The sequence below is a fragment of the Tauraco erythrolophus genome, chromosome 14 (assembly GCF_009769465.1).
Source record: "Tauraco erythrolophus isolate bTauEry1 chromosome 14, bTauEry1.pri, whole genome shotgun sequence".
NCBI classification, from domain to species: domain Eukaryota; kingdom Metazoa; phylum Chordata; class Aves; order Musophagiformes; family Musophagidae; genus Tauraco; species Tauraco erythrolophus.
The window spans coordinates 8,779,919-8,848,368 of record NC_141478.1 but is presented as its reverse complement, the minus strand read 5'-3'; the positions used below and the strand labels follow the sequence as shown (position 1 = coordinate 8,848,368).

Here is a 68,450-nt window from a genome sequence, read left to right as displayed (position 1 = left end):
TTCCTAATAAGAAACTTGAGACCTTTTAGCTCAGCTGGAGTTTTGCCATGAACTTCTACAAGGACACAATCTTGGCTTAACCCAAAGGGCTGAGAAGAGGGCTGCCCACCTTATTGCTACTTGCCAGCACCTCAGGGCTTTGGCCAGTTCCCTCCAAAACATTGAAAGGGACCAAGTAGCAAGAGACAGTCTTTGTCCGTGGCTGATAACACACCCTTTTGCAGAGCCCTCCCCACTGCCAAGCTTTAAATCTTGCTCTTGGGGCCATCTGAGCCCAAAGCAGATGCTGGCTGAGCAAACCCACTGGCAGGCTGTCCTGGGGCCGGAGCCACGTCTGCGTGACAGCAGGCACGTAAGATTGGTGGCCTGTTAGAGGAGACATTTTTCTAAGGGGTGGAACAGGCCAAAAAAAAAAAAAAAAATCAGTCCCCTTCAAGGTTTTCAGTGGTGTAATAAAAGTCCCTGTGTCCTGGATGCCAGGGAGGTCTGGGGGAGGGGGAAGAGAGGGTGAAAGTGAATTAAATGGGCCTTTCAGGAGCAGAAAGAGCACTTAATCTTCTCTAGCCCATTTAGCGCAGATGCTGTTGAAGCCTCCCTGCCATGATAGCCAGCACCGCTCAGCCCGCACTGTCTTTTGCAGACACCGTGCAGTCCTGGAGGAGGGCTGGGCTGGCAGAGAGGAGCAGGGCAGGAGGGGAAAAGGTGTTTGCTGGCTTGAGAAATAGCCATCAGCTTAGACACGTGGGATGAATCTGGGAGCACGGTGTGTCCAGGAGCATAGGGACAGCGTGCACATCACCTTGGGATGAAACTGTCTGTCTCAGCACTTGCACACTTCTCTGCCAGGTTCACCTACTGATGAGTAAGATCAGCTACAAGGTGGGGTGGGTTGGTGGAGAAGCATAAGGCCAAGAATTGAAAGCATTTGTATCTGGAAGTCACCTTCACACTTGGTCACCAGTGATGACAGAAGGGACCAGAGCCTGGAAGGCTGGGTCAGGATACAGCCCCAACCCAAGCAGAGGGAAGAAACAGGCAGACGCTCATGTTACATGGCCAGGGCAGAGACAGTGCTCTGGGCAATGCCAGTAGGGATGAGAGGTGGACTACAGCTGCTGGCAGATCTTCAACTGTGCCCCTATCCCACAGAAGCAGCAGAACCCCTGCTCACCACTGCTGTGCTTCCTGATCACATCTGCACAGCATCCTCCACTTAGGCCACTCACCTCAGCCTGTAAATATTGAGGATGCTCTGGCATCCATCCATACAGAGACATAAAAGCAGGAGGAAGACCCCAGGGGCACAGGCTGGCATGCTGCAAACCTCAGCCACGACCACAGCCCTGCCCAGCTCTGCTGATCCTTGCTGTTCCTGCAATCCATGGTTATCCTGCTCATAGCAGCTGTGCCCCAGATGTGCGTCCAAGCATCCATAGCTCTCAGTACTGCTGTTGTACCCATATCATCACCAGTGCTTCTATAGCACAGCACTCTCCCATGACCATACCCAAGCACCTCAAAAGCATCCCTGGTATGTTTGTACTACAACTGCCCTTCTAACTTCAGCAGTGAAGGACACCTCACTCCTTGGATCAGCCCTAGAAAAGTGATAGACCTAAACCCTGCTGCTGCTGCAGTCAGTAAGTGATGAAAAAAAAACCACCACTAAGTAGTTGCAGGACCTGTTGACACCCCAGCACAGGGTGTTTGCACAGGGTGCAGCCTAAGAGCCACCTGTGAAAGATAGAGAAACTCTTTGGGAGCTACACTCCAGCACATCCCTTAGAAAACATACTCCCAGCTCAAACACCTGTTTTTCTAGAATACAAATACGTCACCAAGTGCTTATTCTCTGGGAAGACTACAGAAGAATAAATAGCTGTAACTCAAGAATGAACAAGCCTAACTAGCACACCCAAATGAGGCAAAACAACCCATCCTCATCCCTCCTCCAGGCACCCTGAGCCCCCACACACTCATTTAAAACAACACTAGAGGCAACTCCTGCTTTATACAGCTCAGAGGCTACAGGTGGGCCAGGACAACCCTTCACGCTGGCACAGCTGAGCCTGCCCAGCTCACCAGCAGGGCTATGTAAGACCAGGTTCATCAGGAGCCTCTTCCTTTTATGTGAGGATTTAGGTGATGAGGGGAGGGAAGAGATATAGTTTTTATTAGTCTGCTGGTGTACAGCCAGCAGCACCTGTAGAGTCAGGGAAAATTGTGATGAAGCGCTGTGGAGATGAGTACCACTAAGAATACCTAAAAATAAAAGCTTTTGCATTATCAGGACTTAAAAGAAAGCTATTCCTTAAACAGTTGGTAGCTGCAGCCTAGGGTCAGCAATGCCTTCTACCTGAGGCTGTGGGAACTAAGAACATTAATTGAGCCTCCTGGGTATGTAAGCCTCTTATCTACTTATACACAGTGCTTTATCTGAGCTGGGGAAAAAAATGAGATTATTAGCTACTTTTAATGAACAGCAGTCGGATGTGCATGCTCACCTAGTCTTTGCTGGAAGAGACTTTCTTCTGTCTCTGTTTCTCTTCAAAACTGTTAGTGTTTTAGGATGTGAGCCAAGACTTCAAAAAGGGTGTGGGTGTCAGAGGAAGAGATGGCTCCTATTCATCATTTAGGGGCTGAGGGTGCTCTCAAAGCTTCTGCTCGGCTCCTTAATCCTACAGGTGCTTCTCGGTTTCTCAGATATGACATCTCAAAGCTGTTGCGTGGGGCTCTCCCTGCCTTCCTCTCGCTTAAGTGACTCCCTATTTAGTGAAGCAGCCTTTGAAACCCCTCGCCGTGCCCACGCTCTGTGTCTGGCATGCACATCAGAAAGGGAAGGTGGATGGGCCGCAGCTCCTGGTGGGTGCAGAGACCTTGAAAATGGACGTGGTGGAGCGGAGGTTACGCCTTAGGTAATTGAAATGCAACTTGCCAGCTCTGAAAGAGCCTCTGTAAGACCCAAGTTCCTGCCTTGGAGGGCAGTGAACACTGGTCTGGGTTGTGATTATGGCTTGGGGGGCTTGGCTGCAGGGGGCTGGCTGGGAGCTGCCCACAGTTTTGCTCGTGCTTTTTAGGGAACGTAGGAAGCAAAGGAGGGATTGGAACTAGATGATCTTTAAGGTCCCTTCCAACTCAAACCGTTCTATGAAATCAGCACCATGCCGATGCCAGCACCGAGCTGTCCCCTTCCTCTTGGCACCAACACAGTGGGGGGACGTGCTGGCTCATCAGCCCCGAGGGTCTTGTGCCTGGAGGAGGAAGCCGATAAGGAAGAGCCTATCTGCAGGGGCAGATTAAAACCCGCTGGCCTGGAGTTTCCCAGGGCAGTCTGTCGCCGGCAAAGGGCTCGCGGGAGCCCTGTCTTCCCTCCGGCTGCCGGCCCTGCCTGTCGCCCTGCTGCCAGTGCCTCCTGATGTGATCCCGTTCTGGATGCCCTCCTGATCCGAGGGTGACTTCCCCTGGCTGCTGCCTTTTTTTTTTTTTACGTGAGAGCTGTGTTTGCTTTTCAGATTCCCTTTCCTGATTGTTTTGAAAGACAGATGCCCTCTACCCCTGTTCTTTTTTAAAGCCATGGCTTTTCTTGCTGTTAGTGGGCTGTTAAAAATGTGCCCTTTACAGTTGTTTTCTGGCTTTAAGCAGTGCTGGTTTTTTATTTCTCTTTGCAAGTTGATTCTCATTTATTGCTCTCTTCTCCATAAGCTGCTTGTGCTGGCTGAGAGAGATGGAGTAATTTCTCCTCTCCTAAGCTATACTTCCTGACTAAATTACACCTGGATCCACAGCTAGCCTTAAAGATGTTGTATTTGAGGAAGGATTCAGGCCAGGATGAGGACTTGAGAGCACTGCAGGGTTTTCTCTGTGTCTTCCCCTTGCGTTTGGACCTGGGGGCTAATTGGGAACCTCAGCCATGGGGTTTGGCTTGGCCAAAATTATTTCTAAGCAAGGGCAGGGTAAGACGCTGTTGCAGATCAGGTCCCAAAAGAGGGTTTTATCACCCTCTCTGCTCACACCTAGGTGCAACTCAAGGCTTTGGTCAGACCCTCTCCCTGCAGGCACCAAGCACACCGTGAAGTTGGCCAATGATGGAGCTAGAAGGAGGGGCAGGCACCTGGCAGCTCTGGTTCCTGGCTCTGATTCTTCCCAAAATCTTTCAACCACTTTTTAGCTCTGTTCTCAGCTCAATTTTTCAAAGCTGCTTCTCCTGCTGCGTCTGCAGGCTGATCTAACATCCCTCTCGCGCGTCTCATTTCTCATCTCTGCTTAGCTGCTTTTGCCCATAGGAAGCAGGAGGGGAAATAAAACCCCTGCAACTGAGGTTCTCAAAGTGGTTTGCAAACCTCTCTTCTCCCCACTGTGCTGCCACTTGTTCTGGTGGTGGGAAAATTGAGTCAGGGAGCAGTGACAGGGTCATGTGTGATTCTAGCATCAAATGCCTGGCAGCGCCGGAGCAGAACCAGTTTGCAGAATCCCCAGTGCACATCCTGCCTTTCCGTCATCCGCTTTACCCCACTAACCAGCCCCTGCAATACAAAACAGGCTGTGGTTGGCAGCAGTTGCTTTACACTGGAGCCCAATAGTGCCAAGCCCTGGGACAGTGACGACTGTTCAGGCAGGGGGGAACACGAAGTGGGGAGGGAGCTCTTAAAATGCTGGGGGAGTTGGCATGAGGCAAAGAAATGCAGCAGCAAGAAGAATCTCTTCCAAACTTAGATATATGTTCTTTTTTTAAAAAAAAAAAAACCAAAACAAAAAACAACAAACCAACCAAACCTAAAAGCTGGAGCTAAAAAGGCAGCTTGAGGAATGAAGCTGCTGGAGTTTTCCGAGAAGGCTCCCAAGATGCACAATGGGAACATCTGTACCTCAGCCCGCGCCTTGGAAGGGTCTCAGGCCGCAGAGCGGGGCTGGCGTCAGCCGGCTACAGCCCTGCCTTGATGCCGCCCTCTCCCCGAAACCCCTGCCTGGGCACCGCTCCTCCCCACAGGCTGTAAATCCCCCTTCCCACATCTCCTCCTTCGCCACGGGCTCCGCAGGTTTTGAGCAGCTGAGTATCCTGAGGCAGGGGCAGGGGAGAGGGAGGTTTGGCCCTGGGAACAACTGTCCTCTGTGCTGCCCGTGAAAGGTGGTTTCATAAGGCTCCTGCTCAAAACGGCCCGTTATCGGGATCTGCCGAGCGGGGCAGTCCCGGGGACGGGGATACAGGCCAAGCAGGCGCACACTCGCATAGTGTCTGGGTCCTGGCACGGGTGTTTTTCCAGCCTCGAGGGACGCAGGCAGCCAGGATTGATTCTCATCCTGCCTGCAAAGGCTGTCAGGGTGCTGGGGGACAGCTGTCTGTCCTCCTGCCTGGTGTCTGCTCCCAGCGAGGAGGTGTACGTGTGCCCAAATCTCCTTGGTGGAGCCCGGCAAAGCTCCTGCTGAAGCAATTCCGGTGCACGGAGATGTTGGGTGGTGTAACGGGTCCCTTGGGGGAGACAGCAGCAGCCTGAGATGACGGACGCATTTAGAAGTGAGTCCAAGGGAACACTCCCTCCCCTTAAAACCGTTCTACATCAGCTGCTTCATCGTTCTCTCTCCCCACACCTACTGCCCCTGTCCCATCTTGGGGGGCTCAGCGCTTGCCTGGTGCAAACAAAGGACCTTTAAGAAGAGACAGAACCTGCCTGTGCCAAGCATTTCTCACTGCCTGGGACAAGTGGCAGTGGTCAGCTTCGGCTGGACCAGGTTGTGGTCCCTGGCCAACCTCTCGGTGAGGGCATCGGCGCCGCGGCACAGCTGGGAGAGCCCCAGAAGGGACCATGCCCCAGGGATGCGAACCAGGGCTCAGGTGTAGCCCAAATCATCCTGACTGGCATCTGTGCAGGACAGCCTGAAGCAGAGGAAGCTCAGGGATGGAGGAGAGGACGGGCTTCTGGATGCTCCCCTCTTATCTACATGCTCATATTCCTTCATCAGTGTATGAATTAGTGGATTTGTTCTCTGTTAAATCCTTTGTGCGCTTGGAAAACCTGCTGAAATGGGTCAAAACTGGACACTTTCAAAAATTGTTGTGGTCTCTTAATGAAAATTTCAAGTTTAAGCAGGCAGGTAGACATGTCGTTCCCTGTCACAAGATTTCCCTCCTGAACTACGAGTAAACGGGGAATACACATTGTGTTCGGTGTAGCACATGCTACAAAACCAACTCCTTTATAAGGGTGTATATTTTTCAGAGGTAAAAAATTTACACAAAATTAAAGACTCTATAGGCAGTTGTGTTCGTGTGCTTATTCTCCACATTTGTCCCCAAAATGAGACACGTTATGGAGCCCTCTGAGTGCTATTTTACCCTCTTTTACATCTTTTTGTTGGAGCCAGTGATGCTAGAGGCCAAGAGGCCCATTCCTGCCTCCTGCTGACGTTAGCTCCTCCAGGCTCATCAGCCAGGTGTCTCCCTCCAAGACGTTTGGGCTGCTGATACTAATGCTGAAGGCAAACATAATTTCTCCCCTGTTATTTCCAGCTCTATCTGCCCAGCATCCAAAAAAAACCCACCAACAATAAAAATTAGGAACAGCCCCCCGGCCTTAGTGGCTCAGACCTTGACATCTGGACGGCTCTGCAGGACCCAGAGCAACATGGGTCCCTGCACACAGGTGGACTTGGGGTTTGCCAGGGGCAGGGCAGAGATGAGCAGCAACACGAAACTGCTTTTGGAGCAACTTTTTCACCCAGCATATTAACGCCATCTTAAAATGACAACCAGCGCTGCTCTTTTATGAAAGCAATAGTAGTTTCTAATAAAGTGGAAGGAGTATCCACCCTGGTCAGGTGAAGGCCAAATGCAAACCACGACCTCCTCAGATGGCAAACGGACCCCAGTGCTGACCTGCAACAGCTCCAGCTTTCCTGCCTTGGGTCCATGGGTGGTCTCATGGATGCTCTGCATACCCGTCCCATTGCATCCTCCTGTTAGGGTTCCTTCCCTAAGAAGAAGCTAATCTGCTTTATGCCCATTGAATTACATTTTTAGATGAATAAATATCCTCCTGGCAACACTAATGTGTCTTAGCTTGTCATCCTTCTCTTTCTCCCCTGCCCCAGAGCTGCAGAACTATGGCTGTACATGTTTTTTTCGGTGACATAAATCTATGAATCTATGACAGCCGTGGATTGTCAGTTGCTATTTTACTCAAACACATTCACCATGGAATTGCCTCTTTGTCCAGCCCATTTTGTTTCCTTGTTTTGTGAATGCAAACCACCTTCGCAGTGGTGGAAATATAAAATACTGATGGATTTGGATAGACCTGGAATATGGGAAAGAGGCCAGTGCTCTCAGTGCATTACTGGACCCAGAGCCTGAAGCCCCCAAAACACGCAGGGATTTAATTGCAAGATGCAAGCGGCTTTCACGCTCCCCTTGTGCTTGTGACCTGCCTAAAATATACACTGGAACCGGGGGCAGAGCCTGTCCCCGTCCCGTTCCCGTCCGAGGGGATGACTCGGACACCGGCAGCCCGAGGGCACCATCTAGTGAACAACCGGGACCGCACGAACCGGGAACGGGCAGAAATGGGGTGAAAACCGGGGGGATTTCAACAGTGGGGTCAGCCCCGAGGTGTGGAGAGGCACGTTTTGTGCTTTTCCTCTCCCATGCAGTTATTTTTTAATTTTCTCCGTCGGGATCTCCCAGAGAAGAGCCTTCACCACGCTCCGTCCATCCAGAGGTGTTGGACTGGGATGTGCCATGCTTGCTGCTCTGCCCTGCTCAGGTGGCATTGGAAAGGTGATAGTATTTTGTTTTCTTGTGTGTGAAAAGGAAATAAGAACAATAACAATAATAAATAATAATAATAATAATGGAGTTATTCCTAATGCTTTGCGAGGGGTCCCAGGCACGCTGGAGCAGAGTGTTGCAGGGAGCTCTGTTGTGGGGCAGGTCTGAGCTGGAGGCAGGGTTTGTTCTTTCAGCTGAGCCAAAACTTCCCTTTTGAATTAGAACATTCAAAAACCACCATAGGTGCTCTACATCTCCCCATCATCCCCAGGGTGAGCTGGTGGGAGAAAAGCAGGCTGGAAGACCACGAGTTTCGGGCAGAGCTTAAAGCTCTGTGGGATGATGCAGTGATGGGGGATGAAGGAAATGCCACACCATGCTGCCGCTGCTCCCAGTGCCGGCTGGGCTGAGCTGGTCCTCTCCCCCCATTACCTTACTGGGAATTGCATACACTGCTGGGAGACAGCTGTCCTGCATCTCACTCTTCCTCAGGGAAGAGGTGTTTCTGCAGCCCAAAGGCAATGCTGTGCCTTGATGTCCTCTGCCATTGTCCCTCGCTCCCAGCCTGCCTCCTGTAAGGTGTCCCCATGCCCGCTGACCCCAGGGCCAGCTCCTGGTCCTGCTGGCCATAAGATCAGCAGTTATTTTGTGAGCTGGATTGCAAGGAGGCTGTCACTAAGGCATGGTCTATGCTCACGCATCAGACCCTGCTGTCCTCAGAGCTCTTTCCCTGGACACAGGAGGGGAGAGCCCAGGGCAGGGACATGGCAAGGTGATACCGCTGAGCAAGACCAGAGCAAAAACCAGCCCCCATGTGCCCCTAGCACTGCACGCCACAACTGGCCCCCTCCCGCCCTAAAGGTGACATCTTCAGGAAGTCACAGCCCCAGTGGCTACTTGGCATCCAGCCCCCAGCTCCCCCCACGGGTGCAGGGCTGTGGAGTCCCTGTGGCGGGGGTCCCCTTGCCATGTCGGGAGAGAGCCTGGCACTCAGGCTGCCTGCACAGGGCGATGGAGCCATGGCCAAACGGGAGGGGTTTCTCATCCGGCAGCTTCATTGTGTTGTGCCTGCAGCAAACCCTTCCAGTGCACGCAACACATCCGTGGAGCAGGGACCGAGGGGTACAGGGGTACTTGGGCCACCTCAGCCCATCCAGCACGGCCTTTGTAGCCCCCTTCGGGGCCGGCTCCCTGGGGAGGATGGGGTGTGCCGGGAATCGTGCCTTTTTGTCTCATCACAGACAGTCATGATGGTTAGAAGTGGCTTGTTTTTCATTAGGAAAAGGCTGTTGCTAGGCCACCCTGGTCCCCGGCATTGGTCGGGAAGGGGTTTTGCAGCCAATCCGGGCAGCTGTGCTGGCGGTTCACACACGCACACACATGCACACGCACACACTTGCACACACACGCACACCTTTCCTGCAGCCCAAGTGCTAAGCGGCTGCCAGATGTGCCGATTCATTTCCACATCACACCTATTCGCTTCTTCCGGCCAAGCAGGTTATTAAGGCGCCTGAGATTTTAATTTATAGCTGGCTGTGAGTTTTCTGCCTTCTCATTACGTGCGGGGTGGAGAGGAGATGGGTGGTGGTGGGTGGGGGTACTGATGGGGTAGTGATGAGGGGAGGCCGGTTTCTCCCTCCACTGAGACCAGTTTGGTCTCTGGCAAGTCACCCGAGCGAAGCCTCTGCTCTCTGCCTGCGAATGGGGCAAATCGTCCCTCTGTGTCCCCACAGCAAGGGGACAGACTGGTTAGGGGCTTGCTCTGGGCTGTTTTTAGGTACCAGCATTGCTCCACCCCAAGACGTTTGGGGTTTACGTGGCACTTCAACCACATGTACCGTGATAACCAGAGCCGGCATCAAAGCAAACCAGGTGTTTGACCAGGGGATGCTGCCCCCAGCTGTGATCCCCGTGCAAACAGCCCCCAGCAGCTCGGAGAGGTGCTGGGCCATGGCCAGGCACTGGCGATGCAGGGCAGGAGGGTCAGACACATCCCTGGTGCAGGGTCTCCCAACACAGCTGCTATTCTGCTATGGTGCTATTTCGAGCACCCTATGGGTGTCCAACGCCCATCCAGCAGCAGAGCCCCAGGTGCATGGGCAAGGCAGGATGTGAACAGGATGGGGGCATGCGTCCACTTTTACAGCTGCAAAGCTCTTGCCGTGTGAGACAGGAATAGACACTGAAAATGTGCAGAAAACCATGAACAATCCCTGCAAAACTCAGTTTCTGAGTGTCCTCCATGAAAACCTCCATGTAGCAGGAGGGCAGGAAGGGGCTAGCTCAATAAAAGCAAAGGAAAGTGTTGAATCGCCGTCTGCAGCTCAAGGAGAAGCTGTTGCTAGACAGAAGTAAAAGCCGTCGCCATCGGCTCCCATTGGCTCAGCCCCACCACAATGACGGGCTTATCAGTTACCTGCTCTCACAGCTGGCTGGAAAAAAACTCATTTGACAATGTTTTCCCTCTGATAAAAAAGCCCATTGCTGGATTCATGGGTTTGGGTTAATCATTATTCAGGGTCGTTGAGACAACGGACGAGTTTTCTGCGTATTCTTCAATTATCATGAAATTCAGCACAAATGATGAGCCGGCCCAGCTCTCCTTCACCCACCTAAAGATGCTGAGCCTCCCAGCACAAGCACCAGTCGGCTGCTCGGGTGATGAACCAGAGAGAAGGTTGGTTGCTCTCAGCCATAGCAACTCCCTGGCATATAGGTGAATATTCACAAATGCCTGTGAAAATCCTGATTAGCTACTAAAGGGTTCACTGGGTGCAAACAGGATGAAAGTCACCATTCAGATTTTTCAGAGCAAACATTGCTTCATTGGCAGGGAACGAGTTGCCACCACACTTCATCATCCATGGTGGGGTTTGCTCCTCAGCAAAACTGCCTCAGGGGGCTGGGAGGCTGCAGAGTACAACATCAAGGTTTTTCCAGCCCTTCAAATCTGATGTAAACAGGAATTAAGCCCCCAGATTTGTTTCTTGGCTTCCCCAAGAGTTGGAGATCACAGCACAGAAGCAAAGTTCACAGGACACATGAGCACCAAAGGGCTGCTGGCCTTTGCCTGCATTGCTGCCTTCAAATTTGCCCCCAAAGCAGGGGTGTATTTCAGCAGGGGGGTTAAATCAGTGCAGCGGTGACAGGGTCAAGCTCTCAGACAGCAGCCTGGGACTTTCCCAGCACCTCATGCCACTGTGCAAGCCCAGGGCTGTGCTGCCAGGAGGACAGGAGGGGAAAAAGCTGCCCTGGAACACAGGGGATGAGCGCTTAGGCAAATCTGTCCCTTTGCCTGGAGCCCAGCCCAGGCTTACTTTTGGGAGTGGGACTTCCTGAAGTGTTTGGATGGTCAAGACTTCAGAAATGTGGTGGGTTTCTAACCTTAATTACGCCTTCCCCTCACTGCTGGCTGACGGCAAGGCAGGCTGAGTCACAGGCTGATAGAGCCTCCTGGCCTTCCACCTCCTTTTGTAGCTTTCTCCAGCCTCACCCCAAGTCCCATCTCGAGCCATTATCTGGCTTAGGGTGAGGGGTGGTGAGACAGGGTGGGCTGGGGGGGGCAATAAGGGAGGCTCAGGCGGACAAACAAGTTGGGGGCTGTGGGGTGCCCCACGCAAGCTCCTCATGAACCCATGTACTCCTCCGAGGGGATGCAGTTATACGAGCCAGGTTATATGGCCGTGAGTGAAGCATCCCTCCGCTGTGCCCTTCCCCAGGTCTGTGTTCCCCGGAGCAGAAGGCAGCGCTGCTCCATCAGCTTTGGGATGCCATCATCTTCTGAAGGTGCGGCGGGCTGAGCTCTGGACACCTTTCCCACATCTGTGCTTCCCTCCTGCCACCTTGGGAGAGGTGGAAATGGCAGAGAGGAGGAAATGGAGAAAAAAATCTGTGCCAGCGATGCTCCTCCTGCATCCCCTGGGTGCCCCCTCTGGGGTTTGTGTCCCTCCTGTACCCCACGGGGTCCTGCTGACATTGCACGGCATCGTGCTGGGGCTCACCTGAGCTGCACCCCAAGGCTTGCATGGAGGCTGGTGTCGGCTGGGTTTTACAGTGTGCTGCAACGGGAGCATGACTGGGACAAACTGGCATGAGCAGAATTTAAGGACCTACTCTGGGGCCATGTTTCCTACCGGGACAGGTGGAGTGTGCCCAGACCGTGAGCTCAGGGCACAGCCCAGGTTATTATTTCTGTTGAAGGAGGGTTGTGCTCAGGTCACCGTGAAGGCAGAGCTGTTTGGAGAAGCTCGATGTGTTTCAAAGCATTTCCGAGCTGTCCCCGGCTTCCTCTGCTGGGCAGGGAGGAGTTAAGATGGGAAGTACAAGATGCATCTTGTAATGGTACCGATGTGTGCGTCAAGTGTGTCTGCGTCACCCGGCTCCTTGGCCGCTTCCCAAGGCTGGGGCTGAGCTCTCCTTCCCTCCCTCTGGCCACTGGGACCTGTCTGGCCTGGCCCTGGCGGACATGGGCTCCAATTCAGTGCTGGCTGCTGTACCCCCACCATGCTGTGGCTGGGCTCCCAAAAGCCCCTCCAGGGGTGCTGACAGCCCTCCAGCCCCCACCCATCTCACAGCCAGGGCAGTGGGACTGGGGCACCCCTCGTGCTAAAGGGGTGGCCTGAGCCTTGAGGCACCTGGCAAAAAAATTCTGATTTTCCATAACCTTGGCTGTTCAGCTCCCTGGGGAAGTGTGCGACTCCCCCATATCCAGCCCCAAACCCCACTCCAGTGCTCACACCCCCAGCTGGGGTCTGTCTGTGCAGTCACAGGTACCCACACACGTTACCCACGGAGCAGGTGAGCATTGCCCAGCTGTTGGAGCACGACTCAGTGGGGCACTTTGTCTTGCAATGGGTTTTTTTTCCAAGCAGCTCCATCTCCTGCTCCTCCTGCCTTCACAGGGATGTCCCTGGAGCAGCCCAGACCCCAAGGAACTGCTCACTCCAGCCATCCTCAGGCCACTCAAAGCACCTTTTGTGGTCGCAGGTGGGTTTTATGCACTAGGGCACAGCACAGGACACAGGAGCACATGCCCACCCCTTGCTGACTCCATCCCTGCCCTCTCCCTCTTGGAGAGTTGCCACATCAGATCATGCAACACACACACACAAGGGTTTTGCAAGAAGTTTTTAATTCAGAATTGGACAAGTGTGCAAGTAGTCTATTTAAACCGACGTGCATCCTACGCTCTTGTCCAGGCTGGAAATTGATTAGACTCAGACTTTCTTTTCAGGCTTCACCATGCAAAGAAAGTGAGGATAAAACTGGTTTAACTGGCCCTGGATGGTTTGCAGCCCTTGGGCATCAGCAAGACACCTCGGTCCTCCCACAGGAACACTTGTACCCACCCACCATGGGGGTATCTCCTTCTCAGAGGGCGTGGGAGGTGCCCCGGCAGCCCCAGCCCACCACCGCAGCCATTGCACGCCCACGCGGGGCTCTGCCAGGCTGGCACCCGGACCCTGCTCGTCCCCAAGCACCACGTGACACAAACATGGTGCAGTCTCAGCACTTATTTCCGTGTGACAGCAAGAGGCTGTAGACAGCATTTTTGGGAGATCACCAGGGTCCAAGTGCCAGCATTTCTCCATCTCCGAGCAGGGCTAGGGGTGTCCAACCCCTCTGCGCAGCCACCTGCCATGGGGCCAGGTGCCGGGTGGAGCATGTGGGGCGCAAGCCCTGGGGAAGGAGGCTGGCAGATGCCTCTACCTGAAGGCATGAGGATGGCCCAAAACACGTGGAGCAGATGCCGTCCCCCATCACAGGCTGCTTGCCATCAGGTCCGTGGGCCAGTATTGGTCATCCATGTACTGGCTGCTGTCTGTGGTGGGGTCTGTGACGGGGCTGGGGGGCCGTGGGGGCAGGCTACGGGCCAGCTCCGTCTCCCATTGCACCTCCACAAGTCTGTACAGCTCCATGGCAGTCTGAGCATCCTCCACCGACGAGTGCCCTGTGCAGCCGACCTGAGCAAAGGGGTAAAAGCCTCGTTAGAAAAAGGGTTTGGCAAAAATCCAACAGGTCACCTTGTCTGCTTGCTCGGAAGGACGCAAGTGCTGGGGGTTTTGGAGATGGCAAAGGTTCAGTGCAGCCCAGGAGGTACATCCATCTCAAGCACTTTCTAGAGGGCACAGGTCCTGTCCCTGCTTTACTCAAGTGCTCAGTGGGCAGCTTCGGAGGTCATGGGCTCCCTCAGCTTGATCCAAACCGGGAGTACAGGATGAACAAGGTTCATCTCCATCTCACAGAGAGCACTCATGGAGATGGGGGGACCAAGCTGACCACACAGGCTCATAGCAAACCTAGGAACTGCTCTGTATCTCAAGGTCCCTGGTGCTTACCTGAATCTTCTTACGGAGCAGGTGCCTGGCCAAGCTCTTGAGGGAGACGCTGGCCTTGATAGGCAGCCCTGCCTTCTGTTTCAGCACAGGGATCTGGCTGGTGTCTCGAGTCCTGTCTTTCGGGTGGAAGTACTTTAGGGCTTGGAAGTCATGGTGGATGGCGTGTCCTACCACAATCTTGTCTTTCAAGATCTTCAGGATCTGGAAGCGTCAGAAAGGGTTAGACAAGTGGTACAGCAAAAGAAACACCAACTAAGCATAAAATAAATCATTCTGTGTTAAATTCAGTTCCTTCAGTTCTAGCTTTTAGGTTCCCAGAATGGAGCAGTAACAAGCAAACCAACTCACTGCATGGCTTTGGAGGCTCCCCATCCTGTGCTTGTCTCTGCCTCAGAGCAGCTCAGCACAGGCCACCAAGTATCCCAATTTGTGACCAGCAGATAACCCAGTCTTTTTTTAAAAAATTTCTCTCTTCTTCCTCACCTCTGCCTGGGCAGTCTTGAAGGGAATTGCACTCTTCATGTGCTGCTTGGTGATGCCACTCCAGCGCGTCCGGTAGTCCACGATGGGGAGCTCAGGCTGGACATACTTGTCATAGATGATGTCCCCTTCATAGTTCACTACGGAGCACCGCGCCAGCTCGCTCTGCCTGCCCCGAGGACCAGTGCCCACCATCTCACAGTCGATGGCCACATACTTGCCAGGGCAAAGGAGTGGGGAGGATGTCCGTACCCCCTTGGAGCTGCCATTCTCCTGGGACAGCAGCACAGAATGATGCCTGGCTATGCTGTCTGGAGAGGCAGATGGGGAGGGGACCTGTTTGGACTTGGAGATCTTCCCACAGCGTGGTGCCGTGGTACCACCTGTCCTGGTGAGCGTGGTGCTTGCCTCCAGCCCCACCACAGCGGCCTGGCTGCCCAGGTGATGGTGGGGGCTCAGCAGCCCCTTCTGCTCCAGCAGCGCCCGGCGCTTCATGAACCGCTGGTGCTTGCGACTCTTCTTCTTGCTGTGACCCTGGGGAGTGCTAGGACCCTCTGGGGGCTGAGTGCACCCCCCTGCAGTGGGGCCATGGATGTCCTGCGGGGTGGGTGTAGAGGCCTTCGGGGCGGTCAGCAGCGGGGTCATCTGCCCCTTGCCAGGAGGCATCCCTGCTGGAGTGGGCAGAAGGGAGCATGAGTCCCATACAGCCCCTATGTCCCCCTGTCAAAAACGACCCACATACCCCACAGGACATCCCCCCCTTTCCGCGACATACCCCTCCCTCCCGCGGTGTGAGCAGGCACTGGCAGTCCGGGCAGTAACTATGGGAAAGGAGGACATGGACGGACATACTGTCACACCCTGTCCCCACGCTCTTGCGCCCTCATTGCCTGGTCCCCGCCTGCCCTATTCCCGGTCCCAGGGCCCTGCCCACCCCCTCACCGATCTGCAGCCCCCTGCCCTCCCCACTGTCCCCCCCCCCCCGCCCACTGCATTACATACCCCCTAAGGCCCTCTCTGCCTCGCTCCCGGCCCCAAGCCCTGCCCGCCCCATTACCCGGCCCCAAGCCCCTGCCCGCCCCATTACCCGGCCCCAAGCCCCTGCCCGCCCCATTACCCGGCCCCAAGCCCCTGCCCGCCCCATTACCCGGCCCCAAGCCCCTGCCCGCCCCATTACCCGGCCCCAAGCCCCTGCCCGCCCCATTACCCGGCCCCAAGATCGCCGCTCGCCCCCGATCCCCCCGGACCCACCGCTGCCCGGCCGGACCCGGCGCGGCTCCCACGTGTCTCGCCCGGAAGCCGCCGCGCTCACATGCCCGGGCAAGTCCCGTCGTGGCCACGCCCCCTGTCTCCCCATTGGCTGCGAGGGCGGGGCTATTTGCATACAAGGGGCGGGGCTCGCAGCCGCAGACGGGTAGGGCGGGGCTGCCATCGCCTCGCTATAAAGCGCCTTGTGTATAACGCTGGGTGCTGGTATTTCAGCTCGGGGTGCTCCTCTGGGCCTCCTACCTGTCCTATCTCTGGCTGTGGTGGGAAGGGATGGTGGAAATGTATGCGAGGATACCCAGCTACACACCCTGGAGCTCAGCCCAGCACTGTTGTGCTGCAGGTTTGCTGGGGTGCAGTGCTGACCCTGTGGGCATCCCTTCTCCAGCTGGGGACCCTTGGGCACTGCTCCTGTGAGGTGGGCTGATGTCCTGCAGCAGAGAGTTTGCAGCCTCCAGGCCCTGCTGTGATGCTCCCCGGGGTTGTGGGGTCAGCTCTGGCTGGGGCACAGGTGCAGGTGGGGTTTCAGACCAGCCTCTCGTTGCTTTGCTCTCGAGGCTCACAAAAGCAACAGCCAAGGTGGTCAGAAGTGGAGAAGGGCCCCGGGCAGCCCCAGCCACCAGCTCATCCTGGTGCCTTTAGCATTGCAGGGGAGACCATGCGCCCTAGGGCAGACTGTGACTTGTTGTGGTGGGATGAGCCATACAACAACAAAATCACTAGTCTTCCAGAGGGAGCCAGGCACCATGTCTGTCCTTGTCCTGTGAGGCTCTGCGCTGGGCATCCCCTCTCACCACGGCTGAATGGGTTCATGGGGATGCAGGGCAAGTGTTTTCATGCTCTGTTGTTCCCCCTTTTTGCCACTGGTCAGCTTCTTACACCTGTTCAGAAAGAAAAGATTTATTTTTTCCAGTTTCCTTTGTGTTTTTCTTCTGGCTAGTAAACCTCTTCCTTAAATCTGTTGTTCTGTGTTTTGCATCTATTGCTTCTATCCCTGCTATTCAGCTAATTAATCCCCCCTAATGAGAGTAGTTCAAGTGTCCCATGATAACTTGCTAGGGAACCCTGGCAGGTCTCTATGTAGAAATTTATAGTCTTCTCTGGTGTTTTTGGTGAAACTGCATTACAGCTCTGGGGCATGGTTCATTTGGGGTTTCTGGGTCTCTTTGCCCCATTTTTTGTCTCCTAAGTGAGGTGAGCTGACCGTCACCACATGAGTGGGAACAAACTGGAGCCCTGGTGTGAGGGAAATGGGATTGCATGGCTGGTGGCATTTCTCTGCCAGCTCTGGGCAGGTGAGGAGGTGGCATCACCAGCTGCTCTTCTCCCTCCCGCCCTGCAGCGGGATGGGAGATTCAAACACCTGGACCACTTAGCGCTTATTGATTGATAGCTTCTCCCCAGACACATTGCTGTTGCATTTGTGGGTCTGATCACTCTTGGCTTGTCGACAACAAACCCATCCATCTCCTCTCACCTTTGCTCAGTGACTCCTTCCTTCCCTGGCTCCATGTTTTGCAAGAGGCAAGCAATTCCTTTTGGCAGCGGGAAGCTTTAGCTGTACCCTCATGGTTACAGGAAAACCTCAACAGGAGAAATTATGGGCTTTGAATGGGTCTGTCAGTGTACCGTGGCCTTCCCTGATCCCACCAACCTCTGGGTCATCAGTAGATGGTTCTCACATGGTAGATGGTTCTCCCTTTGGTAGAAGCCTTGTGCTGAACAGGGATGTCACTTGTTTCCAGAAGGTCCTGTGGCCTTGCTAAGGATGGAGGGTTTGGCACCAGATGGTAGAAATCCCGTTTCAGATGTGGCAGATGAGCCGAGAGCTGAGATGAAGGCAGAGCGCGCCAGAGCCCGGGAGAGGTTTCTGCGGTGTTTGCACAATTTGAAATAATAATGAAATCTGTAAAACTCTGGGTAGAGCACGACTAGAATAACAGGCTAAATTTGTTGGATGAATAATTTACTAGAAGTGATTGGCCCCGCTCCAAGCGAGACGAGCACCAGCCTCATCTCAGGCGGAGCAGCCTGGGTGGCTTGTCCTCGGCTGGGAACCGGTCCCTCTCCTGCCACCACCTCCAGTAATAAAAGCTGGTCTCCAGCCGAGGTGCCTGTCCCCAGGTCATTGCTGCCAGGGCTACAGGGCTTTCTGCAGAGCTCCTGGTCCCCTCGAGAAGGTGTCTGCTGTTTGTTTTCAAGGCGCTGCTTTGCAGAGAGGAGGTGGTGACAGTGGGTGTCTGCTGCTGGCTCCAGGCTCGTGGACTCACCCGTCCTCTGCCTGTTTCCCTTCTCCAACTGCTCCTCTGTCCTCGGCCGTGGTGCCGAGCCGATGGGGAACAGAGCCATCTTGACATTTGGGATGGGAAGGGAGATGAAGTCCCAGTGCTGGGAGGAGATGACGGCTGCGGCAGCCAATTAACATGATCGTGTTTATGAATGCGGATCAGTAATTCCAGGTAAACTCCCCGAGAGCGGTGCTGTGGGCAAACAAAGCCTCCTGCCTGCCCGGGAACCTGCTGGTGGCCAGCGGTTCCTGACAGTGCCAGCACGTTCCTGCTGTGACTCTAAACTGCTTCATTTCCCAGTCCCAGCTGGACACAGCTCATTTTGTCTCCTGTTCCTGTGATGCCAGAGCTTGCGTCCGTCTTTGCAGCGGGACCCGTGTCCCCCTGAACCTCTCAGTCCCCTCCTTGCCATGGGGGACAGCTGGTGGGAATGAGGATCTCAGGGATAAGTTAGCTCACAGAAGGCAGCAAGGACCCAGCTTTGCCTCCACAGGTGATGAGGGACAACTTCAATCATCCATTCAAACCACTTCACCATCCTGGGCTTTGCAGGCTGCATGGTACCTTCCCATCACTCCCCATGGGTTGGGGCACCCCACCAGGTCTCCCTCAAGCTGCTCCCACAGGCTTGTGGCAGGGCTGGTCTGTATCCACCAGCATCTAGATCAAACAGAAGCTGGGAAACTACAGAAATAGATCAGGGCAGTGATCGGTGCTTGCTGGACCTGGTTTCCTCTAGAGAAATAAAATTTCATCATGAAGGGAGCACCTGGAATCACCGCCATCCTTTGGTGCAAGGGACTGGCTTGGGCAGCTGGTGCCGCCTGGCTGCAGATGCCACCAGCTGCTGGTCTGAAGACACCAGCATGAGGACATCAGAATAGACGGGCACCACGTCACTCCCTGGCCTTTATCATGATGGGTTTTGGAGCACTGCAGCCCTCTTGCTCCATAGCAGAGGTCTAGCACAGGAGTCTCCATGGGACCTCTCCTCTGCCATGCCTCAGTCCCCTCTGAAGAGGGCAAAGTGGTCATGCCCCAGCGCTTGGCCAGTCCTTGGCTTCTCTGCTCAGTGGAGCTGAGCTGGGACTGGGCAGGTGTTTCAGACTCACGCTCAACCACCTTAAACATGAAGGGCAGGAAGGCGAGAAGCGTGTGGATGTTAACATTGGCTGCAGCGAGGACCTTTGTGAAGAAGTGAGGAGTGTCCGTAGGGTCTCGGTCCATGAGTTTTTTTCTCATTCCTGCGCTACACCCTCGATGCAGCAGCAGTAGCTGGTCTTTGAGTTCCCCATCCTGAGCCCACCTGTGCAAAACCTCTTGGAGACTGTCTGCCTCCCGGCTAAGGATGGGGACAGACAGGGTGCGACAGCACCTGCCCAGCCTTGAAGTCTGCTCAGCGTTGAAAAGTCCTGCTTGGAAGGCAGAAAACCTTTTCCTTTCCCTTGGAGCACCAACAGCCTCCCTCTCCCTCTGCCACCTCCTCCATCGCTCTGCAGGAATTGTCTGTATTCCTCCAACACAGACAAACCTCCTCAACCATGTCCCGGCAGGTGCTGGTGCTCTGGGGTGCTGCAGCAGATAAGGAGGAATGCTCCAAAGCGGGAGGTGAGGGCAGAAGATGCTGCTATACGGCTTCCCCCCCGCTCCCCGTTTTCTGGCTCGCCCCAGGAGAGCAGTAAGCAATTATGGGCCATGCGGAAGCTTTATTATCGCCCTGTCGTGGCCTCATTTGACGAGACGTTTATTGCCAAACTTATTAAAAGTGAAACGTGCAGTTTCTGCGCAGCAATTTCCTGTCTGCAGTGATAAGCTGGGCTCTGCCTGCTGTGTAATAAACCGTTATTTTTGTATATGGCTCTGGCTGGGGCGACAAGGAGGAGAGAGGGCCTGGCTCGTGTTAATTGCGATGGTTAATGAGATCTATTTTGGGAACGATGTGCAAGGAGGTGCGTGCCCTCCCATGCCACCAGCAGAGGTGGCCTCCCATGGCTTTGTGCTCTGGGTGCCGGCAGCGAGGACCAGGCAGTGTCTCCTCCCTGGGGTGCGTGGAGGCAGCAGGAGGGGGACTAGTCTGAAGCCCCCTCACCTGCCTCATCTCAGCCCTTCGTCACAGCTAGGAGCAAATGAGGGACCTGCTGAGCTCCCCCCAAGGCGTGAGACCCCTCCCCTGCAAGGGCTGCCCCCAAGCTCCACTGATGCCACCGTTGCATGATGCTGGAGGGAGCCCCAAACCTGGGGGCTTTGCTTCAGCCTCCCACATCCTCCTTCCTGCCCCAGAACCAGCCCGTCTGTAGCGGCATTTGCAGGCAACGACGGTGGCCAAAGCCCGGGACATCCACCACGTCACCTCCCCACCGTTCGTCCTCGGGTGCCTGCAGCAGGCGGATGCCGGAGCAGGGAGCAGTGACGGCAGGAGCCATAAATTCCAAAGGCACACTAATGTCACAGCAAACCTGTGTCGCTGCTGGGCTGGGACCAGCAAAAATCTGATAAATATCAGCAAAGCTGATAAATATAGTTTCATTTTGTCAGAAACAAAATGTCCTCATTAGGTGTGCAGTCTGTATTTTGGTTTAATTATGTCTTTTTAATACGCTTTGAAAGGAAACAGCTTTTTTAAATGCAACATGTCAAAACTGCCTGTACAAAATCCTGATTGCTTTTCTGCCCCCCTCCCATACCTGGCCAAAGCTATTAGTTGAACTCAGCCTGAAACTGCGTAACTTTTCCCAATAAAAAATTTGTCAGAAAAATTCCTCTCGGCTCTGGGAGCGCTGTTAGTTATTTGTCAGCAGTCAAAACCCTGTTGGCTATTTCCCATCTGATTTCTTTTCTTAACGGTGGCTTTATTGGTCTGAGAATTAACAGCAGAAGATGTGATACTTGCTATTCATTGCAGTCATCCCAAATGCCACTCATCCCATCAGACCACGGCTCCATGAAGCAAAAGCCCCTCTCCTTCCTCCGATGCACCTTTTTTTTTTGGCAACTGTGGGATATTTTACCCCCTATTTGCTCCCTGTGTCCTCCTGACCCTGCAGCGTGCGCCGCTATCCCCAGGCTTGGAGTCACATCCCTGTCCCCCACATCCCATCCCCGCTGCCCGGCTCAGCCTCTCGCTGGGCGAACTCCTTCCGTCGCCAGCCTGGTCGGTCCCTCGTTAATTTGTATTGCAGCGTGTGTCGCGGGCTGACGTGTAATTAGAGCTCCTGAAGCCTGTCTCATGCTGTAATTGCCATGACAGGGGCCACAGCATATCCGCTTGTTAATTAGTAAACCACAATATCCCGGGGGCTCGTTGAGAGCTGCCTTAATTGTATTTCAGCTGGAACAGAGGGATAATTACCCTTCGCTAGAGCTGCCACTTTTTAATTCTTGGAGAAAAAAAAAAAAAGAAAAAAAAGAAAGAAAAACCCAAATTGAGCTCCTCTTCCTCTGGGTGGCCACTGCCTCTCCCCTTGGCTGCCCAGGGACCTGGTTTTGTGGCCGGGCTAAAAGGGAAGGGTAGTGGAGCTCAGCAGCGTGGGGACAAGATGCCAAGAGCTTGGCGTGGGGACACACTCTTGGTCCATCCTTCCCTGCTCAGAGGGTCCTTCTGTGTTCCTGCACATGAGATGCTGCGGGGAACCCCATTTGTGGATGCAGGTTGGCTTGCTGGGGAGTCCCGTTTGCCGGGAATACCGTCTTGGCCGGTGGGCAGCTCCTGGGCATCACTGCTGGGCTCTGCCTGGGCTCCCGGCATAGCTGGCTTGGAGGAACAGCCTGCGTCCAGGGAGGAGTGAGCCAAGGTCCCAGGCTTCCCACAGGACAGAGGGCCTGAAGTCTCCTCGAAATGCCAGTGTGAGCTGCCATGGGCTGCAGGGAGGAGGCTGTGGATCTAGCAGGGCTCAGCGTGTAACCGTACATGGCTGCCAAGAGCGCTCTTGTATTTCACATCCCCAACACGCCTGGAGCACGAGCATTGAGTGGGACCTCAGTGCGCTCAGTGCTGGACATCTCTGCTCTAGCAAACCCCGTGGCAGCAGGGCCCCAGCCTGCATGGCTTTGATGGACCCCAGAGGTGGACCATCTTCCTTCTCCATTCCCTTCTTGGCAACCTACCTCACTGGGAAACCTCACTGGGTAACCAGTCTTCTGGGACCTGGTTACAAGCTTTTCCCTCCATAGGAAGGATGTCCCTGCAGGGTACGAGTGTGTCTGCGTCTCTCGTAGTGGTCATGGGGGGACCACGGAGCTTTGCTGTGAGATGAAGGAGGTGCTGAGGCTCAGCATCACCCTTCTGCGGGCACCACAGGCTCTGGAGCCCCTCTGTGCAGCACTGCAAGGGAGCTATTAGGTGGTCCAGGATCTTGGGGAAAGGTTAACCTGGGAAGAGATGCTAACGCATGACATCCATCCTTTTTCCTATACTTCTCTCTGAACTGACACAAAGAGCTCAGCTGCCATCAGCCCTGCTGATTCCTGCTGTTCAAAAAATCATAAAATGGACAACTGGCCTTCGGGAGCTGGTTTGTGAATTGGTTTAAATAACAGGCCTGGCTCTCTCCTGGGAAGCTACATGGAGGGTCAGCCTTGAAGAAAAGATCAGTACAGCAGCTCCAAGCATTAGCAAGAAGAAATAACTGAAGCAAAGAGCCTTGAACATAATTACAGCCTAAGAGCTGCGGTGGGAACTCGGCGACCTGAAGCCATCTCCTGAACTTTAGTGCAATCAACAGATTGACACTGCTGGGTCCTGAAGGCTGGTTTTTGGAAGCCACGCACCGGGGTTGAATGCCAGAGCAGACGGAGAAGCAGCACAGGTGCCTGTTCCAAAGGTTGAAGCTAGAAAAGTGTCTCAAATGGCATGCAAGAACCAGATGGAGGCAACCACTGGAACGCTCTGCACGTAATTGAGGGCACCTTCAAGGGTGAGCACGAGGTGGCTGCCCACCTCCAGGATGCTCTCCGCTGCTGCCATGTGAGTTACTGTCATTAGAGCTGGGGATGGAGTTTATAGCTGAGTAACCACAACAACTTTGCACAAATTAAACAACATACTGCAGGTTAATTAGATTTCTTACCGCTGCCTCCATTAACTTAGCCCTGTCGTCTGCTGTCAGAGGTGGATGGAGCCCCTTTGAAATTCACAGGTGTTATCACTGGGAGATGTGAATGGCTAAACCTCTCCCGGGCAACCACACCAGTGTGGGCGTGAGTGGGAGATGCCACCTTCTCTGTTTGGAAACCCCTTGGTGCAGCAGATGAGACCACGTCCTCCACCAGCGCAGGGGCCGGGCTGGATTTCCTCAGCTGGCCTTTCCAACCCACCTTCTCCTAAGAAGATCTTTAAGAAAAACAGGTATTTTTGCTGCAGAGTCTCTCTCTCATTATTCCATCGGGCGCCGCGTGAATGCAAATAAACAAAAGAGCCCCCTTCGACAACATCAGAGAACGTGGCTTCATATTTTTAAACCAATTTCCTTCGACCGTGTCAGGGCCTGTTTTGTGTTTGCTAGACAATTATGTGGCTAATGAGGACAGCCACGGCTACATCAGGCGGGATTAGGAAGAAAAAGGCTACAAATGTTGCAGTGCTTAAGACAACCGCGAGCTAATGGGGGCTCGGAGGGCATGGCCCGGGAGCAGGAGATCCTCGCAAGGCTCCTGCTGCTGTTGGAAGGAGCTGGAGTGGGCAGTGGGCAGGCTGGCCAGAAGGCGAGGGAGACTTCTGGTCCCTGTGTGGTGGCTGTGCCTGTGGGAAATGAGAAAGTTTGCTGGTGATGAGGAACGTTTAGGGAAAGCGTCGCCGAGCGCATGACCTTGAGGTTGTCCCACGGGAGCGGAGATGGACATGAGTCCTCCAATGTAGCAGGAGGAACCAGCCCCAACACCCTGTGAGGCTCAGCAAAACGGGTTCAAAAGCAACAGGAGGACCAAGCCTCGCAAATGAAATCACTGAGAAACCAGTGTTTTAGCTGAAGCCTTCCTGTCCCAGCTGTCTTAACGGTCTTCATGGGGCTTTGTGCAGAGTTCCTGCAGGGCTATGGCTGTCCCCACCCCTCTGAAGAGGCTGAGGAAGTCAAGCAGGGAGGATACCTGGTGCTGCAGTGAGACCCCGCTCCCCAGGCCACCTGGGGAGACATGGGCGGGCAGCCAGCCATGGCCTTCGGATGCCTCCTCCCAGCCACCTCTCCATCAGCTCTCTGGCTGCCCGCTCCACCACGCGCCAGCTCTCCCAGCAATCAGCCATCCAGACTTTCCCTCACGTGCCGGACGGCTGCACCGGGGCTCCCCGCAGGCACCCTAAGTCCTGTTCAATGAATTCCTACGGTGGCAGCATCCCATGCAGCTCTGCTGGGAGAGCAGCCAGCGCAGCCATGCAACTGCCCAGAGGGGCTTTGCTCATTCCCCTTTGGACCCCCCTGAACTCTTACCCCACATTTCAGCTGCATCTTCTACAAAAACCTCTTGGCTAGAGCAAACCAGGACAGGTTCACCCGCAGATGGATGGACTCACAGCTATGAACGTGGCAGAGGTGTCTCCACGTGTCTGTCTTAAGACCTGAGCAGGAGACCGTCCAGACCAAACAACCTCAAGATCGAGGTGTCAACCACCCTTAAACCATACTTCTGTGCCAGCCCTCCGATGCACCCTCGCTTTGGATGCTGTCACAGCAGAGCACGGAGCCGAGCATCTCATCCTCAGGTCCCTCTTCCTCCACTGCCAGTGCCATCAGGGAGCTCCTGCCTTTCCTTCTTGGCATGTGGGCTCATGACGGCTGGGCACAGCCACCCTCCAAGGCCAGAGGAAGCCCCCATCCTCTCTCAGCCTTCCTGCCAGAGAGCAAAGGCAGGTGGTGAGGACCCTGTAGAAGAGCTTGGGGGCAGCTGGCCCCTTGATCTTCTTCTCACCCTTTCTGTTGCCATTTTGCTGCCATTTGCAGATTCTCCAGCATTTAGTCCCAATGCTTAGTCTCAGAGAACAGCCGTCCACTGAGTCATGGTGGACTCTCCTTGGTCCAGCGGCCAAGGAGAAGCACACACAGCTCATGGACATATCCAAAACCCTCTTGCTGACTCTTCCCTATGCCCAGTCCCGGCGTCCCAGCCCAGCCCTGAGCTGTTACCACCAGCTGCAGACCTCGGCACCCCAAGGACCATGCTTACCCCTTCCCTGTCCCTGCTGTGGCCACCTCGCCTGCGCCTGCCACCCACCTTCCTGGAAGAAGATGGTACGTGTGTTAAAGAGCCTCCCTTGAGCGCAGGCACTGAATTGCACTCTGGATGACTAATTTGCACCCTAATTGGTGTGGAAACGAATGCCAGAAAGCGCTGGAATACCAAGAAGTGAAGCTCTCCATCTTGACTTCCTTCAGGGAAATGGTCTTAATTAAGAGTCTGTCTTGCAAAGAGAGATAATTTCCATCTACGTATTAAAACAGGAGCTAGGGTGGAGGCTACAACTGAGACCAGTATCTTCTCCTTGCTGGGTCCACTTGGCCATTGCAAAGGAGATCTGGGGTGCAGGTTCCTCAGACCTTTGCATCTCCAGGGCTTTGCTGCCCCTGCCTAGACCTTCAGGACATCCCCATGGCTCTTGCACCTCCATTAGTGTTCCTCAGCCTCAAGAGCATCTTCCATTTTTTGTCCACACATTGGGCCCCACCAGAAGCAGCTCCCATCAGAAATGGTTGCATTAGTTGCAGGAGGCCGTTTTACCAGCCCAGGCCGTACCGGCTCCTCTGATGTTGACTCCATGGCTACGATCTCCATCAGGATGTGCATTGCAGTTTTTCAAACTTCATGTCACTCATTGATTAGCCTTGGCCTCTCTGTTGGGGCTTTTCCCTGGTGTATTTGATCTGGACAAGCAATCCCTTCATCCCCACTCCCCATGGCAGGTGGTCCCAGCCATCTCACACATCTGGCACCCCTTCCTGCCCTGCCTGATGGGAGCATGCCAGGAGGGGTTGCCCATGGCAAACAAACTGGAGTGGCCTCGTGTTACTTTGCTGGGTGCGCTGGAGCCCACGGCACTGTGCCAGCACCGTGGGAGACACCCAGCAAGCCCTGGCAACCGATGGGAAGGGAACTCTGGGGATACAGGCTGCCATGGAGAGCTGCTGGACCTGGCGCTGCTGCCTTCGGAGCATGGCTAGTACTGAGGTTCCCCAGCCCCTTCCCCTTCCCCATGGCCTCGCCGTGCACAGCTGTTCCCTTAGAAATAGCTGTTGCCATGGTTTTTCCAAAGAAAACACATCTCTCCCCCCCCTTCCCCACCACCACCACTCCCCACCGCCTTAACCTTGTGACAGCAGTGATGACGCGGCTCCTGAGAAAGGCCACTTCACGTAACTATGGTAACAATTAGCTTCTCTTGATTTACCTCGGGGGGAGATGCTAGGGAGAGGGACCCAGAGCTGCTCTGCTGGAGCGGGTGCTTCCTCCAGCCTCGCACCCGGAGCTGCAGCTGGCATGAGCCAGCTTGCCACTGCAGCATCATGGGCAGGTGCCTCACTCGGACATAGGGATGTCTGCAGTCTCCCTTTATCTTGGGTGGCAGGGACATATCTTTTACAGTGAGATATGCCCTGGGGATCCTACACAAGCCCTAAGCATCTCAGCAGGGCTCTGCTGGCCTCCTGCAGAAGCCGGAGCTGCAGAGGGAAAGCAACCCCCAGGCATGGGGAAGGGTGGCAACATCTGTATTCCCCAGGTTCACCCCAGAAGTGTGGGGGAAGGAAGAGGGGAAACAGCCGGGTGTGTGGAATAAGGGCTGGGAGCCAGCCAGGATTTGGGTGCTGGGGCTGGGAGCATGGTGGGGGCATCCGTATCCTGGATGAGTGGTCCACAACGGTGTCTGTAAGCAGCGGGTGGGTAAACACGGTGCGAAGCGGCTCCTTGGGTACATCAGAGTCACAGCTGCCGACTGCAGCGACTAAAATAAGCGTTTGCCTGCTTTTTATTCCTCCGAGCCCAGCAGAGCCCACTCAGTGCTGGGAGTGGAGCTGAAGTCTATTCTTAGCCCTGCAGGGAAGGGAGCGGGAGTCCCTGGGCTGCTGCCATGCAGGGCTGGGGGGTGCTGAGTCCCATCCCCTCCCAGTCGCCAGGAGCCTGGTCTGACCCCAGGGGGACACTGAGGCGGGAGGGACTGTGCCCTGATAGGGACAAAGTCCTACTTTTTGGCCAAAGAGGAGCTGAGGAGACAGTGGGAGGGAGGGATGCCCCAGCACCTCTCTTGGTACCGCTGCAGGATTCGGCATACCCGGGGAGCAGCTGCAATGCAGGCAGCTTTGGAAGGGGTCCTCGCTCTTGCAAAGCTGTTTTTCTGCCTGGGAATGGGGTTGGTGGGGGACCTCGAGTCACAGCTCCCACTGCCTCTGGGGACGGGGTGTTCAAGGGGAGTTAAGGGGTCCGAGCTGAGAGTCACCCCTCGCCTCGCACTGTACTGAGGTCGGACCTGCTCTGCCCAGCCCCAGCCGTGAGATGCTGCTGCTGCTGCCCACCCCAACGCTTCCCAGCAGTTTCGATGTGTGCTGCAGACTGTAGTGGCCAGGGAGTCGCTGGCAATCGGCACCACCCCATCCCCACGTTGCACGGGGGACCTGCTCAGAAATGCTGGGAGATTCGGGGTGACCCCCAAACTGGTCCAGGGGAGCAGCGGGCACAGCACAGGGAGCAAAACACCCACAGCTGGGCACACTGCAGCCAGCCCTGTGCTCAGCTCTGCTCTCCATCCCAGACCTGCGAGTTCAAGGGCAGGATGGGGGGCAGGCAGGGATGCAGCTGTGCATGGAGGGCCAGGGGGCTGCGAGGAAGAAGCCCTGGTTCCATCCCTGGTTCCATAGCAACAGGTACTTGCCACGTAATGGAGTCCTTTCCGCTCGGCCTCCGCAGCCGCCAGCCTTATTCGCATGGCCATAAATAATTCAATTTTCTCATTCACACACATGAATGCTGCGGCCGGGGCTCCGGGTGTGCTCGGCCTTCATCTGTCTGGGGGGGGAAGGGGGAGGCAGGGCCTGAGAATAGACTCCAGCATTTGTTTAACATGGATGAGCATGGCCAGATGGCCTGGGGATGGGAGGTGGGGAAAGTGAGAGATGCTCTGGGGTGCTCTCGGCACCCTGAGCCTCCCCTGGATGAAGAAGAGAGGAGAGCAGGGGGCTGGTGCGAGGATGAGCTCTGGCACCTCCAAAACAACTCTGGCACCTCCAAATCAGTCTTGGAGATGTGGATTTTTGGGCTGGGAGTGGGTTAGGTGAGCTCAGGCAGCCCTTCCTCGGACCGTGCCGTTGGTGCCTTCCTGATGGGGAAGAAGGGACGGGAGAAGCGCTGCTTTGTGCTGAGGATCGCCCTGAGTCCTGGTGAGACCCTGTCTCAGCATGAGCAGGGAGCAGGGGAGTCAATCCAGAATTGAGATAATTTGGCTGGAGATGGCAAAGAGGAAGGGGCAAGGGACACTGCCGCTCACCGCCCCATCCCACACTGCCAGGCGGGCACCAGCAGCCCCCAAAACAAGCCCAGAGAATGACACCCCGGTAATGAATAGACACATCGCAGCTCGCTAGTGCAATTAGCAGGCTTCGGGCCACCCCCTGGCAGGGGCACAGCGGGCCTGGCAGGAGAAAACAAGGGAATTAGCGGGGTTAAGAAGCTGGGCTTTAAAAGCCTGTGTGTCGCTGCTGTGGAGCTGGTGCCTGCTGTGTGCACACGCTGAACCGGGCTGGGAGGTGAGGGATGCTGGCTACTGCCCAGTGGCATTGGTTCCTCAGCTTAAACCCCATGTCTTGGGCACAATCCAGCCCAAAGTGTGGTGAGGGCAGCATGAAAGCTGGCACCTTCATCCTCTCTCAGGGTTTTACTGGAGGGAGCTGTTGCTTCTGCACACAGTGACAGCCTGAGCCTTGAGTGGGCTCGGACCCCGACAAGAAAATACGGACCAGGGAGGAGCCTTGATGGTGGATTTGGTCACTTCACTTTAACTGCCTCTTGTGAGCAAAGGGTTGGGCTCCTCGTCATCAGAGCAAGGTCCCAAGCCTGTTCACCGCCTGGAGAAATCCCTGGTGGAGACCCCATCCCTGCTTAAGAGGGGCAAGCAGGCACTCAGCCTCGAGCTCAGGCGCTGTCTCAAATTGAAGTCCACAAAGCTGGCAAAGGCAATTCGGATGCTGCCAGAAGGAGGGTCAAGAGAGGAGCCTCCGCTCTGGCAACATTATCTGTCACCAGTGTTGGAAGTATTTCCCCCGTGGAAATGGGGGAAGGTGGAAGTGGCTGCCGGGGGGAGCTGGGAGCGTAACTGGCTCACACGCTCGCGTTCCCCAGTGCCGCAACGTATTTGGATACGACGCGTGTGTATGTATGTGTATTTGGGTGCTCTCACGCACGGACATGAATTCTCTTCTGGTTACATGCTCTTGTAGGATTTTGAAGCAGTAAAAGAAGATCAGCTAGACAGCACATCCCCAGACCATCGGCCACGGCCAGCCACTACTCCACAACTTCTCCCGCGCGTTGCTCATCCCCTGCCTGCTCCGTGTGTCCGTCCACATGGACGACAGCCAGACCCCACACCCCAGCTCTGTTCAGCTCCACTCGCACCTTTTAGCCCCACTGGAACAACAGGCAGCCCTCGGCTGTGCCCATCTGTTATTAACTTAGTTCCTGCTTTCCGCGGCTGCTGCTCGAGCAGCCCCTGCCCCACGCTCAGTGCAGGGAGGAGACGAGCCTGACTGCACACCTTGGAGCTGACCCCCCCTGCCACAGACCCCTGCACCTCGCTTCAAGCATCCCCCCGGGATCAGCCTCCCCAAAGCCCCCTGAAGCGAGGTGGGTGCAGCCAGGACTGGCTGTGCTGTGCTGGGGTGCAGAGCACAGCCGGACCCCCCCAGCATACCGGCTGCGCCCATGGGGTGAGGGGGCAAAGGCGGCAGAGCATTGTGGCAGACCACAGGTGCTCCCCCAAATCTGCCAGTCCATGAGCCGGGGGCACCGGCTGTGCCCCTGTGCTTCAGCTGCTGCCAGGCGGGTAAACACCAAGGCCACCCAGACAGAGATTCCCACCCACCAGACAACGTGGATTTTACCTCTTCTACTCAAAAAACAGGTCCCCGAGCCCTCTGCGTCTTTGGAGGGATGGATGGGAGAAACGTGCCACTGCTTATTTCTTCCGCTTCCAGCCCTGCAGGAGTGGGATGTAGAGAGCCCGACTCCGGCAGGCTCCTCTCTCCCAGGGCACCAGGGACAGCTGCATCCTTGGGTTTGCCCAGGTCCTCAAGGATGAACCACAGAGTCATTGGAACATGGCCCCCTTCCCCACAGCTCTGTGCCATCTGCCCCTGGGATGCAGAGGCTACTAGCTATGGGCTTTGCCCGGTTGCCTTGCTCCCATCACGGCCACCCTTGTGGGACCAGCAGCTCTGTAGCTGCTGGGAGTCCACGCAGGCTCCGGTGGAACTGGATCTGCAGGCACCTGTGGGCTTGGGAAGAGCTGCCCGGTGGGAGCTGCCGAGGAGTTTGGTGACTTGCACGGTCACCGTTGAGATAAGTCCGGTGGGAAGGGACACAGCCTTCCTCTTGCCAGGAACGCACATGCCAATTTCTACACGCGCATCTGCACCCTGCTCATCTCTGAGCCTCTCCCAGGTCCCAGACCCTTTTTCTACCCCACTCCCTGCCTGCACATCCGAGTGACACCAAACAGAAGCACTTACCTGCCGCTCACCCCCATCGGAGCTGGAAGGACAGTGGCACAAAGCCTTGGGGTCTGAGCAGAGATGGTCCTTCCCCCCCTCCCCGCAAGACAAGGAGGGCAGCTCCTCTCCTCTGCCCCTGTCTGCTCCTACAGCGTGCACCACAGCTCCTGGCATTACCCACGGCTCCTGGCATCACCTGTAGCCCCTTGGGGCTTGGCCACAGTGGGTTTCAGGTGCCCAGCATGGTACCAGCTCTGAGAGTCCTTCTGAGGAGGACCACAGTGGGGATAAGGAGATGCCCAAGGCTTTTGCTTAGGGGTGACATAGAAGGAAGGCAGATACTCAGTGGTGGGCGTCTTCCGAGGTGGTCTGGGAACACCGGCTGGCAAGGGATGAAGACCCTGTAGACCTCCCACACCTCGGTGCTACCCCAAGCAGGAGCATCCCAGCCCCTTAATGGCAGCAGGGATCTGCCACCACAGGGGTTTTGTTGTCCCAGGGCTTGTCCTGTCTTCTGGAATAATCCCCATATCCTGTCTGGAGGTGTGGGGAAGGTGACAGGGTCCCAGTGCAAGACACAAGCAACCATTTCCAGATGGGGGTGCCCTGTCTGATGTTTGGATTCCTGGGGGACCCCAATGGACTGCAGCCCCAGACACCGCTGGCGGTGTTCAGGGCTGCAGCCCATCGGGGTTCCCTGGTGGGACAGGGGGTCACGGAGCGCAGCCTTACCTTGGAGAAGCATCTACAGGGAAGGGATACGAGACCCAGCTTTGGATGCTCCGGTCCTGGGAGAGCTGCGGGCAGCGGAGGAAGGGGATGCAGGGATGGGATGGGATGGGATGGGATGGGATGGGGTGGGATGGGATGGGATGGGATGGGATGGGATGGGATGGGATGGGATGGGATGGGATGGCTGCAATGGGATTGGGTGGGATGGATGGGTGGGATGGGATGAGATGGGGTGGGTGGGATGGAAGGATGGATGGATGGGTGGTCTGGGGGCTGCAGGTCCCCCCGCTTTCAGGTGCGGAGACAATAGCCAGGGCTCCTGTTGCAGCTGCAGACTGTCTCTTTAAACCCCTCACCAGCCCACAGGTGGCCTTGTCACCACCGTGGTCATCCATGACGTCATCGGGAGGGAGGGAAGGGGAGGAGGAGGAGGAGGGGGGAGAAACGCGATTCCCCTCCACAGCAAAAGTCCCCGAGCGCCCATGGCAACAGATTGCAAATGTCACTGCGCATCGAGAGGGAGGAGGCTGCCGGGCTGCCCCCCGCCACGGGTGACACGGGGGGGGACAGGACTGTCATGCCACGGGTGGCACGAGGGCGACAGGGCTGTCACATCACGGGTGGCATGGGGAGAACACAGGGCTGTCACCCCCGTGGGTGACACGGGAGTAACAGGGCTGTCGCGCCACGGGTGGAATGGGGAGGGACAGGGCTGTCACCCTATGGGTGGCATAGGGGGGACAGGGCTGTCATCTCGCGATGGGTGCACGGTGGGTACAAGGCTGTCACCCCCGCAGGGAGCTGGCTGTGGGCTAAGTGGGTGGGCAGGTCCAGCTCTCACCGCGCGATGTGTAGCAGATGGATGCTCCCCCTCCACCCCCGCCCCCAGCCCAGACACCCCACTGCAGGGGTGGGTGCTGCTGTCCCCCTGCCCAGGAGGGTGCCTGTCCTTGTGCTTAGGGGATCCCTGTTAGTACCCAGCCGTCCCTGCGGGCATCTCGGGAGGACGGGGCACCCCGTGACCCCCCAGCTCCTGCCCCTGGGGTCCTGCCTGCACTCTGCCGCGTGATGGGGCATTTTGCAAAGGCCAGGAGAGTTTTGGAAGGTGTTTAAAGCAGATCTTGCCTTCGAGCAGAAACAAGACAATCGCAGGAGCAAGAAAAGGAGCCCCCAGTCCCACACCCACAGACCCCAGACCCACAGACCACATCCCAGTGGTGGTGATCCCATGAACAGCCTTCAAAAGTCACCCAGTTCCACTTCAAAAAGAGCCTCTGGCATCAGTTAAAATCAGAGCAAGGGATGCTTTGATGGCAAAGAAAGATTTCCTTAGTGCTGCGAAGGTCCAGGGGTGTTGCAACCTGCAGACTTGGCTTTGACGGAGCCTGGTCCTGGTGAGACCTCCCCAGTATGGGGAAAGGGGCCGCAGCTCCCACAGGGTTTTAGTGGGGCTGGGAGTCACGAGTTCCAGCCACAGTGGACAGGATCTTTTCATCCCCTTTATTAAACTGTGTGCGAGTGTGTCCATGTTTCCTCATGCGAGGGACACCCAAAACACTGTAGATATGAATAAAGTCCCACTGTAGATACAAATAAATCACCCCCCAGGCTTGGGGAAAAACTGACTATTGAATTACATCCTAGTTTTCCTGGAAAAATGAGAAACATCCAAAGTCTCTCTGTGTTCCCTTTGCTCTTTTCTCACACTAATAAGAATCTCCCCAGCTGAAGTTTGTTGCTACCATCCCCACGATGCTTCACCCAAAAAAAAAACCAACACCAAAACAAACACAAAAGCAGCTGGTTCCTGCAGAGGGGATGGACTCTCCCCAGCTCGGGGAAGACCAGCTCCCTCAGGGAGGGACCAGCTCCTGAGGGCTGAAGCGTTCCTCCCTGCGCGGGGCTCTTGTGCAAACTTCACCTTCCTTTTTTTATATTAAAAAAAAAAAGAGAGTGTTTTTTCTCTTTTTCCCCACCCTTGGCACAACTGGGAAGTCGGCAGTGACCGAGCTCAGCAGCCGTGGGAGGTGGACAGCAGTGCTCAGGACCTGGAGGGTTTTCTCAGGACCTGGAGGGTTTTCTCCGTCCCTGAGCATCCCTGCAAAGACACAGTCCAGCTTGTCTCCGCAGTGATGTCACGCTGGGGGTTGTATCTGGCTGGTGGGGCAGGCAGGAGGGGAGCAGCCCAGCCCTGCCATCTCCCCACTGCTGTCCTCCTTACGCACCCTCTCTAATCCTGGAAAAGGAGCCGCAGGATCCAGAGCTGGGAGGCTTTTGGTAAACAGCCAAAGCAGAAACAGCAGAAGGGTCCTTGCTTCAGGAACGGGAGAAATCGTCCAAACCAGCCCAAACGGGCTGCAATTTTTTATTTTTCTTTTAACCCATCCACTGGCTCTGCAGAAACGGGCTGGAGATGGATGCAGCACTGGCAAAGCAGTGGTGGGGTTGGTGATGTCGCTCTGGCACTGAGGCTCACTGTGAAGGCTCCTCTTTAAACACTGCTTCTTCCACCAAAATAAGCCCAATGAGACCCAAAGCCATGGACCTTCAGCTGCTCTGCCAGGCTGGAGGAGCCCAGCAACCCCCTGGACCAGCCCCCAGTAACCCCTGTACCTATGCTCGGTGTTTTGGGCTGAGGCTTGCCATCTCCCCCTGGCCTGGGGATGTGTAGACAGGCACCCCACCTCCCCACCGTCCCCCAACAGACGAGGATGGCATCAGCCATGTGTCCCATCCCCACCAGTGCCGTCTCCCCAAGGGGTGGCATGAAACACTGCAGAAGGTGGGAAACTGCAGCCGGTGAAACATCCTGGGGGCCTTGAGCCTTTGGCACCTGCTCGGGGAGAGGTCAGGTCCCACAACCTGGCCACCTCCTGCCTCCCCCCGGGCCAAAACAAAGGGGGACTAACTTTGCCCCAGCCTTGTGCCCGTGATAAGATTCATTGCACCTGATGCAAATCCCTGTCGAGGGATGAAACCACTCCAGTGAGGGTCCCCCGATCCCCTCCCCAGCACCAGGGGGTCTGTGGCTGTGGGAAGATTGTGGTGATGAAGTTACTACCTCCGGAAGCACTAATTGCTGCCATATTAATGGCTGTTTTGTCCGGCGAGCTGTCTTTCCGTGTATGTGTGCCGGGCGGTTGTTTTTCTGCCAGCTGCTGTGTGGTTGGATGCTCTTTGTTATTTAGTTTGATCCTATTAAGGTGGATCTCAATTAATTAGGCAGGAGGCAAAGAGACAAAGAGGGACACCGGGGCCATTCATTTTAGTCTTGTCATCGCGCCTCGTGCAAGCGGGAGGCAGCGGGGAGAGTGGGAAAGGACATAGGATGCGGCTGCTGGGCGTGAAACCTCTGGGAGATGGGAATGGAGCAGGCAGGTGGGGTGGCAGTGGGGTCCCCCCGAGGGTCCCTCAGTCCCTCAGTGTCCCCTACCCACTGCAGAGGGGTGCCAGGCAGGCTGCCTTCCGCCATCCTCGCGGGAAGGCAGCTGGAGCCACCTTGGTTCCATCCCTGGGGCAATGGGGTCCTGCTCCAGCCTGCTGCCAATGGAATCCTAAAATATCCCTCAAAATACACAGCAGATCCCTGGGAAGTTCGACGGTGAGAGCTTTGGCGCAACAGGAGCATCCCCCCTCCATGGCAGTGCGATGCTGGCTGGGTACTGCTGCTGCATCCCTGCGGGGCCACCCAGCCCCAGGACTGGGGTGTGCCCCAGCGGGCTCCCCAGCACCCCAGTTCGAGAATCCCACCCGTGCCCTCCTCTCGGCTCCCGAGCCTGCCGGTGGAGTGGCTCCAAGCACCAGCGCAGCAGCTCGGCCTCGGTGAGAGGCCGGCAAATGGATCTCAAGGGCCCCCTGACATTCCTTCTTCCTTCCCTTTGAGGGACGAGTGCCCCTCGGAGCCGTGCCGGCTGCCTGGGCCGCTAATGCATGGCTGGGAGCGGGGGGCTGCTGATGCAAGCCTGGGCAAGCGAGAGGCTTTCCAGCCCCTCAGAAAGCCCAAAGCGGTGCCTCGGTGTGACCCCGATCTCTGCCGCTTGTTGGGGTGTCGGGGTGCACCCCGGTACGCTGGTGGGCAGCAGGTACGGGGTCCCCCGGGGTGTTCCCGTGCAGGGCTCGGGGTGCACAAGGTGCCTGGGGATGGAGGGGTCTGGGGTGCTCCAGGCATGGGGGGTTTGGGGGGTTTGGTGTTCGGTGATGGAGGTGCAGGATGGTGCAGGGGGCTTGGGGGTGGTTGGATGGGGATGCAGGGGGTGCTGAGATGGGGTGGCCGGGGTGCAGGATGGGTGCAGGGAGTGCTGGGATAGGGTGCAAGGGGTGCTGGGGTGCAGGATGGTGCAGGAGGGGTGCAGGATGGTGCAGGATGGTGCAGGAGGGGTGCAGGATGGTGCAGGAGGGGTGCCGCGGTGCAGGAGGGGTGCGGAGGGTCCGCGGTTTCGGCGGCGGCAGGAGGCGACCGGCCGCGCCCTGCAGCGCTCCCTCCGGCCGCCAGGGGCGCGGGCGGCCCGGCCTGCCGACAGTCTGGCCCAGCCGCGGGCCGCCTCTCTGGCCCGCTCATCCCGAGCGGAAGTTGCTCTTGTAACTTCCTGTCGCCGCCGCCGTGGCGGCGCGTCGTCGTGCAGTGGCGGCAAGATGGCGGCGGCCATAGAGTGAGCAGCGGCGGCGGCGGGACCCAGCGCCGGGCCCGAGCGGTGAGCGCAGCCGCGGCGTCCTCCCGCCCCGCACTCGGCCCCACCGCGGCTCCCCCGGGTCCGTGCTCGGCCGGGCCCCCGCGGCGCCCGTGTCCCCTCACCGCCCAGGCCGGCGGGAGAGCAGCCGGAGTCCCCGCTGCTTCCCCTGGGCTTCCCCTGGAGCCCGGAGTGACTCCACAGCCCCCGGCTCCCGGGCCTCCCCCCCGGCCCGTGGGCCGCCCCTCTCCCGGTGACCCTCCTGGGCTCCCCTGGCCCCGCGCCCGCCGTGCTTTTCAAGTTCCCTGTGCCTGCCTGTCCGCGAGCAGGTCTCCGAATTATCCCTGGCTCCCCGGCCTCCCTCCCAGTGTCTGGGGGCTCCCTTCATTTCCTTAGTGCCCACTCGTGCCTGCCCCTCTCCCCGGCTTCCTCCATCCCCTCCCGGTGCCCCCTGTGCCTCCCTCTTGAGCAGACAGGTCTGCAGATCCCATCGCCCCACAGCACACTGGGGTTCTCTCTGGGCTCCCCGTTTTCCCTGGGACCTTCCACTGAGGTCTCTCTCCTGGTCTCTTCACCTCCCCCAGGGTTCTTCTGTGTCGTCTTCTCTCTTCCAAAGGTGGGTCTGCACCTTTCAGCCAACACCCCCAGCCCCCTGGGTGCTATGGTGCCTGTCCCCCACCTCTAATCCATGCAAGCAGTTCCGTCAGTACCCTGAATTCTCCACCCATCTCGGTGTGGTCCCAGGGCATGTGTGTACTCTCTCCCCAGCAGGGTGAAGATGAAGTAGAGCTCTGACCATGGACCATGATGCCCCCACGATCAAGCCTCGCCGTATCCAGAACCAGAATGTCATCCACCGCCTGGAGCGCCGCCGGATCAGCTCGGGCAAAGCTGGCACCCACTGGCACCAAGTCCGTGTCTTCCACCAGAACGTCTTCCCCAACTTCACTGTGGTCAACGTGGAGAAGCCGCCTTGCTTCTTGCGCAAGTTCTCCCCAGATGGCCGCTACTTCATCGCCTTCTCCTCTGACCAGACCTCTCTGGAGATCTACGAGTATCAAGGCTGCCAGGCGGCGGAAGACCTCCTGCAAGGCTACGAGGGAGAGATCCTGGCCAATGGCAACGACCAAAGATCTGTCAACATCCGGGGGCGGCTCTTTGAACGCTTCTTTGTCCTGCTCCATATCACCAACGTGGCCTCCAATGGGGAGCACCTGAACCGCGAGTGCAGCCTGTTCACCGACGACTGTCGCTATGTGATTGTTGGTTCCGCCGCCTACCTTCCCGAGGAGCCTCACCCTCCTTTCTTTGAGGTGTACCGCAACAGCGAGTCGGTGACCCCTAATCCCCGATCCCCCTTGGAGGATTATTCCTTGCACATCATAGACCTCCACACGGGCAGACTCTGTGACACGCGGACTTTCAAGTGTGACAAAGTCATCCTGTCTCACAACCAGGGGCTGTACCTCTATAAGAACATCTTGGCCATTCTCTCTGTGCAGCAACAGACCATTCATGTCTTTCAAGTTACGCCCGAGGGAACGTTCATTGACGTGCGGACTATCGGCCGCTTCTGCTACGAGGACGATCTCCTGACGCTGTCTGCGGTGTATCCCGAGGTGCAGCGGGACACTCAGACGGGGATGGCCAACCCCTACAAAGAGCCCTTCATAAACTCTTTGAAGCACAGGCTGCTGGTGTACCTGTGGAGAAGGGCTGAGCAGGATGGGAGTGCTATAGCGAAAAGAAGGTTCTTCCAGTACTTTGATCAGTTGAGGCAGCTCCGCATGTGGAAGATGCAGCTGTTGGATGAGAACCATCTGTTTATCAAATACACTAGTGAAGATGTGGTCACGCTGCGGGTGACAGATCCTTCCCAGGTACTGCCTGCCTCCTCAGGTTGCTTGTTGCTCTGAGGCCAGTGCTTAGGCAGGTACAATGCCGTGAGCTGCGTTCCTCGGCTGAGCTTGTCGGTGTTGTTCAGGCCCCTGGTGCTTCGTTCTTGTGTGAACATCTGATGCCTCCGGTGGTTAATAACCTTCGTATCTTTTGCTCCCAATTCCATTGCTTCCTTCTCAACTAAAAGTGAGGGAGCAAAGATCTGACGCGGTTATCGAGTTCCCTTTCTCCAGGGATTGTTCCCCATGCTCATAGATGCTGTACAACCCTCTTCAGCTCCCAAAACACCACCTGATTTATCTTTTTTTAGCTGCTGCTGTTTCATGTAGTGCGTTTATATTGTAGAGGTAGTCACTCCTTTTCTCATGGATCTTCAACATGTTTTTGAATATAATAGTCTGCACTTTTCCCCACTAGAATTACCTTTTCTATTCTGCCTACATACTTAGTCTTTCAGGCTTGTGTCAGAGGTAGTGTTTATGGTCTCTCCAAATTGGAGTAGTAGCTCTTAGGTCTGGCTAATGTGCCAATTGCTTCTCCTTTCAGTTTAGTACTAAAGAAGTTAGAATTATCGCGAATGTAGCTCAGTCAGTGCTGGGTCTCTCCAGACGTTTCACCATCCCGCAGGCTGATTGTCTCTCTTTGCTGTTGTTAGAGTGGTGGTCAGGTTTTGAGCTCTGTGAAACTGAGGATATTTCTTTAACCTGTTCTATTCCTGTAATCTACTTAGTTTTGATTCTGTTGGAAGTATTTAGCAAAAATTTGTTACAAAACTCCCATGCTGCGTGTAGGTCTGACTGTTGCCTAGATGATTGTTTTTCTTTCACATCCTTCTCTTCCTCCCCATCTTTGCCAGATCCAGTCCTTAGATTCTGGAAGAAATGGATAGTAGTTCTTTTTGTGTTGCCTTAGTCTAATTCTTCCTAGAGGATGACTTAATTTTTTAAAATTTTTCTCCTATGTGCTGTTTGTTTGGGGGAATTACTTTGGGAGGGAATAGGTGAGGCTTAATATAATCAAATTGACCCATTCATGTAAAATTGAGCAGCTGACTCAAAACATTAAAGCTTTGTGGAAGTGGCCTGCCTCTTGCTCGTGTCTGGAACGGTGCTCCTGACCCTGATGTGAATGTTTGTGGTAGGCTCAGCTTTGATGTCAGCTGTGGTTACCAAAGCTTTTGTGCCTGGTTTGCTGCAGCATGCTCTTGACTTGCTTCACCTGAGGGTTACTTTAAGATGCAGGTTGTGGTTTGTTTGTAGTGTTCCTCAGGCAGCGAGTTTTCTGGTGGAGGAAAGGCATCTTGGTTCTTTCAGGAGATGATTCTGGATGTGGAGCAGTCTCCGCAGACCTGCCTGAATGTAGGCTTTATGTTGGGGCTTCCTGAAGAAAGCTTGGCTCACAAAATACCTAAAGCTCCAATTTTTTTTTTTTATTCTATCAGAGAGGATCATGAGATTTCGTCCAGTTTCAGGCTCCTCTCTTCTCCCTGGCTTCTCTGCCAAGAAGGTTGAGGAAGTCAATGTTCATGCTTGTGGGTTGCTTGTGTTTTGTCAGGGTCTGCACTGAATACTTCAAGATTTTTAATCATGTGCTGTGTGTACGTAGCTTGGGGATTTTTGTTGCTGTTCTAGGCTTGCGTTGCTGACTTACCAGCTTTGCTGTGTCCTTTTTGTGACGCTTGACTCCTGCCACCCATGCTGTGGTGGCTTGTCTGTCACAGGTGCTGCTAAAAAGCAGTGAGTGTAGTTTCTCTGGTCAAGAGCATCCTGTAGATGTGCCTGTGTGTTAACCTGGCAGAGGAACTTTTTTATTTAAGGTTGGAGAATACTCCCTGCAATCTCCAACGATGTAAGTAGTTTTTCCTTCTGCTGTCTTTTTTAATTTTCTCTCTGCTCCAACCCTGTATCTCAGAAGGGCTTCCCTTTCCTCAGGCGGTAGTCTAGTGAGTAACCTCATCTGGCGCGCTTCATTTTGACGTGTGGGGGCTGGATTGTATTATCACAATTTATTTTGGGATTGTAAAACAAACAAACCCTGTGATATTTGCAGGTGGGTGGGGTGGACAGAGTGCTTGTCGTCATCCCTGAGCATTATTTTGGAGTGGAAGGTGAGGCATTTAGAAATTGCCTTTATTGACAGAAGATTTAACCAGGTATATGCATATACCACAGGAGTTCCTTATCTTGCAAGTAGGGGCAGGTTCTTGCTTTGGGCTGCTGGGCTGTTAGCACTCCTCTCTCTAACAAAAGCTACCTGTGATGAGCAAGGATTGAATCTACCCCTTCCCAATAGGATGGGAATGTCTTGTCCCTGTGATGTAGCTGCACTGACACAATGTCACCTTTTCCCCCATTTCTTCCTTGTTCGTGCCATGAAACGCTGCCGTTGCCAATCCACAGTGCGGTGCCTGGGCCTTATTGCAGGAGAACGTTGGCATTAAAAAAGTCATTAACGTCTTTCAGATTTTCATTTCTGTGCTGGTGAGGTACCTGGAGGGCACAGCTTTTTGTGGGCAGTGGTGTAGTGCACAGTACACTAAAAAGGCTCATCTCTGTGTGATGGAAATATTAAGAGGGAGAAGAAAATAACGTCTCTGTGCAAAGGAAAAAATAATTTGTGGCCAGCTAGCACTGGATTTAAAATAGTTTTGTCAGCAGGAATGAAAATTAAATTGGGCACTTCAGAAAGTGTTTTGGATTTGGTGGAGGGCAGAGAGGAGGAGGAAACAGAAATACTGACATCCAGCTTGAGTTGAAAAACTGGAAACCCATTAAGTTTTCTTCATAAATAATCATGGTGAAGAGGTGGATAATTTGCTACCTGTTGAGGCATTTGAATAGCAGAATGGATTAGTGTGAGGATGTGGGATTCTCCTGCGCTGCAGAGAAATGTGGATAGGGTCTGCGGTGTCCCATGGGAGAAGGAGGGGACAGCTTCCCCACCTGTGCTCTCCTGGGTAACCGCTGCCTCTGCCTCTCTCCCCAGCCCTCCTTCTTCGTTGTGTACAACATGGTGACCACAGAGGTTATTGCTGTGTTCGAGAATACGTCCGACGAGCTGCTGGAGCTGTTTGAGAACTTCTGCGACCTCTTCAGAAATGCCACCCTGCACAGTGAGGCGGTCCAGTTTCCCTGCTCAGCTTCCAGCAACAACTTTGCCAGGCAGATCCAGCGCCGGTGAGCCATTCGGAGCATGCTTTATACCGTATAGACACACGCCCGCCCCCGCCAGCTGAAGGCTAGTATCAAACAACAACGGCAACCCCGAGAAAACCGGTTCCATTGGCACCGATGCTGGGTCTGGACCGTACATGGTTCTTCTGGCAGCCTCATGCATATGATTTTGTATTCCACAGCATCTGTCTCGTTATAGGGAGGAACAAAGAGTAGCAATCCAGTTTTTAGAAGAAGGAAAAGGAATTTTGAGGCAAAGATGTTTCCAGCTCTCCTTGAGCAGTGACTCTTCTGGAGGTTATTAAAGTGTTACTGCCCAGTAGCTTAGGTCCCTGAAGATAAGATTTGTCAAGATGCTAGCATCATCTAATTGGGTGTATTTTGCCAAGTGGCATTCCCTGAATTTAGTGTTATCAAACTGTGTTCTGTAGCATTTCTTCCAACGTCAGTCACAAGCTCGTGGTTCTTGTTAAACTGCTAGGAGAAAGGAAGCTCCTCTGCCTAGACCTATTGTGAAAGCTGAGCAAAATATCAAAATAATCTGAGTTTCTAGAATGTGCTTTAAGAGTCAAATGTGGTTTTAATGAGGCAGAGTGTGTTATTGCTCTTGGAATATATTTTTATGTGAGTCAAGGTGTTTTGTTCTTCCAGTGACTTGTTTCACATCATCCAAAGTACTTGGCAATCACTTATGGGCGTGAAGCTGCTGTTGATTTTAGGTTGGCGTCACATAACTAAGAGGAAGTTGACTGTGTCTGTAACTTTCTAGAGCTGCCTGTCAGGAAATCCGCAGTGCTTAGTGGGAGAGAGAATAAAAGCACTCACCACAGGCACCCAAAGGACAACTCCTGCCTTGTGTTGAAGTAGGGAGGAGAATCTTTTCATCCCCTTGGCTACAGGGGCCTGTAACAGGAGTGTTTAACTTAAATAACAAGTATAATAAAGCATAATCCACAGCAAGCTGGCTTTTGGCTGAGTGTTTTTGGTCAAATAGAAATGTTTTACCCTCCTTCATGTATGACATCCCTGCAGCTGATCTGACTGCTCTTGGAAATGGAAAGCTCGAGTTTTACTTGGAAAGGGAAATCCAGCCTGTGTTATTCCCCCCACTAGGAAGAACTTTCAGGTCACTGTAGTTTCTGAAGAGCTTTAGACTTCTCTTCAAGGTTCTTCCTCATCTAAGGTTTCTCCCTTTACGTGTTTAAAACGTAGCAGCTAGAGAGAGGGTTCTCATGTCAACATTAAGGACTCAACTGTTACTGTGAAAACCTCTGGCTTTTGTTTATGCTGTTTCCAGGCTTCGTGGTAAAACTTGGATTGACTGATAAGCTGCTAATCCATCTCTCCCTGTTTCTGATCCTGTTCATTTCCTGTGCTGCAGAGCAGCTGGGGCCAGACTTTGTGGGTAGGCACAGTCTTGTCTTTCTGTCAGTTTGGACTTTCAGAGCAGGAACAGTAATGATGAGGGAGGATAAAAAGGTCGCCAGAAGTGGCTGATACTTGAATCACTGTGATACACCTTTAGAAATGAGCTGTTTCAGTTCTTACACTGCTGCTGGTTTTCTTTCCCTCTCAGTTTCCCTCCTTAGTTTACTTAAGCCGTGCTGTTCACCTGTGGCCTTTGTGAGTCAAACCTGTTTCTTGGTTTACTACAGGTTTAAAGACACTATTGTGAATGCCAAGTATGGAGGGCACACAGAGGCTGTGCGGAGGCTCCTGGGCCAGCTCCCCATCAGCGCCCAGTCGTACAGTGGCAGCCCGTACCTCGACCTCTCCCTTTTCAGCTATGATGACAAGTGGGTGTCAGTCATGGAGCGGCCCAAGACCTGCGGTGACCACCCTATAAGGTAGGGAACAAACTAAATCAACTCTGCTGCGTGGCATCAAATGTGCAGCACAGGGAGCAGATCGAGGCCTTTCTCTTATGACATCCTTTCATCAGAGGGTTTGTTTCAGCAGCCCCACAAAGCGTGGCCTCTGTCCTTGCGGTAACTGTTTTATCCTGTCTGTGTGGGAGGGCTCTTCAGACCTCGCTGAGCTGCCCTGGGGAATGTTTGGGTAGTGAAGCCTGAGCCTTTTCCGTATGAATGCTCCTGTTCCTCCTCCTGTTCTTGCAGCCCTGCCGTTGTGTTCGGGCTGCAGAGTGATATGGTTCTGGATGCCTGCTTTCCTGTGCCGGAAGGATCCCTTTTGGGCATGTGGGTTTAGCTGGCAAGGATGATCTGGTTTGTCCTGTGAATAAAATAGCAGGTGGGTTAGGTGTTAATCGGAATACTTGTGGTGTTGATTTAGCTATTTTCAGACTTTCCTTGTTTACAGTTCTCACCCTGGGAGCTGTACTCTTCATACCTCTCTTCTTGCTGTGATCTGTAGGAAGTTTGTTTCTGTGGTAGGAGTTTTAGCCAGGTGTAAGGGGCCATTCTGTGCCTCTTCTGTCTGAGTCTTTGATGCTGGCAGGAGGAATAAATCCGAGCTTGGGAATAAAGAGGTTTGCAATGCTTCTTCAAGAAAAAACAGAACTATTTATTTCTTTTTGTTGGCTGCAGCCATGGCTGCAAGTAGTAGTGGTTAAAAATCCAACATCTCCGGCCTGAAAGGCTCAAAGAGCCCGAGTTCTCCAGGCAGAATAGTCTTTCCACTTACAGCTCTGCAAAAGCAAACCTATGCTCTGAAAACAAAGAGAGCCTTCAATGCCTAAGTGCTTTGTTTAGTGACTGCACACATGTTGGGGGCTTAGGCAGCCTAGGGAGACCATTCTGGCCGGTTTCCCAACTTTATTTTCATCAATGCATTCTCAAAAAGTGGTTTCATGTCTCCCCTGGCCTTGACTCAGGTGGTGGGGAACCTCTGATTATTCCTGTGCTCTCAATTCCCAGACTATGTATATTTAATTGATTTTTCTGCCTGTATGATTTGGTTTGATCTCCAGCTCCCGTGTTATCTGCAGAGAAAAGCCTGCCCTTTCCCCCTTGTCATGCTTGACGCTGGGAAAACTTGCAGGGCGGCAGTTGTCTGCCAGCCCAACCTGCGTATGGCTCCTGCAGACAAAAGGGAGCGAAACCGCAGTCATTTGCTGCGGTTACGTCTTTGTAGTAAACAAAGCAGAGTGCCACCTTCCCTCCCTCCCTCCCCGGAGCAAACTGGCGTTTCAGAGCCAGAGCTTTTAAAGCTCAAAGCTGTGCAGAGTCAATTAGGACTTGAATAGGGCCTCCTAGCAGTGGGGCTCCTGGTTTTTGGAAAGTAAGTAGAAGATGAGGCACTAACCTTAACCATTCAGTAGCTGAAATAGTGCTGCTGTGGTTCTCACATGCAAAACAAAGAGATTAATAAAGTAATGCTGCTGCCCGTTGTGGTTAGAGGGCTTGGAAATGAGGGGCCACAGGATTTGTAATGTAAGTCCTGTAATTGGCTGGAGTGCAAAACCCTGCGGCAGCTCAGGGTGTTGTAATCTGCGTGCAGTTTCCTGGCATCATGTGTGAGATAGGAAGGCCTCCAGATCTTTTATACATCGGTTTTAGTGCCTCTGCATTGTGTCCCTTTAAGCCTTAGTGCCTTTCTGCATCTCAGAAGGTTCAGCTCTTGTCTCTGGCTACTTGAGAGACCAGTGGTTTGCTCTCAGGAGGGAAGGACTTCAGGTTCCCTATCACTGCTGTCTCCAGTATCTTTTCAGGAGACTTGAAGAGATATTCACTGGGTGAAATGATGGCACTTGTGAGGAAGAGGCTCTAACACAGCCTTACCTATAGTAGGGGGTCTCTAAAATCCATCTAGATGGCTAATAAGGAGCCATTTAACCAAAAAATTGGTCTGCAGATAAATCTTCCATTTTTATACAGTTTGAAAAGGCTGGTCTTGCTGTTTCTGTTGACATACAATTTTATATTGCAGTGTCTAATTTATCCCCAGAGTGAGAGCCCATGGAAATGGCCTCTGATTGCAGAGCATTTTTAAAAATAGATTTAAAAATACCAAACTGAGCACATCTTTGAGATTACAGGGAGCTTCATCTTGAGTAGTAAATTATTGTGAACTGGGGAGAGAGAGGAGCAGAGGGGGGACTGTGCTTTATTTAAAGAATGACCCTCTGCATACCCAGTCTTGTGTAGGAGGGAAAGGGCTTTTTGAAAAGCTGAATACCAAGACTGTGACTCTCTTGCTGGGTTCTTGTGTGCAATTTTCAGGCAGGGCTGGCTGGCACTTTGATTCAGGGGAAGGGAGAGGAGAGTGGCCCTCCAGGAAGAACATGAGGTTCTCAATAGGCTGTTGTTAAAATGTGGAGTATGTCTGCTCCTGAACAGCGTTGCCTGTATCTGTCATCACCCGTTCTTCCAGGCTGAGAGCTGAGTGCACCGTATTGCTGGCGGGGGGGAAACGTGCTCTGAGATTAAAAGCATTCTCCGAGTTAAAACCACAGGAAAATGCAAAATACTCACATGTACTAAGTGATGGTGGAAAAGGGAACAGTTGGGAGACAAAATGGCAATTCTGCGCCCGAAACTGAAAGAGCGGAGAAAATGGTCTAACAAACTGAGATAGCTTCAGGGTGAGGACTTGAGTTAGAGCCCAGCTGCTTTGTGAAGGTACCACATCCAGAAACCTCCACCAAAGTCTTGGGGAAAGTAGTGTCATCGCAGAGAGTCCTCTGTCCCCGCAGCAGCACAGGATAGTTGTGTTACCTGAGCTTACACTGGTTGCACAGAGCATGCAGAGAAGGTTGAAGAAGCAAAGAGCTTCCGAGACTCGTCTGTCTCTTCAGCAGTTTGCCTCATCCCCTCGGCAATGTTCGCTTCGTGCTGAAGCTGTGTTCCAGAGCTCACCTGTTTGGAGACACAAAGGAGTTTGACCCACAGGCAGGTTTGTGGGTGGTAGCAGAAGGACGCAAGGTTTTCCTTGACCTCTGCTCTTGCTGTGATTGTTGAGTGTTATCCACCACGTGCTCTTCCTGCCCAGCCTATCTCGTTAATGCTTTTTTGATGGAAATCTAAAAGGGACTGCAAAGCCTCGCTTGAACTGTAAAGTGCCACCTTGGTGCCCTTTAGCAGAACTGGATCCAGCTGTTCACCTTCCTTGACTTAACAGGGAGGTGGTGAGGCACAAGCATAGCAGTGTAAAGCCTCCCTGGCAGCAGCAGGAGAGGAAAGGGGATGATGGCCTTACACCTGGAGCGAAGGCCATTGCTTAGGGAAGCAAGCTCAGTTCTGTGTGGCAAATCTGCCTTAGGGATCAAGGGGAGCAGCTTGCATTAAGAAACGATGGAGAGTCAGCACAGGTGGGGTCTGGACCAAACTTACACCCTCTTGTGAAGTCAGCTGCATCCACCACAGTGACAGGCAGAATTCTCTCACTGATGATACAAAAATGAAGTCAGACTTTTCTAAGCAGTGGAGAACTAGCTGCCCTGGGAGGGACCTTCCTGTATAGCCAAGATCCAGACATCAAGCTGAGGACCTCCTGCTCCTGAGGGAGTAGTAGATTTTGAACGAGGCACTTGTCTCTGTGTGTGAAGAGCCCAGATGGCAAAGTCAATAGTTGGGAACAGCCGTCATTGACTTTCTCTTCCTTCTAGATTTTATGCTCGTGATTCTGGCCTCCTGAAGTTTGAGATCCAGGCGGGACTCCTGGGACGACCCATCAATCACACAGTGCGGCGCCTGGTTGCGTTCACCTTCCACCCCTTCGAGCCCTTTGCCATCTCGGTGCAGCGCACTAATGCAGAGTACGTGGTGAACTTCCACATGAGGCACAGCTGCACGTAGTGCGACACGGCTGCTCTCCTCGGGTCTAGACCTCTGCCACAGACACACCAAAGCCACGCACGCCTTCTAGGAAACCAAACCGTCACTCCTGTCTTGAAACCTCACCTGGGAGCCCCTACCAGCTGGCATCTTGCAGGACACTCAGCTGTGGAAAGCTGATATGCTCAAGTCAGACCTGTGAATGTTTCTTCTGACCCTGCTTGTACTGTGGAAGTCTCGCTGCATTAAGTGCGGCTGCTGTTCACCAACAGGAACAGGGAACAAGGTGTAGCTGAGGTTCCTTTTCTGGTTTCCCAGAGGCATGCCCATTTTCTCTCGTGTTGTAGGCCTTAGGATGGCAAAGATGGAGCTTTGCAACACATTTGTGGAGTGCTCCCTTCTGCACTGGCACTCTCCTACCTTGTTGACACAAGCAGCCTGTCATAGAAGAGATGGCTGGAAGCCGTGGGAAGGGCTTAGAAGTACAATTACCCGTGTTTGTATCTTCAGTATTACTAGGGAAATGAAATCCTATTCTCAGCCACACAATCTACTCACATGATTTTAATATGCAAGAGGTCAGGAAAAAAAGATGTGAGAAATCACTGCAATTAAGAGACATGAGGTGTGTTCCTGACTCTTATGCAAATCACTGAATCTTTGTGCCTTAGTATCTGTAAAAGCTCCTGAGTGAAAGGTGAGGTGTTGATACCAGAAAGCCAGGGCAGCTGGCGGTGTCTCTAGTGCACGAGGAGGTGGGCACAGAAGGAAGATGGGTGGGTGGGAAGGGTGTGGGGAGCAACAGCAGCGCCTTGCTCACATCAGAAGGACTTTTCTGCAGCATGGAATGAATCCTCACGGCCATCTGATCTGCAGGTTCTGCTGCTGAGGGAAAGGGTGACCCAGCTGCTGGCACCCTCCTGCACGTTGAGAGTGTGAGTGTGGAGAGTTAGTAGCATTTGGGTTTCCCCAGAAAGGAGGAAGGAGACCTGAATTAATGTGCATTGCTGCAAGTTTGCAGTCAGGAGGTGAACTTGTTGACTTAGGTTGCCTACCTGTCCCTGTTTGGCACGCTGTTCTCTGTGAGAACCCCGTTTGCTGTTCCCAGGCTTCCGAGCACAGCTGGCTCGTGTGTTGATGCTGACTGGAGCACTGTTGTGTTTATGTTGCCGACAAAACCAGCTCCTGGGTGTAATATTACCTGCCACCACGGGCTGGTGAGGATGCTGGCCTGCCCTTCTCTCTTAAAAATGGAGTTTCTAATTGTAGGCTAACATTTGTTTTTTTCTGCACACGGGCTGGTTTATAACTGCGTGCTGCCAGACAGTGCAGCCGTCCCAGCATCGCGAGCCGCTCCGTCGGAAGCTGGAGCCTGCTGTTGGCCTGTTCCTATGGGAGGTACAGAGAGGCATTAGGAAATTGGTGCTTATACATGGGAGACCCTCTGCTTTAAAGGACCCTGTGGGTGTCTGGTTTGGACCAAAATGAGCTGTGGGTGATGTGTTGTGGCCACACGCCTGTGAAGAGCAGTATTGAAGTCATGCATTAATTTTGCATGGTAATGCACAGGAAAATAACTCTGTGGGTAACTGCTGCATGCTTATAGCCTGAATAGTGGACCTCGTAAGGGAAGGTGCCCTGGGGTCCTCGAATCAGCCTTTACTCTCTGTCTCATGGTACTTCTCTCTTCTCCTGGCCTTGCTAAACATATTTCTAGGGTAAGACATTGTATTTCGCCAACACTTTTCCTGGTGTTTGCACTGTTGGTTTCTCAGGTCTGTCAGGAGCGACTTCAGGTCAGAAGACTGCTAACAGAGGAGGTGTCAGGCCATGCGTGCTTTAGCTCCAGGTTCCTCTCCATCTAATAACACTATTTGTCAAGGTTTTAGGGTTTTATCCTGTGATCCGTTCCTCAAACATTCAATTAAAGCTCCAAGTGGAGAATCATTGCACATTGTAGATCATGGATTTACCTCCTCTGCACCACTCTCACATTTGTTCACACTTCCAGTATGAGACTTTTTTTTTTTTCTTTTCCAAAGCTCTCAGCAGCTCCATCCAAGACTGGGTTTACTTCTTGGGGTCACAGCCTGAGAGGTCAGGACTTACTAAAATAGCTGTCAGATCTCCATTTAGATTTTTTTTTTCCAGTGACAAAAGTATAAATAATTTCTGCATTCAGGTCTTTTGCCAGATTCAGGCTGTCCTGTGTGAAGCAGAGAGCATGGCACGGATTGTTGGACTGGGGGCTGAGAGACGAGAGATCTTTTCTTAGCTCTGCTATTAAATTGTTCTGTGACTGGGGGCAAATCTCTTCCTGTTCCAGCTGGTGTTTTCTTCTCCGTAAATGAGGCCAAAAACATATTTTCAGCTTTTGTAAAACACTTTGAGATTCATGGATAAAAAGTGCTGGATAAGTGCTAGGTATTTTCTTATTATGTTTGCAGACAAAACTGATTGATCATTCTGGGTACTAATTGCCTTGGAGTAGCATAGCAGATCCTCTGATCTTGGCTGCTGCATTTTGTATCTACAACAGAGTTAATTTTATTACAGAATGTATTGAAAGAAAAATGTCTCATGCTTGAAATTTTGATTCTTTTATTTAAGAAACAAAAAAAAGTGTGTGTGGTGGGGGAGGGTGGGAGTAAAGGGGAGATATTTTCTACCTGATATTTTTCCTAGGTTAGGATTAAGATTTGTTAGCAACACAAGACAAAAATGGAATAAACAGAATTTGCTTTAAGAGCCTGATTTAATGTCTTTGTCTTCCAAAAGTCTTAACGATGCAGATGGGAATCCCTTTACTAAGAAGTGCCTTGGACTACGCGGGCGTATTGCCTGTGAGTTTGCTGCCTCTTCCTGGCACTTGGAGTGTCAGTGTGCTCGAGGATGTTCCTTCCTGAGGCATTTCTGTAGTTACTGCAGGTTTCTCAGATTCTTGTCTACATGAGCTAATGCTGGGGGAGGAATTCATGGCTTCAGTTACGTTTTCCCCTTTGTATATTATTACTAGCCCAGCTTGTATTCAGAGGACTCTTCCTTTATTCCATATGTAGCAGTTGTCTAACATTGTGGCCATTTTCTGCTGATGCTCCATAACTGAGAGATGAAGTTGAATGACACACTTGGCAGAAGAGCCATCACCTGCCGCTGCTTTTAGGTTGGACTAAGACACTCGGATTTCCACTGTGCTGCTCTGAGCCCCAAGGCAGCTTTGCAGAACATTGTGGCTGACAACATGCAGACGGGACCTTCTCAGTGTCTGGGATCCACTTGTAATCCACTGCTGCTCTGTAACAACCTAGCAGCATCCCTGTTTATGTTTTTTCCTCTAAGCATCCGCATCTTGGGATGAAAGCCATTTCCTTTTGAACGCTTCCTCTGTTTTTGTGTGTGTAGTTCTCTGATGCTTTCTTTTGGAGACCTCGAGCATGTCAGAAAGCTCTTGAGCCCATGGCTTTTCAGGTAGGCACTAAGTGACAAGTTGATGCTTGACTTGGAAACCGTGTTTGACTGGCAGCAGAATCCCATCTTTTACTACTTCTTGTGCTGCTTTTGCTTTTAAAAAAAAAAAATGTAGTAGTAAAAGCAGGACACTTGCAATGTTTCTTATATAAACTGCATTAGGCAGTGAGCCACAGAAATCCCATTAGAATCAAACCTATGTATCCATTAATGGTGTGTCCCTACTGAAGACTCCTTTCAATTAACCTTCCAGCACTGAGCGGCAGGCCCTGATTTAGCTCCCTGATGTTCTTAGTGTACCTACAGGAGCTTCCTTTTGCTCAGGTGCTGGTGTGTGTCTATTATGCCTCTCTTGATCCTTTTTGACCCACCTAGAAGAATCAGGTTTCTGAGGCTTTAAGAAGTCTTTTTGTCTTGTTTGCACCCTCTGTCTTGCCACTTATCTGCCAGCTTTTCCTGCAGGATCTCACGGGGCTGTGGGCAGAGAGATGGTAAAGGCTGGATGGCAGTGGGACATGCGGCCCTCCAACAGCTTTTGCCCTTGTGTGAGCCTTTATCGGATAGATGCATGCTGCAGAGCAAATAGGTGGTCCTGTGGAAAAGCAACGGGAAAGGATTTAGTGGGTTTGCTTTTGCCTTGCTTTCTGAGTCTCAGAGCCCAGGTCGTTGATGTGCCTGAATCCTTGTACTTCCCTGTCTCGTTACATGGTTGTAAAAGCTCTTCTGGCCAAACACTCCTCAGGAGGAGGGAATGGTAAAAGGGCTTTTTTTGTTTTTATTTTTTTTCTTTTTTTTTTTTCTTGCTCCAGGGCTGCGGGGGACGTGGGCTGAGCTGTGCAAAGTCAGCCATTGTAGCAGTAACAGCCTGGCACTACCTGCCCACCAGGCTAACTGCTCATCAGGCAGCGCCGTCCCCTGCTAGAGCTGTTTACTGGTTACGGTCTGATTTGCCTTTGTTTCACTCAGGGAAAAGCTGTACTTACTGCGTAAGGAAGTGAGTTCTCAGAAAAGTGCCAACGTGGGAAAAACCCTGAATTGCACATTCCTTTTCTGATGGTTTTGACATAAAAATACTGCACCGTTTTTAGACTAGCAATCTGGAAACCACTAATTCGTGGGTGACTACTGTGGTCCTGTATGTGAGGCGAACTGAAAAGGGGCATAGTGCCCCTAGTCCCAACTGCTCAGAACTGTGCTGCAGCATCTGAGAAGCTTGGTTAACAAGGAGTGGAGGATATTGTATGAGCCCACAGGCTTTGCTGCATTTGTGCAGAGGTAATTTTTACTGCGTCTCTTGTTTGTTCCCTCCCAGAAGCCAAATCCTTTCCTAGGGCACCTTCTAGCTGTTGCAGTTTGCCAGTAGGGTGATTGCTGCCTGTTCTTGGATTTGTGAGGATGCCAAATGCATCTGAAAATTTGAGGACGATTTAGAGCAGCATGGCAGGGAGATGCTCGATGGGTGCCCAGGGCCCTTGGCTGTCCAGAAGGGAGGAGGACGGAGGGAGAGGTGCCTCCCAGGGGAACTTTCCTAGAGGAGGAGCAGCACAGCGCTTTGGCCACTGTGGAAGAAAATCCTGTAGAAACTGCAACAAGGCAACGGAAAGTTGTGTGTGACACTACGAAGCCCCCAGCATTTCTGCATTCTGCTTGTCCAGGTATGAACCAGAGCCTTTCGAGGAGTTTATTTTCTGTAGGTGACAGAACTGGTTTGAATTCAGCATTTTTAAAGTCAGGAACATGCTCCTTCTGCGTTCCACGCCTGTCCTCCTTTTTCTTTCTCCCCAGTAGCGTGTAGATACCAAACATAGGCCAAAGCAGCCCTGGCATTGCCTAAAGGACTCCCTGAGCCCCTCTTCTTGGCAGTGCACCGTCCCCCTCTGACAGCTGCTCTTGCACAGGTTTGTCCTCTCATCTGCCAGTGTCCTTCCGCCGTCCAGGCACAATGTGACAGCCTCAGGTAGGGAGGCAGAGCAGTCCAAGAGGGAGTTGGGTGGCCCAGCACACTGTCCATCCCAGTGCCAGATGAACTGGGCGGCAGCTTCTGCTTACCTTGGATGGGACTGGTGAGGATGCGCTGGCGGCACTGCCATCCAACCCTGGGCCTGAGCCCTGCCAGAGGACAGCCCAGCCCTGGGGGTGCTGGAGCCAGGGGATATGTGGGACCAGCTGTACGAGGGGGCTTGGGGGAGTGAGGTGCAGGCAGGTGACAAGGAAGTGCTGCCAGAGCTGTCCGGCCGCTGTTCAATGTGATTTTTAGGGTGTTAATAAGAGCAGCAGGCAGTGCTGCATCCCTGCGAGCACCTGCTCGCCACCACCGAGATGGTCATTTGATAGCTCCTCGGTGCTCCGCAAAGGCGTAAAACGGAGCGATGGCGGATTAGATGTACCCGCTGCCCTTGGCGAGCGCCGGGGAGATACGGTCCTCGCCCTCCCGCCTCCAGCCTGCTGGCGCCCCGAGCCGTCGCCACGGCAACGGGAGAAACAGCCATCCACATGGAAACGGCCTTGCTGCATCCAGCCGCGGAGTCGGGGTAAAATGGTCGAATGGCACCTCTGTGTCAACTGGCGGGGAGCCCGGCCCATGCCGCTGGGTGAACCTGCATCCCGTAGGATCTTGCAGCGGGATCGTCGCATCTCTGGCCGTGAAGGATGGTTTTTGTTGCTGCTGACCCTATTTTTTTGGGGCTGGTCCTGAGGTTAGGATAAGGTCCAGATTAGCTGTGCTGATGCCTGCGGCAGTGTAGGTAGGTCAGTGCTTCAGCCCTGACTGGTGAGTCCTTAATGCCAGTAAAATCCTGCTTTGTAAGGGAGAAGGGGCAGCTGGCAGCCAAACAAGGTCTCCTGTAACACAGGGCAGACAAATACCATGTCAACAACGCAGTTGTGCGGTGCAGCCCATCTGGCTTCGGGTAGTGGAGTTAATCTCTCCTTGTCCTGGCCTCCTACCCCTTAAACCCCTAGACAATGGCTCTGCCCACGCCAGCTTCTTCCCCAGGTTTGAAGGAGATGTTGGTGCTGACCCACTGGCTCTGGTAAGGGCTGGGGGAGAGCAGCTCTGCCACACAGCTGCTTGAGACCTAGCAGGGTTTGTCCCATTTTTAACACTGGCCCTTTGGTGACAGTGCTACCGCTCTTGGCTGCAGGATCACTAGGAAGGGGATCTCCCAGCTGGCTGCGCTGCTCCTCTTGCAGGGATTTCAGTAAACAGGGCTGGTTTTACCGCCGTGTCCGAGGGTAGATCGTTTCAGAGCATCTCCCAGTGCTGAGCAGGCTGCTTCCTGGCTGTTGGCGTTACAGAGAAGCCCAGAGGGCTGGCCCGTCTAAAGTCATTCACATTCCTTGGTTGGTTTTACCTTGGCAGCTCAGGAAATCAGTAATTTACTTCTGTGAATTCAGCAGGAGCAAAATGAAAGGCAGCATCCAGGTCTTGGCAAGGGGCTGCATGAGAGCCATGGTTGGCAATCAGGAGAGCAAGTTGTTTGCCTGCAGGCTGGGGCATGAAGAGATGAGAGTCACATTTTACCATGTCATCTTGGGACCAGCTGAAGGGGCTGGAGGTGAGTGCATGGGGGATGAAATATGTCTTTCTCCTGCCTGGGGCCCCAAGTTTTATCATTACCTGGAGTCTTGCGTGCAGTGGGAAGCCTGGTCTCCTGCACAGAGGAGCAGGCAGAGGGAGAAAGAGCCAAAAGCTGCGAGGTATGATGGACATCAATCCCAGCTGCTCTGGCTTAGAGTTTGGCTTTGCAAAATGAATTAAGTGGCAAGGCACAGAGGAGGTATTTCGAAGCCAGCTCGGAAGGGAAAGGAAGGTTTTGAGGACAGTCATTGCCACTTGGAGAGGCTTTGGAGCAGTTTCTAAATACAGCTTTTCATGCCTTCATTAAAATGTTGAAGTGAAAGCCCCAGAGAGCTGGTGGTGCTGGCAGGGAGGGCTCCTGAGCAAGGCCACCCTGTGCTTCTGACGTGGAGGTCTGGCTGAGAGAACAGCGAAGGTGAGCCATCTAGCCTGGTCCTGAAGCACACCTGCTACAGGAGAGTCCTTCCCTGCATCCTTCTCCTAATCTGTGCTGACTCTTGGACCACCGGATGGGAGGTTTAGCCTTAGGAAAGGTTTGTGGGGTTTTTTTACATGTTTTATTTTCTCTTCCTGTGTTCTTGCCTCCATGGGCTGAGGTTGAAGAGAGATAAGGACTCAGAGGAACCAAAGGACCCTGCCAAATGCCACTAGCACGGGGGGAACTTGGAGAGCACAGCAAAGGAGGCGTGTGGTTTCACAAGGGAATAGCACTGAGGCTTGGCTCCCCTCTGCACCTCCCCAGAAGGACCCTGCAGCTCCGCTTCACTATCAGCACGGGAGCTTGGATGCTATTAGGCAGTTCATTAGTAAAACCTCAGAGCAGTTCCCACTGCTGTTGAATACCCATTAATTCCTCTTGAGGGGAGGGGAAAACATTGGAAAAGCACAAAAACAATCCGAGGGTCCTTGATCTCTTTTGGTCTGAGAGGTGATGGGCTGAGGTTGGAGGGGCAGCTGGGAGGGAAGAGGGCCAGGCAGGGGATGCCAGGCATGAAAGCAGCACTGCGATTATCTGTTGAAGTCTGAGTGCAAAAACATAACCTGACTTGAACTGTTGCTTCTCAGAGGCTCCCGAGGGGTGCTTTAGGGCTATAAACACCTACTCACCAACTCACTTTGTGCACATCCTGAGCCAGGTATTCCCACAGCAGAGGGAAAGCCAGCAAAACCTGCGCAGATGTTCCTAACAGCTGCAGCTGGGCTGCGGTAAACCACCCCTGCTGCTACAGTTTATTAGCACTGCAGGGTCTGTCCCCTTCTCCTTGTTTGCTTGTGTGTACAGTCAGCTGTTAAAGGACACTGACATCAGTTAATTAATGGTATAATTGAATCTCACAAAGGGATCGAAACTGGCTGCCTGACTCTTGTCACTGAGATGCCCACAGAAATAGTAATCACCAATTCAGCAGATAAAGCTGTAGCTCTAGGTAGAAAGTCCTTGTCGCTGAGGATAGGGAAACAATTCCTTTTGCAGAATAATACACTGTTAGGGAGAAGGCTTGGGACTATTTTTCTAAGCCACTGGGGGCCATCCCCGTCCAAGAAAAGGAGTTAAACTAACTCCCCAAGGTGGTATGACACTCATTAAGGGCTAAACAACCTGAGGCAGCATTTTATCTGTAAGTCAGAACACTGTTTGTGTTTCACCCCCTACATGATGGAGAAAAAGGTCCATGTGGTGTTTTAAAACAGAGGGCAAAACCCCAGAAGGCCAGAGGTGAACCATGATGAAGCTTTGCGGTCAGTAGCAGCTTCTGAGCTTGCTCAGATCACAGAAAAAGATCTAGAGAGATGTTTGAGACTAGGGGAATCCAAGTTAGGAGAGAGTGGAGAGAAAACTCCTCCCAAAGCAATAGGGAAGCCTGAAGGGAGAGGATGCAACCCTAATGTGGGTGCTAATGCTGTGGCTGTGCCACTGACCAGTGAAGTAATTGCTGCTCAGGAGGAATGTGAGCCAGTAAAAACAGTATTCCACCCAGGTGCCAAGAAAAGCAATTAGAACTGGTAAACACCAGTGCTGGCTAAAACCAGGCCCTTAATTAATAGTTTCATCTGAAGGGTAAGGAAATCATTAAGTGCTATTGATGTCTATTAATTCTCTGCAAGACGAACAACAATGGAGAATTTTAAGACTTCTTTCACCGTCCAGCGCGTGCAGGAAGGAGCCGCTGAGCCCTTGCACAAGGTGGGAGAACTTGCTTTGTGTGGCTGCGCTCTCCCACGTCACCGACGGCCGCCCCAGGGGCCCGGGGTGTGCTGCAGAATGAACAGCTCAGACTGGGCATTTAGGTCGGACATGGCTTTGGGGGTGCTCCATCAGGGAAGGAGAGAAGGTGGGTGCAAAATGTGGCTTCAACAAAAAGCTGTGCAACTGAGGTGCTGTGCCAGAGAGCGCAGGGAGGGTACATGGAGCTGGGGGTTTGAAAGATAAATATTGCAGGATACCGTGCATATCCAGCCACTGAACATAGGGAACAGTGTTAGCTGCTTCAGCTCAGAGTGCTATATAAGTGTCAGTGGAGGGAGAAGCAGGGATAGAACTAGGCAGGGCAGACAGGGAGGTAAAACTTCCCACTGTGTAAGCAGTGGTTGTATATTGGGAGACTCCATGAAATGTTCACAAGCGCTCAGAAATCAAGCGTCTTGAGGAGTGGCCTTTACAAAGGGCACAGCCTTGATTCTAAGTCTGGAGAAGACAAAGATTATTCTCGTTGCTTTCTGACTCTCCAGTCATCCACCTACTCTTCCCTGAATTTCAGAAGGACGCAAATTTCTTCCCAATCTTATTTTTCAGTTTATTCCATCGTCTTTATCTGACGTGGGAACTTCTGCTGCATTGATGGAATGAGCAGCTTGTGGTAGAGAAGGGTCGTGTTTGGTTTTGTCAGTGTGTTAGACAGTACACCAGTGACAAGCCCACCAGCATGGACTGGTGCTCCTCCCTTCTGGCGCTGGTCACCGTGCTCGGCAGAGGAACCTGTCCAGCCCTGCTGTAAGGCACATCAGCGTTCACATATTTCCCTTCCCCAGCTAGCTGCCCGGATACTCAGAGTTAATCGTTGCAGTTTAAAACTGACCTGGTATCTCCTCCTTAAAAAATGCAATATGAAGTCACTAGAAGCTCAGATGTATTTTCTGGAGTGAGGGGAAGCTCTTCTAGTGTGTCAACATCTATGGAAGAGCCTCTCTTCCTCACTGTCAAATCTGTGACAGCTCAAGGAACTTCCCTTTAAGATAACCTACCCTCTATTCAAATTCAGACAGTTGGAGTAAGGTAGGGGATTAATCTGAATCTTGTTTTCTTCTCTCTGTCAAATGAAACTCAACAGGCTCTTCTAAGCAGACTGATTTCTTTCAAACCTGCCGTGTGCCATTCAGCCCCATGAAGGAGGTTCACTGCCTTGTTGCCATGGTACCCTTTCTCTAAAGAGGAAGAGAATAGTTAATTATGCAATTTAAAAAACTAAGGAGGAATGACAGAAGAGAAATAATAGCAAGGAAGATTCTGGGTTTGTGATAGAACTGCTGGCTGCACCAAAACATGCTTTGTTTACAGCTGAAATGTTTGCCCAGCACATGCTGCACATGGCCAGGGCTTCTCTGGCAGTGTGGATTTCAAGGAGCTGCCCTTTGCTAGGCAGCGTGCTTCTGCCATCCAGGAAATCAATCCTGTAGTCAGTTACTGCTGTTACCTTCCCTGGTTAATGTTCCAGAGAGCCTAGACATATTTGCTTGGCAGAAATTCTCTCTAGATGGAGCTGGAACAGCGATAATACATCACACACCCACGACGAGCTCACGCTGCCTGTGGATATACTGAGGTACAGTTCAAGACTTGAGCATTTTAAATCTCCTTGACAGCATTTCATTGTTCCTCAGGCTTCCTAAACCCCCTGCTTGCTCTACCCAAGACCCCAGAAAATCCAGTTCGTGGTGCAGAAGGTGGGACCAAAGAGACTACAAGCATCAAAACTGGCAAGATCCCAGCCCCTTTAGAACCGGCATCTTCCATTTGCCAATAGCCCTGGCAGAGCAGCTACAGCTTGGGTGAAACAAAGCACCACAACAGATCTTTGCCAAAAACGGATCCAGGCTCCACGCGGTGCGGACAGGGAGAGTTGCCTCTTTGCACATCACACTGAGCTCTGCTAGCCAGGGGGAAGGAAAGGGAAGAGTCACCCCATGCCTTGTTCCCAAACATGCGCAGTGAGAGACAGAGGGAAGGAAGATGACGTGACCCATGCAGTTGTTTACTACAGGGTGACTGGAAGATTGTTTCAGAACAGCCCGCAAGCTCCCTTTCCACCCAACAAGGACAATAACAGCATGGAGGGCTAGACAAGAGCCACATACAGTGGTAAGAGGAAGAGAGCAGTTGAGAGGCAGTAATAATCCAAATACTTCTGGGAACACAGCAGGAACAGCTGTCAGAAGACCAACATTTTAATCAACACACTTTGTACACAAGAGGCTTCCCCTAAAGGAGTACACTTATTCCTGGTTCTGCCACCTGGGGTTTTAAGGCCCAGGATGATCTCTCTTTTTCAAGCTTCCCCCAACAAGTAATTCCAGGGAGAATGGCTCTCCAGAACCTGTCACAGGAGCAACATTCAACCCAGCCTCTCCTTTGTGAGCTGATATTGAATGCATCATGTCTTCCACTCTCCTCTCACATTCGCCTGGCTTTCCGTGGGCGGCAGCCGTTGTGTGGAACCGGCGTGTTGTCAGTGATGGAGATGACCTCCAGACCTCCCATAGTCAAACCTTTGATGGCAGCCTGGAAGAACAAGACAGGAGATGATATGCTGTTGGCAACACATTGAACACCAGAAAAGGGAAAAGCTCAGGGGAAAATAGTTTGGTCCCCTGTCCAAAATCAACTAGTTCCAATGGTTCTACTTGTAAGTACCTTAAAAAATAGGTAATTTGTATCGGAAAACTAGTTTACACCTATCTGCTCCAGTCCTTTCATCAGCATTCTCATCAATTTTCCTACTTTGGTTGGAAGAAGTCTCAAATACAGCTTTTACTCTGCCTCCAAAGTGATATTTACTCTAAAATTCTAATGATTCTAAAATTTAATTACTAGGCATCTGAGTGATGAAACCAAAACTCAGTTAACAGGTATAGTAGCCTGAATTAAAAAACCTGGATGATGCTTGAGAAAGAAAAATATGAAAAGAAACTTTGACACCTACTTTGCGTCTGGTCCCAGTCCTTTCACCATGACTCGTACATGCAACACACCCTTCCCACGTGCTTTCTGCGAAAAGAACAACTTGTTAGTGTTCTCTTTGATATTATTAGTGCTGCTTTGGCTCCCCTGGAGTCTTCATTCCCTTTTGACTCACTGTCACAGTATTCTTTAAGTAAAGATAAAGAGGAGGTAGTAATGGATACAGAAGACAAACATGGGGATTATTGCACAAAGACACTAGTAGAAAAGGAGACCTGGACACAGCCATGGCAGTTCCAAGAGAACTTCTGTGCCAGGCTGTCAGCTCTGCACACAGAAGAAAGCTTTAAGATCAAACTATGTGACCTAAAGGCAGGGCAAAAAATGATATATCCATGGGTACGTGACTGAACTGGCAAGAGACTAACTCAAAGCTGTTTTTCCTTCTCTGATGCAGCGGCTTCTCTCCTGTGATCAGTGGATTCCTTCTAGAGGGTAAATGAGAAAAGCAGGCAAGCTTTATATTTTCTGTGCAGGAGTCCACACCTTCAGTGCAGAAATTCTAGGGGCTGCAAATTGAAAATGAAAACTACCTGTTGTAAAGCATAGCTGTGCTGCCACCAAGTGGATGGAGCTCCCCTGGGTCTCTTGCTTTCCATGTTCTGGTGCAATTAATATACTAACAACTTTAACAGTGACGCAATAAATCTGGCCAAGCACTGCTATGCAGCTATTATGAGGCTCTGATGAGCATGGATTAATAATGAAGATGTTCTTCTATTCCTCTGAGTCAACCACAATAAGCTGTTGGCCAGGAGTGGCACCAAACACCTCTGACATGAAAGGCGAGAGCAAGTGCCACCTCATTTAGGATGACGATTTTCAGTGTAACCTTGCCTCATTCTGCTGTAATGAGGACCATGACACAGCCAGCCTCATCTGCTCCTACCATCTGGACACCCACATGGGTTTGTGGTTTTTTTTTTTAGGAACAATTACAGTAAACTGTATGCAGCTGGAAACTACACATGGAAGGACATCACCTTCTCTGACTGGAACTGCTGACAACAGCTCAATTCTCCTGTGGCAGAGAGCAAATATAAACCATTCAGCCAGTAATTACAGCCACTTCTCAGTCCCCTGCAGTGCAAAAATTGAACTGCTGCTGATTCAGGGGCTGCATTTCCAAAATGGCTGAGAGATGTTCACTTAGGAAAAAGGAGCTACGCAAACTGGAGCTAGAAAAGGAGAGGCTCCAAGGTACATTTTCCAATCGCAACCTGCACAGCTAAGCTCACCCTCTGGGCTTTTCTAACTGCTGTTTTAAACATGTTTTGTCTGCGTGAAGACGCGCACTGTGTTGAATGAAGCTAGGGAAACTGTCAACAAACAGCGGGACGCTGCTTGAGCGCGAACGAGCAGAGCTCTGGACTGCTGCCCGTAAGTGAGGTGTGTACTCAGACAGTGGGGGGGGATGAAGCCATGCTCCCCCTGGGAGGGTGGACTCACCACGGCTGCTGCAATGGCTGCAGTCTGTGCCGCAATGGCAGTTCCCTTCTTGGCATTCTGGAAGCCTTCTGTGCCACAGGATGTACGGGCAAATGGCCTGTTGTCAAAGCTGACCACTTGGATGTGGGTGCTACGGAAAGAGAGAAGGTGCAAACGAAAGAAGCAAGCTGGAACAAAGCTTCATCCTCCAGTTTCTTCTTGCTTGGCTTACTGGAACGGCTTGTCTCCCTTCTCCAAGCCACCCTAACTCAACACTCTTTCGAGGTATCCCACTTACACGAACCCACTGCAGAGACCTCCCAGTAGTGACCTTCTAGTCACCTCAGAGAATCTGAGCAAGTTGGCAAAACCTTTCTGGATAAGATACGCTTTATCCAGGTACACCTCAGATACTGCTTAGCCATTTAAGGCCCACCTCTCACTGTGAGCATTTTAACTTTTCCATTTATCAAAAAAATGCACAAAACATTTCTAGAACATTTCTTGAAAGAGCTTTAAGAAAGAGTAAAATATCACACTAGGGATCACTAATGAAACACAACGATCTCTCATGGAGAATATGACATGAGCATGTTTTTTTTCAACAGCTAGAACTGAGGGCGCAAGTAACCTGCCATTGAAGCCATCAGCATCTAATTATTCATGTTAGAATTTAGCCAAAACATGTAAGAACAATATTATTGCTGCTAAAGACACCACAAGGACAGCTGTGCTTCCTGACCAGCACTGAGGTTTGGATGCAGTATTATTATCTTCTCAGTCACGGACATCACTCCCCTGACTTTTTCCTTTGAGCCTTTTGATCAAGATGACGACTGGCCAAAGCCAGGCACGTTATGAGCTTTTATTTTGCACGAGAGCAGGAACGGAGCCGCTCATTTGCTTACTTGTTGTACGTAGCTTTGATGTGAGCTATTGGAATCTCTTCATAGGTCTTTCCATCCCATCTCATGGAGTTCCTCTGCAGGATTAAAGGGCTGAGGAGCAAAACAAGAGCTATCACTCGTTAAATTTTGCAAAGTTTTATTTTGTATTGAGAAAGAAAGACGGGATCGAGTCCTCGCAAGACACAAGCTGCGTTTGTGATGGAGTCAAGTCCCTTGCTTCCCTTCCTCAGCTGAAAAAACACCGAAGGCGATAAAAAGCCCCAGCAAGAGGCAAACGGTAGAGCCCTCCGGGCGCGGCGCGGCCGTCTCACCTCAGGTCGGTCGCGCTCCGGTTCTCCTCCTCCTTCGCGCTCGCCGCAAGTTCCTGTAGCCTCCGGGGGCCGGTGCGCAGGCCGCGGCACAGGGCGGCAGTACAGCCCCTGCGGGAAAGAAACGGCAGCCGCCGGTGAGGACACCGGAGCCTCCGCCGGGCGCTGGCGGTAGGGCGGGGGAGGTCCGGGCCCAGTCCGGCGGGGCTTCCCGTGCCGTGGCGGGAGAGCCGCAGCGGTCAGGCCAGAGCGAGGGGGTCCCGGTGAGGGGTCCCCGCTCCCGCCGCTCACCCCCAGGCCGCTCCGAGGAGCCGTTGCCAGGCGACCGCCAGCGCCGCGCTCATGGCGGCTCCGGTCCCGCGCGGCCCTGGAGGGCACCGCAAGGCACGACGGGAACGAGGAGGACCAGACGGCGGCGCGCGCCGCGGTGCATTGTGGGCAAGCGCGATGGCGGCGCCCGCCCGGTGGGGTCGGTGGTTTTGTAGCGCTGCCGCGCCTCGGCCGTGGCGGCTTTTCGGCGCCATGTGTTTGGTGCGGCTACCCCGCGTCACGCAGCCTCTGGAGAAGGAGGAAGAAGAGATGGCGGCCCTCATGGGGCAGGTAGAGGGGGCGCTGGGGGCTTGCTGACAGGAAAATGGCTGCCTCAGGCCTGCAGGGGCTGGTAGCCGCGCTGGGGGCTTGCTGACAGGAAAATGGCTGCCTCAAGCCTGCAGGGGCCAGTAGCCTTGAGGAGCTGGTAGCCGCGGCCAGTCCCCGGTAGTCCCTATCGGCGCTACCGGGGACTGGCCGCGGCTACCAGCCCCGGGGGGTGACAAGCTTGGGGCTGGCTCGGGTGATGTTCCGTGCCGTGAAGCAATGTCAGGTGCTCCATGTGCGATTTGCTGCCCGTGGGTTTTGGTAGTGCTCCCGTAGTCTTCCTCAGTGCTGTTGGTGTCTCTGAGAGAGGTCGTTGCTGTGAACGGGGAAGTCCTGCTGGAGCTCAGGGGAATTCCCATCATCTTTCGTGCACTGAGGTGGAAATAATTTAATTTCTGCTTGCTAAATCCAGCCTGTAGTGCTGACACCTTAACAATTCCCTGTGTTCCCCTTCTAGATAGAGCTGGAGAGAAGCCACTATTCAGATCATGAAATCCGCAAGCTGGAGGAGGAGGAGCAGCTCAGGAGGAGGAAGGAAAGCATGTACGATGACGATGATGAAGCACCTGGCAAAACGGTCATTATGGCTCAAGACCTGGAGGACAAGTGGGAACAGAAGTTGCTGCAGTTCAAAGCTGCTCCACGGATAACAGGTACAGGCTGAAGTTGGTGTTGGCTGAGAGCACTGTGAGTGCCAAACACAGCTGAGTGCAATTCAGTAGAGAAGAGGCATTTCCCGAGTGTTTTTTTTTACGCACCTGAGAGCAGTTTAGTTGAGGGAAGGCATTTGCTTAGTCATTTTTGTTTTGTTTTAAAGAGAATCTTAACTTTGTGGCAGTACTGTTAGCACAGGAGGAATTAACTAGCTGATAAGGGAATCAGTGTTTCGGTGGTGTGAAGACATGCATGTTCAACAAGAGAAATGTTTGGTTGCTTGGTTCCCAAGCTCCACCTAGTGCCCTTGTTGATTTTGTCAAGGTAGAGATCCAGGCTGCTTGCTCTAAATTCCTTCTGAAAATGGAGTGCAGGCTACCAGTGGGTTCCAGATGAATCCTGTATTGGCTTCCAGAGCGACTGAGAGCATTTCTGTCTAGGTTTTTGTCTTGTTCCCTGTATCCATGTTTGTGTATTACTGCTGGAAGGGTGTGAGATGGAGGGGGGATCAGACCAGTGCTGCCAGGAGGCTTTTTTTCCAGCATGTGTTGGTTTTTGGCAGATGCTGACAAAAACAACAATCGAACGTCGTTGGACAGGAGGCTGGACAGTAACCTGATGCTGCTGGTGAAACAGAAAATTGGTAACCAGGAGCTGTGGCTCCTGCCTCAAGCAGAATGGCAGCCTGGAGAGACACTGCGAAGCACAGCTGAGCGAGCCATGGCCACGTTGTTTGGTGTGTAGTTTCCTGTGTGCCTGGGCCTCCTGTCTCTTTGTCCCAGTTGTTTTCCTCAGTTGCCCTATCTGAGGGATAGTTGCCATCTGCTGTAGTGAAATCGCCTCCCATCTGCTGGGAAAAAAGCATTTCATGGCAGAGAGATGGAGCTCAGTGAGGAGGGCTTTCTGGCAAGAGCTGTGATCCTGCGTAATTGGCTCTAACCGTGCACTGTCACAGAGCTGCTGCAGCGTGGGGGGCTGACTGAGCTGGCAGACTGTGAGTTGGGATCTCTGGCTGCCAGCAGCTGCTGTGCCGGGTCTGGCCCTTGTGGTCTGATGTTGGAGCATCACCAGGTGCCCCCTGAATAGTCTAGGCTTGCTCCAGGTATATGACAAAGCTTTGCCTCTTGTCACTCTGTAGCAACTTTTGTAGCAGATGGGTGATGGCAAACCCACATGTCCTTGCTTTTCATTGTGGGTTGGCAAAGATTGATACCCTCTCCCTCCCTCTCTTGCTCTGAGAGGACTCACTGGACTGCAGGACAAGTAGTTTTTTTTCATGAGAAAAGGCTTATAAATGGCAGTATTTGTGCTAAGAAGAGGGAACAGTCAGTCTGAACCAGACAGAGTGGCTTATGCTGACCCTTCTGTTATTACAAGAGAGCAGTTACTGTTGCTGTGTGTTCTGATGTCTGGTTTTCTGTTTTCTTTGTCTTACGTTGCTGGGGTCTTGCAGGAGATCATATTCAAGCCAAAATCCTGGGGAATGCACCATACGGGATTTACAAGTATAAGTTCCCCAGAGCCATCAGGACTGAGAATAACGTGGGAGCCAAAGTGTTCTTCTTCAAAGCCTTCCTCCAGAGTGGTGATCTGTCCCAGGCAGAGCTGAAGGAAGACTACCTGTGGGTTGCAAAAGATGAGCTGGGAGATTACTTGAAGTTGGAATACCTGAAAAAAGTCAATCGATTCCTTCTGGACTTATAAATGATAGACTGTGCTCCAGCAGGTGGGGAAGATGCGGGATTTGGCTCCAGGGAGGAGCACTGCTGCTTCTTGGCATGGTCTATGTGTATAGGATGTTAACTCAGGCTCTGGAGGATAAACTGCCTTTGCCTTATTTCCCAGTTCTCTTTATGGGGCCTGTACTAAATAAATATTAAAATTTATACTTGAAAGTGAAGCTCTCCTCAGGGAGTTCTTTGCTTTTGTCAAATCCTCCTCCACCTCTTCTGGAAATGCATTGCTGATCTTTTCTTCTCCCAAGCGTGCGATTCCCTGGGGCTGTGGTACCTGGGAGGCTCGCTCTCCTCACCAGACTCCTGTTGTAGTCTCAAGCTCAAAATGTTTTCTTCTGTGCAATGGCTAACGCTTGTCTCAGGTGCCTGCTCTTTAATAAGGGTTATCTGTGTGTCGAGGTGGGAACAGACCCTGGACTCAAGGCTGGGCAAGGTGGATTTCTGGGGAGCTGGAAGTTGGGATGTTCACAGTTTATATTTAATCTGGGTATTGGAGCTGCCTCTGGCTAAAATCCATGACATGCAGTGGCCATGGAGGACAGGGATGCATGAGGAATAGGCAGTGGCTCTTTCTTTGGATGAATGCTGCTTTCCCACCCACGCTGCCCTTCTCAAGCTGTTGCAACAGACAGTGAAGGAGGGTAATGCTTGAGCAGCAGCTCTCTGTCTGGGCTGAGGGGCTGGTTTTTGCTGGCAGGGGGAGGCTGCTGTAGTGTTGCTGCCTCCTGGGAGCAGCCTTAAAGGTGACTCTGGGGAGTTCTCTGCTCCCCTTCCTGGCGTTAGGCTAGCACTGCCAACCAGCCCAGGCAGGTCTGCCTCAGGTAGCCTGACCCTGTTACCCCAATTTCTGTATTAGAATATCTTTCCTGGGCTTACGTGGTGCTGTCTCGCCTCTCTGGGGCGGGTTCTGTTTCTCGAAGGGTTTTTTTCTGATTGTAAATATTGCTGTTTGGTAGTCAAAGAGTGTGAGCCCAGTGCTGGCTGGACCTTGCAGAGAATGAGCCTTCTTCAGCGGCAGGGAGAGAGGGAGGGAATGGCTGTCGTTAATCATCTGGAGAGAGTTCGGCCTCCAGAGGTGGAACTGGAGATTGCTGTATATATTTTATCAATCCTTTGGGAGCCGTTGAGCTGCAGGCCTCAAATTAAACCTATCCTTAATCACCCCACAAGCTGTTGGGGTGGGGGGGTAGCACAGCAGCCTTCTATTTTCTGACAGTGGGCAGTCTGGGAGCTGCAGGCTTGCCGTAAATTACCAACAAAACAAAACTTGGATTCTTCAAGCGCCCTCGCAGGCCTGGTGAGGAAGCTGAGCCTGCAACGGAGAGCACTTGCAAAGCACAAAATAAATATGGAGCAGAACGCATGCCTGAAAAACTGCAGATTTCTTGGCTGCTGTCTGAGGTCAGCACTGCTGAAGGGAGGAGACTTGCCTTCTCCAGGATTGAAAGCTTCTGCAGGGAGGAGAGGTGAGCCCTTCCCATCAGGCTGTAGCCCAGCAGCCTGGGGGGCCGTGGATGTGCTTGTTTTAGGATTAGGCTTTTCTCTGCTGCCCTGTCTGCAGCCCCTGAGCAGAACTTTGTGGGCACAGGTGTAGGGCATGCCCTTTACCAACATCTCTGCCCCATTTCCAATGGCAAAGGCAGGTTTTGTGTTGCTGGAGTGAAACTTGAAAAGCTTATATAATGCTGCTTAATCGGTGCTTATCTGCTCTCAAAATCAGGAGCACAAAAGAGAGAAAAGGCTGTGCTGAAAGCTTGCTGATCTTCAAACCCAGGCAGTTCCCATTCTCTGGCTTGCTCAAGCTGCCAGTCTTTGGGCATTGTCTGTGCTGAGGGGGGTGGTGTAGCTCCCTCCAGCAGAAGAAAGGTCAGAATCAACAGCCTCCTTCATTTTTAAAAATTTTTTTCCTTGGGCTCAGGCCTTTGTTCTTGCAGGTAGCAGGTGTGTGAGAAGCTTGGTCTTTTTTGGAAGCTGAAATTGTTGTTTTCTCATCATCTAAACTACAAATTCTTGCTCACAGCCTGCATAAGAACAGCACTTCCCCCCCCAACCCCCCTGCAGTTGATTTTGTTTAAAAACCCTCAACCAGTTGCTGTGAACAATCCCAGATCCTGCAACTCAGGTGCTTTTGCTCAGTTCTTCTGTGGAGTCTGTTTACCCTCATCTCTGGCCTGGGCGAGAGGCAAAGCAGAAGGATATCACGCAGGTGTCCTGATGGAGAGGATGGTTTGTGTCTTCTCATTTCATCTCTACCCCCAGAGGTCCTGCAGTAGGTCGCTGAGGCTGTTGTTTTCCTTTGAGAACTTGGTGGCTGCGGGCTGTCTTTCCACTCGATGCAAACCTATACCCATACTCCTTGCGGAGTTGCAGAAGTCTGATCAGGCAGGCTGGTGGGATGTATTTTGCCAGTGACTACTGAGAGGATAGCACAAAGCCTTAAAACCTTTTCTGAGGGAGCTTTTCTTTCTTCTGGAACAGAATAAACCTGTCGAGTCGTGGCTGGGAGAGAGCTGCCGCGGCCGTGGCATGCCTCCTGCAGTCCACCACAAAGAGCAGAGGGAGTGTTTCACTTGTGTTGAGCATAAACCACAAAATTCCTCTTGCAGACGTGACAGTCTTTGCCTGGGTGTTGAGGGATTCTGGGGCTTGTTTGCACGCAAAGCCTGGAGGGTTTTTCTCAGCTTGGCAAAGGCCTCCTCACATGAGGTGTCTCCATCAGAACCTGAAGCCACAGCAAGTACCTGGGAAAGCACCGAGTTTGCTGTGGCTCTTCAGTGCGAGGCACAGTCAGATCAATCGAGCTCTCCTGTGAAGTGTGCACCAGAGAGAGGTGTTTTGGAAAGGACCTGTGGCTCCTGGCTTTGAGAGCAGGGTCTCACCTAAGAAGTCCAATGTGAGATCATTGCTGTGGCTGCCAGGACCAGCGTCTTGAGCGTCGTCTTCCCCTGGCTGCGCACGCTGGGGAGGAGGCTGGAGAGCAGTCAGACTGCGGGGACTTTCTGCTCCTCAAAGCCAGTTTCAGCACAGGACACTTCCATTCATGAGGGTGATAGGGAAAAGCCAGATCCTTCCCCCCTCGGAGAGGGAAGGAGGCTTATCAAGATGACCTCTCTCTGGTGTGATGCAGTCCAGCAGCTGTTGCTAAAAGCCCCCAGGAACAGAAACAAATGGAAGGATCAGTGGCAGTCTGAAACACCAGCATCTAGCTCATTGCTTAAGCCACCATGTTGGAAGAGAGAGAGGAAGGTTTGATTTGTGACAAATTGGGTGCTGGCATTCCTTTCCAGCAAAGGAGAGTCCTAATAAAACCACCTTCCAGCTTCACAGATACAGCTTTCCTCTACTTCTCCTCCAAAATACCTTCTCTAGCTGATATCCCTCCCTGTCTGTTGGAGTTTTGGGGACTGGTGTTCTCTGAGCAGTGCCCTGCTTATGTGTTTTGTGATATGGTAACACCGTGACCTGTTCAGAAC

The 68,450-nt window shown here is 52.9% G+C and overlaps 4 protein-coding genes across 5 annotated transcripts; 2 read left to right on the top strand and 2 right to left on the bottom strand.

Moving 5' to 3' along the window:
* Positions 1-12,893: 12,893 nt before the first annotated feature.
* On the bottom strand, positions 12,894-15,850 carry AEN (apoptosis enhancing nuclease). Of its 2 annotated transcripts, none has more exons than XM_086620333.1 (4): positions 15,835-15,850; positions 14,587-15,254; positions 14,104-14,304; positions 12,894-13,728 (listed from the first exon to the last, which is right to left on the bottom strand). In XM_086620333.1, exons 2-4 carry the CDS (start codon positions 15,247-15,249, stop codon positions 13,525-13,527), a joined length of 1,068 nt encoding a protein of 355 aa, XP_086476459.1. In that variant the 5' UTR covers positions 15,250-15,254; positions 15,835-15,850; the 3' UTR covers positions 12,894-13,524. The 2 variants fall into 2 exon arrangements, with proteins under 2 accessions (XP_086476459.1, XP_086476461.1); XM_086620335.1 differs by having other exon boundaries at positions 14,587-15,251; positions 15,835-15,848.
* Positions 15,851-36,804: 20,954 nt separating this feature from the next.
* DET1 (DET1 partner of COP1 E3 ubiquitin ligase) lies at positions 36,805-47,791 on the top strand. Its single transcript, XM_009984928.2, has 5 exons — positions 36,805-36,832; positions 36,988-38,096; positions 41,101-41,291; positions 42,944-43,135; positions 46,855-47,791. Exons 2-5 carry the CDS (start codon positions 37,014-37,016, stop codon positions 47,042-47,044), a joined length of 1,656 nt encoding a protein of 551 aa, XP_009983230.1. The 5' UTR covers positions 36,805-36,832; positions 36,988-37,013; the 3' UTR covers positions 47,045-47,791.
* Positions 47,792-58,489: 10,698 nt separating this feature from the next.
* Positions 58,490-62,295, bottom strand: MRPS11 (mitochondrial ribosomal protein S11). The gene is given in 6 exon segments (XM_086620461.1): positions 58,490-58,848; positions 59,266-59,334; positions 60,757-60,886; positions 61,644-61,733; positions 61,955-62,062; positions 62,243-62,295. Coding segments are annotated over 6 exon segments (558 nt in total). The 3' UTR covers positions 58,490-58,740.
* A 103-nt stretch (positions 62,296-62,398) lies between these two features.
* On the top strand, positions 62,399-65,149 carry MRPL46 (mitochondrial ribosomal protein L46). The gene is made up of 4 exons (XM_086620041.1): positions 62,399-62,551; positions 63,045-63,240; positions 63,804-63,977; positions 64,695-65,149. Exons 1-4 carry the CDS (start codon positions 62,399-62,401, stop codon positions 64,943-64,945), a joined length of 774 nt encoding a protein of 257 aa, XP_086476167.1. The 3' UTR covers positions 64,946-65,149.
* The last annotated feature ends 3,301 nt before the right edge of the window (positions 65,150-68,450 follow it).

Excerpts from the sequence above, each read along its gene's own strand:
- AEN (XM_086620333.1), bottom strand. The coding sequence starts at position 15,249 with ATGCCTCCTGGCAAGGGGCAGATGACCCCGCTGCTGACCGCCCCGAAG. Across the intron at positions 14,305-14,586 it reads TCAAGACTGCCCAGGCAGAG|ATCCTGAAGATCTTGAAAGA; the intron begins GTGAGGAAGAAG and ends TGACGCTTCCAG. Across the intron at positions 13,729-14,103 it reads TGCTCCGTAAGAAGATTCAG|GTCGGCTGCACAGGGCACTC; the intron begins GTAAGCACCAGG and ends CCCTTTGCTCAG.
- DET1 (XM_009984928.2), top strand. The coding sequence starts at position 37,014 with ATGGACCATGATGCCCCCACGATCAAGCCTCGCCGTATCCAGAACCAG. Across the intron at positions 41,292-42,943 it reads GCCAGGCAGATCCAGCGCCG|GTTTAAAGACACTATTGTGA; the intron begins GTGAGCCATTCG and ends GGTTTACTACAG. Across the intron at positions 43,136-46,854 it reads TGCGGTGACCACCCTATAAG|ATTTTATGCTCGTGATTCTG; the intron begins GTAGGGAACAAA and ends TCTTCCTTCTAG.
- MRPL46 (XM_086620041.1), top strand. The coding sequence starts at position 62,399 with ATGGCGGCGCCCGCCCGGTGGGGTCGGTGGTTTTGTAGCGCTGCCGCG. Across the intron at positions 63,241-63,803 it reads AGCTGCTCCACGGATAACAG|ATGCTGACAAAAACAACAAT; the intron begins GTACAGGCTGAA and ends GGTTTTTGGCAG. Across the intron at positions 63,978-64,694 it reads AGCCATGGCCACGTTGTTTG|GAGATCATATTCAAGCCAAA; the intron begins GTGTGTAGTTTC and ends GGGGTCTTGCAG.